The sequence below is a fragment of the Lipotes vexillifer genome, unplaced genomic scaffold (genome assembly GCF_000442215.2).
Source record: "Lipotes vexillifer unplaced genomic scaffold, Lipotes_vexillifer_v1.1 scaffold1524, whole genome shotgun sequence".
Classification (NCBI taxonomy): domain Eukaryota; kingdom Metazoa; phylum Chordata; class Mammalia; order Artiodactyla; family Lipotidae; genus Lipotes; species Lipotes vexillifer.
This window is the reverse complement of record NW_006773476.1, coordinates 1,181,191-1,253,279: the sequence shown is the minus strand read 5'-3', so window position 1 is coordinate 1,253,279 and position 72,089 is coordinate 1,181,191.

The following is a 72,089-nucleotide window of genomic DNA, read 5'->3' as shown; positions in this document are numbered from 1 at the left end:
AGGAAAAATTGATAAATTAGAATCAAAATTAAAAAGTGCTGCATTTCAAGACAACTTCATAAAAATTGAAAGGTAAGCCGCAGACAAGGAGAAAATATTTTCCAAATACATACCAGATAAAGGAGTTGTAGCCAGAATATAAAAAGGACAGCTACAACTCAATAATAATGAGGCAAATGACAGAATTTAAAATGAGCAAAATTTGAACAGATGATTCATGAAAGGAGAGATAAAGATGGTGTAAAAACATACGAAAAGATGGTCAATATCACAAACCATTAGAAGAAAGTAAAACTATTACACACTTAATAGATTATCCAATTTTTAAAAACTGTAAATAATCAAGTGCTGACAGGGATGAAGAACAAATTGAGCTCTCATACAATGCTGGTGAGGATGGAAATTATACAGACATTTTAGAAAATATTTTGGCACTTTCTTCTAAAATTAAACATATACTTATCATATGACCCTGCTGCTTCAATCCTAGTAATTTACCCTAAAGAAATGAAAACATATGTCTAACACAACCACCTTTACACAAATGTTCATAGCAGCTTCATAATACCCTCATAATAACCAAAACCTGGAAACAATCCAAATATTCATCAATGGGTAATCGGCTAAAGAAAAACTGTGATATAGTTACACAATGAGAACTATTTAGAAATAAAGAAGAATGAACTACTAATACACGCAATGGCACAGAAGAACCTCAAAAGCATTATTCTAATTATAAGAAGATAGACACAAAATTATATATATAACTAGGTATATATATTTCTATATAACTATAACTATATATAGTTTTATATACACACACATATAGTTTCATATATATATACCTGTATCTACACACACACACACACACACACACACACACACACACACACACACACAGTTCCATTCTGGAAAAGGTGAAATTTTCGAGTCAGAAATCAAATTAGTGTCTGCCAGGGACTGGGAGTGGAGCTCCAGATTTCACTTAAAATAAAAGCCAATGTCCTTACAGTGGCCTGAAAGGATTTACGCGGGCTTCCCTGGTGGCGCAGTGGTTGGGGTTCGTGCCCCAGTCTGGGAGGATCCCGCATGCCGCGGAGTGGCTGGGCCCGTGAGCCATGGCCACTGGGCCTGCGCGTCAGGAGCCTGTGCTCTGCAAACGGGAGAGGCCACAACAGTGAGGGGCCCACATACTGAAAGGATTTACGCAATCTGACATCTCCATTACCTCTCTGACTTCATCTCCTACTCCATCACTTACTTTATCTCAGCCACACTGGTCTCCTTGCTATATTCCTCAAACACACTAAGTACACTGCCATTTTAGGGCTTTTGCATTGGCTATATCCTCTGCCTAGAAGATTGTTTTCCAAGTTACCTGGCTTGTTTACTTCCTCAAATCTTCACTCAAATTCTACCTCCTCAAGGAGGGCTACCCTGACCACCCTGTTTAATGCTGACTCCTCCTTTCCACACACTCCAGGTACCTGTCATCTTCTAACATATTAAATAACTTACTAGCTTTGTTTATTCTTGTTTGTCTCCCTCTCTAGAATGAACATCATGAGGGTAGAGATCTTTGCCTGATTTGTCTACTGGTTTGTCCCAAGCACATAAAACAGTGGGAGTTTGGTATATAGTAGGCTGAGATATTTATTAAATAAATGAATATTATAAAAAATGAAAATGAGGAATTATATTAGTTATAAGAAAATGATTGCTTCCTCTTCCTTTTTATGGCCTGGAATTTTGATTGCAATTTGGTTTATCTTAAGTTAAGGAACTATGCAACCTATGGCAGTTGGTTATATATATATATTTATTCATATTTATAGTTACAGTTATATGGAAACTCAAATGCCTTCTGAAAAAGAGTCTAGGTATAATACACAGTGAAAATGGTAAATAAACCACTTTGGCAAATTTGCTTCCTGATTTATTTCTTACAATAAGCCTTCCTTAACTATTTCCATCCCACCCTGATTATACTTTTGCTCATATCTCTTCATCACGCGATTTCTAGTTTACTCAATTGCTTAAGTTGTCTAGTTCACTGATTGCCAAACCTGGCTGGTAATCAGGGTCGCTGAAGAAACTTTAAAAAAATACAGATGTCTGGACTCTACCTCAAGCACACTGAACAATGATCATTAGGCGGAGAAATCTGAAGTCTGTATTTTAAAGTATTTATCTGGGTGATTTGGATAATCACCCAGAGTTAGGACAAACTTTTCTAAATGATTCCTGAACACGAGTCATAACTCCACAGCCAGATTCTAAGTTCCTAAAATGCTGTAATGAGGTTTCCTGTGTCCACCACTAGATGGAACAGATAATAGGATCCTTAATATGTGGGTGCTTGATGATCGAGCTAGTTAATCTTGTCCATGATGTTTCATCTCATGGCAAGAGTAAATCTTCCTGTTTTTATTGACATAAACAAAAATTTCATAGTCCCTCATGGCTTGCCCACTGGGCTCTGAGGTTGAAACTACATCCTCTAAACTGTCTTGGTCAAACTTCTTTTTAAACAGTGATTACCATGAGGTTTTTGTTTATTATGCTGATCAAACTCACAGATGATCCAAAGATAGAATCTTATCATACACTGAATGACATATGAGATCCAAAATTCCCCAGACATGTTAAAATGTTCAGCCGCAACACAAATAGTGCTATTTGACAGAGACTGATGTAGTTATTACGTTATACTCCAATCTACTTTTAGGAGTCTCTCCTGAAAATAATCAGAATTAGGAAAAATTAAAAATTAAAAAATTAAAATTAATTTTAATTAATTAATTTGTGCTGACTGGGTGACAGCCTTTATTGTGGGGCAGTGAAGGGCTTGAGGGCCTTTATTGTGAATGAGAATGACAGCACTTCAGAAAGGCCTAAAGCAAATTCTTTGACAGGTTATATAATCACATACAAAAGCATTCTTGCTGCTGTCACACATCATCATTTTTTTAATTTTTAATTTTTTTCATCTTTATTGGAGTATAATTGCTTTACAATGTTGTGTGATTTTTCCTTTGTGCTTTCTTATATAAGTTTTTTCCCATCAGGTAAAAACTTCCTTATATTTTATTACAGATGTTACTATATATAGCTCTTTAATTCTTATGGAATTTATTTTGTTCTGTGAGATGAAGGTATAATAGCACTTTTTTCAAATAGATAATATTGATACATTGCCCCAGCATATTATCTAAGTGTCTCAGTGCCAGCATTATTTAACATTTAAAACAGAAAAATTGAAAATATAAAATCTATCAAGAGGGAAATTACTAAATGCTACTCGATGGCAAATACAAATTATTGCCAGTAAAGGACATATGATTACCACTTTTGAAGTATTTTAAGGGCACGGAAACATTCTTTAACATAATGTTAAGTACAAAAATCAGAACATAGAAATATTCATACATGTCTTAGTCCTTTCAGGCTTCTATGACAAAATACACAGACTGAGTAGCTTATAAACAACATACATTTATTGCTCATAGTTCTAGAGGTTGGAAGTTCAAAATCAGGGTGCCAGCATGGTCAGATGAGGGCCTGCTTCCAGGCTTCAGACTTCTCATTGTATCCTACATGGGGAAAAGGGTGAGGGGTCTCTCTGGAGTCTCTTACATAAGAACATGAATCCCATTTCTGAGGTCTCTACTCTTATGAACTAAGGACCTCCCAAAGGCCCAGTTATAGCACAGGGATCTCTACTCATTATTGTGTAATAACCTATATGGGAAAAGAATCTGAAAAAGAATGGATATATGTATATGTATAATTGAATCACTTTGCTATACACCTGAAATTAACGCAACACTGTAAATCAACTATACTCCAATATAAAATAAAAATTAAGTTAAATATATATATATTTGGATTACATGTTTTCCTTTGTATATGTTCTACATTTTACAAGCTACATTGAGTAGCATGCATTGCTTACACAGTTTTTAGATATCTAGGAAAAGCAACTTTCTAATAACAGCCCAAAGCAAATCAAACTGGATAGGGACTCATGAGAAAAAGATAAGTTTTAATTGACATAAGATTGATATAAAAGAATTACCAATGTGAACTATTATCCAGGCACCTACATTAACAGAAACTTAGTATCCTATTCATGCTAGCAAAAGTCTGACACTTTTCTGTAATGGCTGGTCGACAAAGATTACACTGCATTTGGTTCTGCATACTGTATTTTAAAGAGTACTGACAAACTAGAAAGCACTCAGGAAACGTTTACCAGTGTTAGGGTTTTTTTTTTTTTTTTTTTTTTTTTTTTTTGGTATGTAAAATGGTTAAAAGATCCAAGGATGCCAATCAGGACAAAACTAAGAGGGAAATTCATTTTCAAATATATGAAGACTGTCTTAGACAAGAGGCAGTTTCTGTCACCCGAAAACAAAAACAAAAACAAAAACAAGACAGAACTGAAACCAAAGTTAGAGAAACAAATTTCACTACAAAGTTCTCTAAGTCAAAGAAACAAATCTGTCTCAACTTGAGACAGAAACTATATAGTCACCTATCAGGATCACTATAGAAAGGTTTTTGCTCTAAGTGGCAAGGTAGATTGGCTAATCCAAGTTTTCTATTTCAACCTTGAGATTCTCCTACTCTAAGATTATCTGATTACCTTCACTCAGGAAAACATACTTTTCTATACCATTTACTATCATCCAAAATATGACAAATTCAAATTGGACTTATTTATATAGCATTTAAATCTGCTTTTAGGCTAAGAATTGTAATGTTCATACGATGAAAAATATGTACACTGATACTATGAAAGAGTTTCCAAAACAGCAAAAAATTAGATTAAAAATGTTTTTAAATTTTATAATGAAAAGCTCTGGAGAGTCATTCAGATAATGGTGTTTCAATTAGTATAAGAGATATTTATTATGATACTGTTCATATGATATTAATAGTGCTCTACATATGATGGAAAATATGAATTATAGACAAAATTCAAAGTACAACAGCATCACCATGGTATCAAAGGCCATCACTGCTCTCATAATTCATAGAGAGAAAATATTAAGATTTAAGAATTAAATGTCATTCAAGCTTTTTCATTATGATAAAATATGTGTAATTATACTTTTTGAAAGGCATTCAATCTAACGGCATTAGAGAATATAAAGCAAAACAAGGGTTCTAGCAATGAGAATTTGAGTTATTTGTCAATTTGGCATAAGACTTCTGTGCTCAGATCAGAACTATGTCTGTTTTGTCAATGTGTAGCCCAGATGACATGCTCATTTTGAGTCATTTCACTTGAACTACCTAAGAGCATTACTGAATACCAATGGATACCTGGGCAATCACAGGATGGCTGGATGTAGCCAAGTCCAGCATTGTGAAAACAGGAGCTCTGATATCCTGACTAGACTAAATTGGACACATTAATCCATTCATTAATCATTAACTAAGTTCCTAATATTTGCCATCTAGACCTTAAAGATGGTGCAAAGATGTTATCCCTGCACTTAAGTACTCTGCAGCTTCACCAACACTGTAAGGATGCAGAGAAACAGAAACGTTTGTGCACTGTTGCTGGGAATGCAACTTGTTATGGAAAACAGCATGGAGAGTCCTCAAGAAATTAAAAATAGAATTACCACACCATACAGCAGTACCACTCCTGGGTATTTATCCAAAGAAAATGAAGACACTAATCCAAAAATATATATGCACCCCAATGTTCACTGGAGCATTATTTAAAATAACCAAGATATGGAGACAACCTAAGTGTCCAATGACAGATAAATATATAAAGAAGTTGGAAAAAGAAGAAAGATGTGATATGTATGTATATATGTGTGAGTGTATATATATGCATGTGTGTGTGTGTGTGTGTGTGTGTGTATATATATATATATGTAAAATGGAATATTATTCAGCCATAAAATGAATGAAATCTTGCCATTTGCAACACATGGATGGACCTGGAAGGTATTATCCTAAGTGAAATAAGTCAGAGAAAGATAAATACTGTATGATATCATTTATATGTGGAATCTAAAAACTAATACCAATGAATGTATATAGCAAAACAGACACGGACTTACAGGCATAAAAAACAAACTAGTGGTCACCAGAGGGTAGAGGAAAGCAGGGAGGGACAAAATAGGGGTATGGGATTAAGATATACAAACTACTATACATAAAACAGATAAAGAACAAGGATATATTGTACAGCACAGGGAATTGTAGCCATTATTTTGTAATAACTTTTAATGGAACTGACTACATAGAATCTAAAAAACAAAATAAATGAACACATATAACAAAACAGAAAAGGACTCACAGATGTGGAGAACAGGCTAGTGGTTGCCAGAAGGGAGGAGGGTGGGGGAATACGCAAAATAAGTGAAGGAGATTAAGAGGTACAAACTACCAGTTGTAAATAAATAAGTCACAGAGATGTAATGTACAGCACAGGGAACACAGTCAATAATATTGTAACAACTTCGTATGGTGCACAATCTATAAAAATATCAAATCAGGGGCTTCCCTGGTGGTGCAGTGGTTGAGAGTCTGCCTGCCGATGCAGGGGACACGGGTTCGTGCCCCGGTCCGGGAAGATCCCACATGCCGCGGAGCGGCTGGGCCCGTGAGCCATGACTGCTGAGCCTGTGCGTCCGGAGCCTGTGCTCCGCAACGGGAGAGGCCACAACAGTGAGAGGCCCGCGTACCGCAAAAAAAAAAAATCAAATCACTCTACTAGACACCTGAAGCTAAGATAATACTATAAGACAGTGGGGAAGGGGAAGGTGGGATGAATTGGGAGATTAGGATTGACATATGTACGCTACCATGCGTAAAATAGCTAATGGGAACCTGCTTATAGAACAGGGAACTCAGCTCAGTGCTCTGTGATGACCTACATGGGTGGGATGAGTGGGGGTGGGAAGGAGGTCCAAGAGGGAGGGGATATATGTATACATATAACTGATTCACTTTGTTGTACAGCAGAAACTAACAACACTGTAAAGCAATTATACTCCAATAAAAAAAGATAATATTTCTAGTCAACTATACTTCAATTAAAAAAAAGATTCATGTACAAATAAATAATACAGGGTACAAGGTGATGAAAACCATAAAAGGGGAAATTAAGGTGTTTTGGGAGATCAGAGGAGGGAAATATTGCTTTTGGAAAGAAAGAATATAAAGGAAATGGTATCTGAGTTAAGCCTAAAAAAAGATATTTAGGATTCAGATAAGGAGAGATAGGAGAACAGGAGAGGAAGATATTCTAGGAGAGGGAGAATAGCACACACGTGCGCGCGCGCGCGCACACACACACACACACACACACACTGTCACACAGGACTGTTAAGAAGTCAAAAGCATATTTAGTAAACATGAGTAGTGTTGCATAGCTCAAGTGAATTGCTGAAAGGAGTGTACTAAGAGATGAGACTGGAAAGATAAGTTGAGAGCTGACTCTAAGGGAGGAGGGGCTTAGAGTGCATTGCTACACAAATTGAAAATTGTTTGGTACTGAGAAGCTTCTAAGGGATTGGACAACTAGTGACAATAGGATGCCTCACCTCTCAGAAACGGTTTCACTGTATGCCTGACAGGAGGGGTAGATGGGCAAATGTTCTTTCATAGTCTTCCAAGCACTTCTGATTGGCTGCAGGTCCTATCCAAGTACAGCCTTGAACATTGAGGGAGTTCAGGGACTAACTAGAGTGTACCTAAGCTCTGTGTTGAGAAGAAATCTAGTTTGCTTCCTTCTCTCAAGACCCCAGCACTTTTACTTGACGTTGCCATGTACAATGATTACTGAGTGGAACGGTATGTGTGAACTCAGGGAAAGGAAACTAACATCAGTATCAGATTAAATATGATGGGTAGAAAGGAAATCTTCAAACAAAATAATTTATAATACTGTATGGTTTTGAATAATGTGCTTTGTCGTATCCATGATTGTTTCCCTTAATGAATATAGGTAGCTGGCAGCTTCCTATATTTCAATTCAGGATTGAAAATAAGGCTGAGATCTAACTTTACCTCAGTTATCAAACACGTAGTCAGTTTCTGCTTGAACCACGTTCCACATTTGACATCTGTTGATAAGACTCCTCACCAGAGATGTTGGAATTGAAGTGGTAATATATATAAAGGCTATGACACATCAGCCTCAGAGATAACATAGGCAATAAATAATGGTAATAAAATTACAAGGCAAGAAGCAGGTTGATTACCTTTAACAAATACATATCGAGCACTTAGCTTCCTACCTAGCATAGACTGTAAGGTACAGCAATCGATGGGATGTAGATAAAGTGACCATATAATTTATTGTTGAAACCAGAACACTTTTGTGGGAAAAAGGGGTCACTGTTAAGTTATAATGGAATAACAAGTGGTAAACAAGAGCTGTCCTGAGAAAACTGAGATGTATGGTCATTCTAGATTTTTAAGATATGGTTTGTAGCTTGACGGAATTGGCACACCAGAAACTCTTAGTGTACAAAGTGGCATAAGACCAAACCCAAAATGATGTGAGTTGGGGAAAAATAAGAGTTTTGAGAAGGAACTATAATAATTAGAAAGTAAGATTTGAAATTTGAATAGATGAGAAACTTTTGAGTAGGCCTAGACATCAAAGTCTGTAATTAAAAGTGGAAAGGTAGAAGTGAAGTGGATGTAAGAGGGAGCCTGAGCTAAGTCTATGCTTATTTTAGTGGAATGGATATCTGAATAGAATTTTGTTAAAGGATGACTCCATTGCCTCCCTTACTGCTCCTGTAAGAAGTGATTTCCCTCTTTAGAAAACCAACTCCGATTATGGATTTCAGGCATGTCAAGCTCAACAGGCAGGGATATGATTATATCAGAAAGTAGTATGCAGCGTGTGCACTTTAAAATTACTAGGAGAATAATAGTTTGCAATCTTTTTTGTCAATCAGTAAGCTTTTCCACCTCTATCATTCCCTCCCAGCATGGCAGGAAAAGTGCAAACCTCATCCCTTTGGAAAGAAGATGACTGATGAAATATTAATAAAGATTACTAACAAAGTAAGCACTAGGACTAAGGTTGTGAGAGCCAAGGGATCTAAATGGTGAACAAATTTATTCAGCAAAAGGGCAAGTTATTCAGATGTTTTAAAGCAGATGACACCACCTCTATAAACTGCAGGGGGCCTTTGGGAATGAGGCAGAATGGGGGTGTAGGAGGAGGGGACATTTGAAAGAAGGGAGTTATTTATTTGCATTAAATAGTAGGAAAGAAGAAAGGGGAATTTCAGTGAAAAGCTCACAGCACATACATACAGTACCATGGAGGCTTTTATTTCCTCTCCAAATTGTTACATTTCCCTCGTCTTGCCTTTTTGACCATCACAGGAATTGATTTAAGCCATACATTTTCCTCAGCACAAGGCTGCAGTGCTGAGGCTTTTAGATCATATGCATACGTGACTGGCTAAAGTGGATTTTTTTATTTAAAAAAATCAAATAGTGAGACTTGGATATTTCCAGTGATAGGTGAAACAATGTAACTCAGAGACAACTTTACCCATTTTCATGGATTTTTGTTTTAGATTCTGTTAGCTTGGGCTACTGTAACAAAATACAATTGCTGGGTAGCTTAAATGCCAGACATTTATTTTCCCACAATTCTAGAGGCTTGGAAGTCTGAGATCAGGATACTAGCACAGTCTAGCTCTGGTGAGAGCCCTCTTCCTGACTTGCAGACAGCCATCTCCTCACTGTGTGCTCACATGGTCTTTCCTTGGTACATGCATGTGGATAGAGGGAGCTCTGATGTCTTTCTCTTCTTATAAGGACACCTATTCCATTATGGGGTACCACCCTCGTGACCTCATCTAAACGTAATCACCTCCCAAAGGCCCCACCCCAAATATCATCACATTGGTGGTTATGGCTTCACCATATGAATTTGGGGGGCACACAAACAGTCCATAACAGAGACTTAGCTGGTGACACTCTTGGTGAAAGGCCAGAAGGAATCATTGTCTCTTACATGTAGAATCAACACATGTCCCATCTTTCCCAACCTTCTCTGAACTCAAGGGTTATTTATCCTGCCTAGGCAGAGAGAGAGACTGAGATTGGAAGAGAAAGAGGGAGGGAAGAGTGCGAGAGAGCAAGAGAGCGAGCGAGCGAGTTAGCTCTAAGCAGGGTAGCAATCATGTTCAACAAGCTGAGGGACTTGTATTTGATAGGGATGTCCAAAGCAGCCACTGCATGTCTTGTCTGGTAACCCCTCAAGCTCTGCAACAAAGGCTTAGATGTGAGGGATGGCTACATATGCATCTGTGATGTCTCAGTTCACTTTGGGCTGCTACAACAAAGATACCAGAAGGGGGGCTTATAAACAACATAAACTTATTTCTCAGAGTTCTATAGGCTAGGAAGTCCAAGATCATGGCACTCGCAGATTTGCTGTGTGGTGAGAGCTTGCTTCCCGGTTCACAGACGGCAACTTCTTGCTGTGTTCTCACGTGGCAGAAGGGGTGGGGGAGCTCTCTGGGGTCTCTTTTATAAGGCACTAATCCCATTCTCATGGTTTAATCACCTTCCAAAGGTCCCATCTCCTAATACCATCACACTGGGGATTAGGTTTCAACATATGAATTTTGGTGGGGAATAATCATTCAGTCATGTGGTATTCAAGCTGTGCTGTTGGTACCTTCCTTGTTTACCTCTAGGAAGTCCTCTCATTTTCATTATTCCAACTCCACCATATAATAAATAGGCCATGAGCCAAAGGAGAGATTCTTCAAGTGAGTAAATTTCAACATTATTAGGGAGATAAAATTGGAGAGCAAACAGTAATCAGGAGCTATACCTATTTTTATAAGTGGGGAATTTGAAGCCTAGTGAGGCCTTCAGTGACTTATTCAAGGTCAAGAAATGAGCTACCAAGGAAACACAAAGAATAATCCAGGTCTCCTGAATCCTAACAGATTTCCTTTCTTCAAAAGCATACGGCTGACCTGAAAGCTTAAAAGACTCCCAGGGCCTCCTCTGATAGGTATTCTCCTATAGGCTAGAAAGGTTACTAAGGTCATTTTTATTAAGGAAAAGAAGTTAAAGAAAGATAAGACTGCTGCTATTTCTCAAAGATCTGTAGTTCAGTTATATCTGTCACAGTGAATAACTCATAGAACAAGGGACACAGGAGAGAGTCCAGAGGGTAGATTGAGGCCATCCTGAATTCAAATTTTTCAAAGGAAAAAGAGAAGTTTCATTACTATTTTAAAGGATGTTAGAGGACTGTTGTGGTACTGTTGCACAGTACCAGTAGATTAAGAAAGCCAAAATCATAGGCATTCTTCATGACTCTTGAGAGTTTAGTAGGGAGGGAGACCCAGGGAAGCAAGGTAAAAGTTTGCACTACAAAAAAACCAACTGAGCTTCACTGTAAAATAACTAATTGCTATTAGTAAACACATTAAATAGATATGTTGAAAATTCTATTGCTTTTACATAAAACCACGAGCCTTCCAGAGAACCTTTCATTCAACTAAACTACTGACTTGGGTTGGGACCCTGCTAGGTTAGGCAGTTCATATACATTGGCAAAATCCAAGTACTGTTTTTCTCTTATTGACAAACACTAAAAACTAATGAGCAAAGGGGAACACAGGTTCCTACAAACAGGAAGAATGTCAACATCAGAGGTGTGAACATGCCCCTAATTAATTAATTGAATAATTATTTCCCTCTGGTTAAGGATATTAAGTCAAATCTGGTGCTTAAAAAATAATAAGATAGAGGTATACAAAATATAAAACCTGGTCTCAACACACACAAGAATATTAGACTTCCAGCAACTTCAACCTGGAAACTAGAAATAGACAAACAAAAAATTAAACCTGAGGTAGTTTCACATAAATCCCAGGAATTAAATAAAAGCCCAAGTATTTTGTCCCATAGAAGAAATACTTCATCCTTTGCTCAGATTCATATATCTATGTATCTTTGTATACATGAAAATAAACGTATCTCATTCTCCAATCTATAGAAGATTAGAAGCATCAAGTCAGAAGCTACAAGCAAGTAAGGAAAGCTGTCATTTCAGGCTGACATACCACAATGAAAAATGACATACCTTCTTTTTTTTTTTACTTTTCAACTTTTTGACTATTAAACAAGGCTATATATTTTTAAATTAATTAATTAAATTATTTATTTATTGGCTGTCCTGGGTCTTCGTTGCTGCACCTTTGGTGGGGAATAATCATTCAGTCATGTGGTATTCAAGCTGTGCTGTTGGTACCTTCCTTGTTTACCTCTAGGAAGTCCTCTCATTTTCATTATTCCAACTCCACCATATAATAAATAGGCCATGAGCCAAAGGAGAGATTCTTCAAGTGAGTAAATTTCAACATTATTAGGGAGATAAAATTGGAGAGCAAACAGTAATCAGGAGCTATACCTATTTTTATAAGTGGGGAATTTGAAGCCTAGTGAGGCCTTCAGTGACTTATTCAAGGTCAAGAAATGAGCTACCAAGGAAACACAAAGAATAATCCAGGTCTCCTGAATCCTAACAGATTTCCTTTCTTCAAAAGCATACGGCTGACCTGAAAGCTTAAAAGACTCCCAGGGCCTCCTCTGATAGGTATTCTCCTATAGGCTAGAAAGGTTACTAAGGTCATTTTTATTAAGGAAAAGAAGTTAAAGAAAGATAAGACTGCTGCTATTTCTCAAAGATCTGTAGTTCAGTTATATCTGTCACAGTGAATAACTCATAGAACAAGGGACACAGGAGAGAGTCCAGAGGGTAGATTGAGGCCATCCTGAATTCAAATTTTTCAAAGGAAAAAGAGAAGTTTCATTACTATTTTAAAGGATGTTAGAGGACTGTTGTGGTACTGTTGCACAGTACCAGTAGATTAAGAAAGCCAAAATCATAGGCATTCTTCATGACTCTTGAGAGTTTAGTAGGGAGGGAGACCCAGGGAAGCAAGGTAAAAGTTTGCACTACAAAAAAACCAACTGAGCTTCACTGTAAAATAACTAATTGCTATTAGTAAACACATTAAATAGATATGTTGAAAATTCTATTGCTTTTACATAAAACCACGAGCCTTCCAGAGAACCTTTCATTCAACTAAACTACTGACTTGGGTTGGGACCCTGCTAGGTTAGGCAGTTCATATACATTGGCAAAATCCAAGTACTGTTTTTCTCTTATTGACAAACACTAAAAACTAATGAGCAAAGGGGAACACAGGTTCCTACAAACAGGAAGAATGTCAACATCAGAGGTGTGAACATGCCCCTAATTAATTAATTGAATAATTATTTCCCTCTGGTTAAGGATATTAAGTCAAATCTGGTGCTTAAAAAATAATAAGATAGAGGTATACAAAATATAAAACCTGGTCTCAACACACACAAGAATATTAGACTTCCAGCAACTTCAACCTGGAAACTAGAAATAGACAAACAAAAAATTAAACCTGAGGTAGTTTCACATAAATCCCAGGAATTAAATAAAAGCCCAAGTATTTTGTCCCATAGAAGAAATACTTCATCCTTTGCTCAGATTCATATATCTATGTATCTTTGTATACATGAAAATAAACGTATCTCATTCTCCAATCTATAGAAGATTAGAAGCATCAAGTCAGAAGCTACAAGCAAGTAAGGAAAGCTGTCATTTCAGGCTGACATACCACAATGAAAAATGACATACCTTCTTTTTTTTTTTACTTTTCAACTTTTTGACTATTAAACAAGGCTATATATTTTTAAATTAATTAATTAAATTATTTATTTATTGGCTGTCCTGGGTCTTCGTTGCTGCACCCGGGCTTTCTCTAGTTGCGGCGAGCGGGGGCTACTCTTCATTGCGGTGCGCGGGCTTCTCATTGCAGTGGCTTCTCTTGTTGCGGAGCGTGGGTTCTAGGTGTGCAGGCTTCAGTAGTTGTGGCTCACAGGCTCAGTAGTTGTGGCTCGCAGGTTCTAGAGTACAGGCTCAGCATTTGTGGTGCACAGGCTTAGCTGCTGTGCGGCATGTGGGATCTTCCTGGACCGGGGATCAAACCCATGTCCCCTGCACTGGCAGGTGGATTCTTAACCACTGGACCACCAAGGAAGTCCTGACATACATTCTTATAATAAGCGAGAGGATAAAACTCCTAAGACTATACCCAAGCAATTTAAAACACTGAAATCTGGGGCTCTTTGGAGTATGGATGACATACATAAATACCAAGGACATGATAATGTGTTACATGGCCTGAGGTTTGATAGTCATACTGATCTGTTTCTTCAGTCATCAAAAAGCAAAATTTTTTATATTATGTTGATCTTATCACCTTGGATATGAATTTACATAAAATATAATTTATTACTTGCTGCTTTGCTAAACATTTCAGTTCTTAAAGAGGCAACTTTAAGGTTCTTGGAAAATTAACATTTTTAGAATACCTCTGTTGATGATGCTAGATTAAAAGAAAATTACCACGCGTATATGTGTGTGAGAGAAGAAATGTGGATTCTTAGTATGAGGAAAGAAATATGACTTGGGTGCCTGGATAAACAGAACCAGGGCCATTCCTTGGTTGTGGGGTGGGCAGCCTGGGTAAATATTTTTTGTGGGGCCCCTGACTGTATATACAACTTAATTTTAAAACATATTATAAAATCAGTGGGCCCATATAAAGTACAGTGTTTTACCGATGAAGATTTAGAATACTGGATAAAAAATATTTAGAATCATGGATAGAGAAGGGATACTTTTGTATTAGTTTACTATACAAAAAATGCACATGAAGAATGTTAAGTCATGCCCAGGCACTATTTCTTTCTGCTCAAGTCCCGAAACAACCTTTTTGTGTATTTTATTGTTAAATGGGCCATTTCTAGCTAATTTTATATCTTTCACCATGAAAAAAACAATACTGGTATTATTCACAATAACATGGCTCTTCACAACCAGTTTATTATAAAATAATATAGATCTCTTGCCTCGGCAGTTTCCTAATGCCATTTATTTAATGCTGGTTACACCATTACTCGTAACACTACATCATCCATCCTGCCTCTTGTGAATACTGGTTTATACTGACTCTTTAAAGTTGTTACTGTGCTCTTTTGATGATGACCACAAATGCAAGTCTTGCCCAGAGTGTGCAGAGAAATGTGAGCAATCATTTCTTTTCTGGTCATACTAAATTTATCATTCAGAAATTTACAGTATAAACATAGAAATACATCTTTCAATCATGTCTTCTTTTGAACTCTTCAGGCCATAATCACCACCAAATAAAATCCATCAGAAAATCCTTAAAAGTCTCCCCCCCCAGAATACATATATCCAAAATTTAACCACTCTTCCCTGTCTCAACTTCTGCAATCCTAATCCAAGCCACCAACACTTCTCATTTAGGATACAGGCACTCAATACCCCATAGCAGGCTTCCTCAATTCTACTTCTGCTCCTTTATATTCTTTCTTACACAGCAGTCAGGGTCATATTCTTGAAACACATTAAGCCACATCCTTGCTTAAAACAGTATAATGAAATTCAAATTCTTAACAACGTACAAAAGAAAGGCCTTCATCAACTGCCCTTGCCTACCTCTCTAACTTCTCTCCCCCCTCCCCCCCACACTATGCTCTACACATATTTATTATACAAACCACTGCAGGGCCGTGGTACTCTCCACAAATCAATCTCTAGCATAATCCCTTTTCTTTTCTTCATAGCACTCATAACTTACTGAAATTATCTTGCTTATTAAACTGCTTACTGTGTGTTTCTTTTCATTTCCACTAGATGTAAGGTCCATGAAATCAGATATGTTATCTGTCATGCCCACTGTGGTATTATTCCCTGTGAATAGTGGTCAAGTTGAGATTAGAACCTAGATTGAAAGACTCAGGCCAATTCTTCCTTCCAAGGCTTAAAATCTATTTAGAGAGACATGAAACACATTAAGAGTAATGCAGTACAGTCCTCATTTAGGTACTGATTATTTGAAATAGACTGAAAGTGATAAAAGATGTCAGAAAAGACTAAGATTAGTATAGCCAAGAGTCGTAAAGGTAGATATTACAGAGGAGGTAGATTAAGTCCCTTCATCTCAAAGACCCCAGACAAATACAAAAGTTAAAAGTAAAATATACATGTGTGGAATCACTACTTTGTATCTGGACAAAATTTACTCTGTATCAATAACTCAAGTAAAAACCTCCCAGATTTTGATTCTTGCCATATATAACATTTCTACTCATTGCTGATCTATGTTTCCAGGGGGAAAAAAATCACAATTCAAGTACTTATATTCTAAGTTTTATCAATTTGCAAAAAAGAGCACCTCAAAAACAGATTTTCTTCTTCCCACCGGACTCCCAGAAGTGACTGTGAACTAGGGAGTGACCCTGGATAACTTCAGTCTCCAATATATGGCAATTAAAATATGGTCTTAATTATACAGAAATTCGTGAGAAAGGGCCATGAAATTTTAGGGAGAAAAAGATGCTGTCATTAACATGCAAACCAGTCCTGTGGTTTGCACCAGCCTGTGCAAAAGACATATGCTGCAGATGCATAGAGAATGAGTTATCAGTTGGATTGTGTGGGCTGCTTACAACAGGAGACGGAGTTGTACAGATCTAAGAGAACTTTTTATAAATCTGATCAGGCAAGAAAGACCATAGAAGTAATAGAATAAACTGTTCTGGGGTACATGCTGCCAGAAACAAAGACCCAAGACAAGGGCAGAAAAGATGAGAGAGAGGGGAAAAAAGAAGATTCCTGGGCCCAGACTCAGATTGACAGAGTCAAAGACAACGGGAGAGGCCATATACTTGCACTAAGAAAACTGAGAATTATAAGATCTTTCTTGGGTTTTGGCTCAGAATATATCAAAGTTTCTCATGGGGTACATATGCTGGATTGTACGTTCAACATGAATTATATGTGCTGAAAATTTCAAATCTTAGGTGGTAGGAACAATGATTAATTCATTGTCCTGAAAAAAGAAAGGGAACCTATTCTCGAAGTCTTCAGGGTGCTTGGGGTGATGACTGTGGGATGAAGTGTGCCATCTCACCAGACAAAGCCTTGTCTGACTTTCCCAAACTAGGACAGCACATGTACTGAGGTACTTTTAAACAAATACACTGGAGGGTTTTATATGATTTTAAATGTAACATAATAAGCATGCATCCCTTTTATAAAGAAGAAAATGCTAAATATCAATAATCTCATGCCTAGAGATAAGCATTAAAAATTCGTATATTTCTTTCCATTCTTTTTTTGTTCCTGGTTACAAATATACCCTGTATCATCCAATTTGGAGTACAAAATAAGTTGCATCTCTTCTGATATTCAAAGTAATGTAAGTCTGAATCTCATCCCACAGATTTCAATCAGTCCTTTTGTTCTCTTAGTCATTTCTTTCCCCAATATTCCTCAGAATTCCTATTCTGAGGGCACAATACTTCCACTGACTACTTGATCCATACTGCATACTATGAAAGGCACGTAATTTTCCAAATGGAAAACAAATTGCTATTATAAAAGGTAAATGAATACTGAGTGGCCAGTGGGTGGCCAAAACAAATGTGTACTGTATTTCCATGGGTTCTCAAGAAAAGGGGACTCTGAATTTCAAGTATTTTGGGGGTATCACACAGAGGTTGCAGCTTTCATCTGAAGAACTGAACTGTATAATACAAATAAAACAAATACTAAGCACATTTTAGCCTCTCCTTTGGGGTATATTCTTTTTTTTTTTTTTTTTTTTTTTTTTGCGGTACGCGGGCCTCTCACTGTTGTGGCCTCTCCCTCTGCGGAGCACAGGCTCCGGACGCGCAGGCTCAGCGGCCATGGCTCACGGGCCCAACCGCTCCGCGGCATGTGGGATCCTCCCAGACTGGGGCACAAACCCGCGTCCCCTGCATCGGCAGGCGGACTCTCAACCACTGTGCCACCAGGGAAGCCCTGGGGTACATTCTTTAAGAATATTTTTCCTCCTCCTGATTTTAATTATTTTCTTAAACTACGATATAAAAGTAAACTAGGGCTTGAGCTAGTCTCCTTTCAGATGGCTTTTTGAATCATTAACCACCTTAGTTTGCATCTGGTTTTGACCATTCACTCATTTCCATGGTGATTTAGAAGAGCAGCTGAAAGGAAGCAGAAAACAGATAAAAATCTGTCCTCTTAAGCAAGAATAGGGATGAGGACAAAAAGCAGGAAAGTAGACTTACGTAAGTGTCATTCAGGATATGTGACCCATTATGTTGATAATAATCAAGGCACTTTACTGGCTGCTGCTTCTACTTATGCTAATGATGCCACTATTGAATTACCATGCTCTGAAGGAAGTAAAGTGGCATATGTAGGACAAGTGCCAAATCTTCAAACGGTATGATGGACTGTGGATGCATTATAGACTTCTGGCAGGATTTAAAGCATCTTCACATTTAGAGTATATACCCAGCTGGTGACCATCTCATGTTAATACTTTTGAGTTTGGGGTGTACCAAATCCAGCCAGTCTAGAGCAAAATTGTGAAATCAGTAACATATAACTGCAGAGTCCCCCATCTTTGCTTCCATATATTCACCCTCCCTTGTGGTGTGCCAAAGACCTTAATAATGTCCTCATAATAACTGGGGTTCCTTGCTGTGGTACAGTGTTGGAACTAAGTATGTCCCATACTCTTGAATTTTCCTCATTTCTTCCTTCCCTTACAAACATTTCTATCCAGATTTCATTCTCTGCGATCCTCTAAGATAATGGAGGACATTTCCATGAAAATGGAGGAATGCTACATGGCAACATTTTGACAGGGGTGTTTAATATCTAGCCCAATCATCTTCAACTATTTCTTAATCTCAGAACACTTTGCTCAAATAACATTTTACAGATTTGCTAGTACTATGAATGTGGACTGCCCAGGTTTAATTGAAAAATTTGTAATAATTTTTATGGACTTGGAAATTTTTCTGATTAAAAAAGTAACACATGATCTTTGCAAAAGAAAAAGGGGGTGGGGACTTCCCTGGTGGTGCAGTGGTTAAGAATCCACCTGCCAATGCAGGGGACACGGGTTCGAGCCCTGGTCTGGGAAGATCCCACACGCCATGGAGCAACTAAGTCCATGTGCCACAACTACTGAGCCTGTGCTCTAGAGCCTGCGAGCCACAACTACTGAAGCCCACATCCCTAGAGCCCATGCTCCACAAGAGAAGCCACTGCAATGAGAAGCCCGCGCACCGCAACAAAGAGTAGCCCCCCACTCGACACAACTAGAGAAAGACCATGCACAGCAACGAAGACCCAACACAGCCACAAATAAATAAATAAATTTATTAAAAAAAAAAAAGAAAAAGGGGGTGGAATGCATAAAGTATAAGGAAGAAAATGAAGATTATCCATATCTCATCACCTGAAGGTAGCCAGTGTTAACATTTTGGTATATATTCTTCAAAACTACATAGCTTGGATGAAGAAGCTACAGCTGAAACTCACATGAATGCTGTAGAGAGTAACTGAGTAATACAATTAAAACACCCAGCATTATGCCTGGCACACAGAAGACTTTAAATAAACGTAACTATAGTTTGTCAATTTCATATTTTATATCTCATTTGATTCCCCATGCCATTGCCCTGTTGTAAATGAAATCAACAGTGTCACAAACTGAATGTTTGTGTCCTCACAAAATTCATATGTTGAAATTCTTATCCCTAGTGTGATGGTATTTTAGGAGGTGGGGCCTTTGGGAGGTGATTAGGTCATGAGGGTGGAGCCCTCATGAATGGGATTAGTGGCCTTATAAAAGAGACCCAGAGAGCTCTCTGGTCCTTTCCTCCATGTGAGGACACAGTGAGAAAACAGCATCTATGAACCAGGAAGCAGACTCTCACCAGACACTGAACCTGCCGGCACCTTGATCTTGGACTTCCCAGCGTCCAGAACTGTGAGAAGTAAATATTTGTTGTTTAAACTACCCAGTCTATGGTGGGTTTGTTATAGCACTCCAAACAGACTAAGACAAGCAGTATTAACATTATTTTTCTCTAGATAATTCTTGTTAAGAATAGAGATTTCAGGCCCCAAATACCTGGAAAATTTCAATTCAGTAGATCTGAGCAGGAAACTGGAATTTTGTATGTGCCAATAGTTCAACAAGTTAGTCTAGTGCACAGTCAGATTTGAGAAACTTTGCTTTATGGATATCACTCAGTGAGCATTCAAAGGGCATGCCCCAAACCTTCTCCTGAGAATACTGACAAAAGTTCAAAATGATTCACTGCAAGGTAGGTGTTGGTGATTCTGAGCCATCTTGATGCAGAACCTTGAGAATCTTTGTCCTACACCTACAGTGACTTTTTGTTATGTGCTTATGTCCTAGTATGTGCTCTACTGTCTTCAACCTGTGTGTTGTCCCCAATTCGTGCTCTTTACTAGCAGCCCCAGGAGAGCAAATGTGCATTCTTGATATCTTTATGTAGCCCCACATTACTTAGCATAATGTGTTGCACCCAGCCATAGATCAGTCAATATTATTGACTAACCAATGATGAATTTGAAGCAATCGGTCAATATTACATTGGTCCTAAGGGAAAAGAATGTGGAATGCACTTGTTTTGAACAACCTCCATTTGACCATTTTTGTTGGAACAACCATTTCCCTCTGGGCAGAGTGAGGAACAGCCCCCTCCATCCTCTATCCAATTCATCCTTCTCCAGCCCCTCCTGACTATAGTCCCTAAGTCGCTGGCCGACATTTTTAAAATGCTGGTATAATGTGAGCTATTGCAAAAATTCACAGAAATGCACCTAAAAATCTAATCTGGTCTATTCTTGGTAGGACTCTGGTTAACTCACCAGAGAAGTTCTTTTACTACTCTCTTCTAGAAGCTCTGAAATATATCCAGAACTTCCTTAAGCTGCCAGTTTCTTCACGGTAGTTGTTAGTGTGGTCTCTAGAACCAAACTGCCTAGAGCAGAATGTATACTCTTACACTCACTGTTTAACTTTGGGCAAGGTTGTTACCTTCTCTATGCATCAGTTTTCTCATCTGTTAAAAAAAAAAAAAAAAGTGGGGGCATACTATCAGTATCCATCCCACAGTGTTTCTGTGAGAATTAAACTTTATAATGCTCATAAAGAACTTAGCACTGTGACTGACACATGTTAATCACTCTGCAAATGTTAAAGAGAGGATGGTGTTATCACTGGCAGTGGCAGAACTGTGAGAAATATGCCAGTGTCAGGACCATGGGAAACAAGAAATCACATACAGCTGTTCTGACAACAGAGGTCAGAGTGGGGAACACGTACTAAATCTGGGGCACCAAAAGTCCAAACACTGAAAGGGGAGCCTGATAAAGAGGTGAGGGTCTGGCTATGTCATGAGGTCCTTACATACTTTCAGCAAGGACTCACTGGTGCAAGCAGTAAATTATTACTCCTGGCCAGGTGGAAGTGTTTCCTTCTGAAGATGTTTTGTAAGAAATTCTGGATTGCTGGTGCTTAACTGATAAAAAAAAAAACAAAACAAAACACTTATTGACTTGATTTGATTCTTTTTGCCCCCAAAAGAGCAAACTGGTACATTAAATAGCTAATTAGCTTTCCTTATTTGTATGTGAAAAGAGAGAAGGCTACAATAAACCCATGGTAGAATTGTAGGGATTGTGTCAACCCCACCACTGTCCTGGGTCATTGCCACTATGCAGCATCTCTGTTGACAACAGCTCTGTTACACAGTCTGAAAGGAAGAGAGGTGGCAGCAAATAGTATCAACCATGGATCTTCCAGGTTGCATCCTTACACTCTCCACAACACAAATAGATCCCCTCCTCCATCTTTGAAAGCATCACGAAGGATGTGTTAACTGACCTTATTGTGGTAACTATTTCACAAAATATACATGTATCAAATCGTCACATCGTACACCTTAAATTTACACAATGTTATATGTTAATTATATCTCAATAAAGCTGGAAATAAAGAGCTGTATCATAGATAGTCAGTGAGGCTCTCAGCTTCAAGGACCACTTTTCCCTTCAGGCTGGACCAGAACCTACTTTTCAGTGGGAATTTGCAAAGGGACATTTTCTCCCTTTTTTACTCTGGAAGCAAAAATATTGAATAACATTGTAAATGTTGGAAACTACAGTGTTGAAGTGTGTAACTTTTGTCCTGTACAGCAAACCTTCGGAACCCTGACCACTCACTGTTGTCTATGCTAGAATCAGAGCCCAGGAAGAGTTCTGGACAACTATATAATCTTTCCACTAGGCAGAGCATTTTATCTTTGCTTGTCTTCCTGCCCTAGTAATGTGGACTAGACTAGACTCTGTTCACCTCTCCCCAGGTAAAGGCACTGGGAACCTTGCAGCTCCATTAATAATTTATCTTCATCCTACTTCTCTCCCACTCCTTTCCTCACTGCTGCCAATGTACCCTATAAATTCTCTTCTCCATGATGTTACTTATGCTATTTCCTCCCCCAGAAATGCACTCCCTCCTCTTCCCTGCCTCTTCAAGTTCTACTCATCTTTCAACACCCAGCTCAACTTCTACCTCACTAATTAAGCCTCTTCTGCTGGTTCTAGCACACATTCGCACACTGGTCTTAATTTCTTCTGAGATGATAGATATGATAGTGTAAATCAGTCACTAAGTCAAGTGTTTTTCATTTTTTAAAAAGATGTATATATGTCACCAGTGGTAATGTTTTACACACACACCCACACACCCACACACCCACACACACACACACACACACACACACACACACAATTCTGGTCTTTCTGGCATGAGTTAAAGGTTCTAGAAGGCAATTTTATATTTGATACATCTTTTATATTTCCCACAGCATTTTTCACAGATGCTCTAAACATATAAAGACTTACAACCCCCCTGGTACCCTCAATTATTCATATTCAGATTATCGTTCTCCAGTACCTACTATAAGTCTGATTTCTTCTCCTAATAAATATCTAATACACATCTGCTTTCCAATTTTTAAAAAGAGGAAAACATAGAAGAAAAAAGGTAATATTACATTTAAGACAATTAAAAGAAAAAAATAAAAAAAGAATAGAAAAGAAAAACAAGTTGCAAACATTCCTTATTATCACTTCTTTGGCAGCAAAACTGATTCTAGACCAGACTTACTGGTCTTGTGACTGAACCCTAATCAGAGCAGAACCTGCTGTTCTGATTATGTTTGGCTCAGCAGATGAGATAAAAAGTAATGAATTAGCACCTACTGGGAGCTTTCCAGACTCCAAATGTTCTATGTGTATTTACTTCTTCAAGCAACAATCCTATGAAGAGAATTTTATTCCCATTTCATAGACAAGGAAAGAGAGACCGAGAAAGGTTAAGCAACTTGCTCTTCTTATATGTAGTAAGTAGGTTGCAGAGCCAGAATTTGAACTCTGATCTGGCTTTATTCCAGTGCCCATATTCATAATTATTATGCTATGTGGTCTCTGTTTCTCTGGGCTGGCTGAAAGCTCAACTGGATGTATTTATTTCCTGTATCTAATCAGGGCTAGGGAAGGCAAGATCTTAACAGGGTTATGTGATTTCAATGTATTTACTACTACTTTAATACGACGGTAAAAGTTACTGTAGATGAGGCATCACGTATGGCATAAAAATTATGGACTTTGAAGTCAGACATGCTGGTTTACAGACCCTAACTCTGCCACTAATTAATTGTGTGACACGAGGCAAGTCACTTAACCTCCTTCAGACTCAGTTTTTTTTTTTCGCATCTGAAAAATAAAGAAAATGAACTAGGTGATCTGTAAGGTCCCTTCTAACTCTAATACTCTATGATTTAAATATCAAAATTATTTTACTCTAAAATAAGAGAGACAGTTGCTTAAGGATCTTCAATTAAACAAACCAAAGGAAAAATCTGGGTCAATAGATTTAAATATATGTGTTAAGCTAAATTTAGTGTTCCAGCAGAAAATTTTGTCTTACAAGTTAATACAGAAATCAGTGTGAATGGTAAAGTTTTCCTAACTTAAAGAGGAAAGCATCTCGTTATAATGTCACCAAAACAAAGCCAGTAGTTAAAAAGGCCAGAAATGTTATAGGAATCCATATTTACATCTTCAGTAAATGAGGTTATGGTATAGAAAGTACAGTAGCTCTACATGTCTCAGAAGTTTGAGCTGAGAATGCTTCATGAATAAAACATTAGGTCATAATGTAGACTCTAGTGTTTCACCCTTCCTCACCCTCCCAACTCAAGAAGAGCATTTTGTCTAAACCTCTTTGTGTTGATTCTGGCGGTTTATTTACATTTATTTTGTCTGAGCATTTAGCCTCTCTGGGAACAAAGCTCTTCAGGAAGAAAAGATAATTTATAGCCTGATGCCTTAAAATATGATTTAATGTGACTTCTTTTGTAGTCTGATACCCGCAGTAAACCTAAATCACACTGCTTTCTCAGTGGTTAAAATATTAAGTCACAATGTTTTGGTAAGTGCTGCCCTAATATTTGATGGGGATAAAGTGAAGATTAGGGATCCATGGATAGGAAGAATAACTCCATCTGTCTGCATTTGATTCATGATTGATTAGAAGTTGTTACCACTCCTCAATATATTTCAGTTTAAAGGATCTCAGGTTGAAATTCGTGAATGACAGGAGATTCTAATTGGGCAATTTCATAAAATGTGAATACTATCTGACATACAAAGGCATGGGAGGGAGCCAAGCAAAAAATGAATTCGTGCTGCCCCACTCCCTTGGTGCCTTATTTAAGTACAAGTTTTCAATGTGTTTAAAGGTGACATGTTTATGATGTTTGTATGCATGGGTATAAAAGTAAAAGAGAAAAGGAAGAAGGAGGAGAGGAAAAAGGGGAGAGAGACAGAGAGAGGGGACAAAAATAGCATCTATTAGATTCTGGTGCAAAGCATGTCCAATATGAGATTCAGCTCCAGGGCTGTGGCAGATATTGTTTTTTTATTTACCCCATAGCCATTTACTCCACTTCCTTCTGAAATATTTTGTTTGCTAAAATGTTCCTAGGCCCAGGAAATAAATCATGATAGGTCTAAGCCAGTTATGGCAATCCAGTTCCCCTTTCCCAGTGAATGGACTAGTCGGGGACATATGATGCAATTCTGGCTAATACAGTACAAAAGAAATTTCTGCTGGGATCTTCTAGAAAAGATTTTCCTCCCCTAGAATCTCTCAGCAAGCTTAGATCTATCATGGTTCATCTCCTGGCACTGGGCATATTTTAGCTTTTACAAAATGCAGCCTTTTGTTTTCCTGTGTTCCTTTCTGCTTTGAACATTCTCATATAAGGACATGCTGCTTAGAGCTCTTTCAGTCACCTAATGACCACAAGGAAAGGACAAAAAAGAATTACAGAGATGCCTATCCAGTGCCCTGACATCATCATTCTGTTGAATTAATCCTAACATCAACTTCCTCCAGATTTCCCCTTTAGAGAACACTAAATGTTCTTATGGTTGAAGCCACTGTTAGCCTGTTTTTCTGTTACTTGTGCCATAAACATCCTCAATAATACAGAAACCTGCCCAGAAATATGAACCACTTTTAAATAGTTGGAGTAAAATCAGATAGCCAATGTCTATTATATTGGAGAACACATAAACTTCCAAATCTGGCTCTGTTTCACAAGTTATCTCAAACTTCAGCTCAGCTTTAAAGTGTTTCCATTCTTGAACACGTTGTCCTCTGTCTTTCCAGACCACCCCAAAGTAGTGACCACACACTGTGGCACTTGACTATATAGAGATTTGTGTTCTTTATTTCTATCTTTTAAATTCATGTCATATCTCCAAAAAGACCGTAAACACCTTGAGGGCAGTGTTTGGCTCTTATAACCAACACAGCACCTAGGTAGGGGAGTAAAGCTCCTACTTGTTGAATTGAATTATAGCCCTCTTCTCTGTCTTACTTATGCTAGAGATGCTGAAACTCAATTTTTCCCTTCAAGATGGATGCTAGTGGGAGCATGATCCTTTCCATCAGGTTCTGGAGGGACAGTCTTTTCTGCTCCATTTCCCACTCCCTTTCATGTAAGTAGGTGACAATGAATAACACTATCACAAATGGGAAGTATTTTTATTATCTCAGGCCTCTGATTTTCCAAAGTCGATCTGTCATTTTTGTAACTCATGTCATTTTTGTATACAACAGCCCAAGCAGCTTGAGAATGTAATCAAAGAAGAGGCATATCAGTGGATACTTTAATGATCCAAACAATGGCATAGCAACTCTGTCAAGTCAATTTAAAAGTCTTGACTAAACTCACCAATTATTCCTGAGTAGTTGCTTGTACTTTTCCTTGGCCTTAGGACATAGGTTAATTAAGCAATTATGCAGGTACTAAAATAAATAAAATAAGAAACATGTATACAGTTTCTACAGGTTACAACACTGTCCGAGTCTAACAAAATGTGAAGTCAGAATCAAGCATTTTTAGTGTCCTGGTTGACTCATAAAACTTTTATTTCCCTAAAAACATCCAGGTTTTGCAACTATATAGATAACCCCAAATCTATATCTTCAACTGAAACACTGGATTTTGGGCCTCCCACATAAGTAGATGCTCTTGCTTTCTATTTCTATTACTATAAACCAGGTACAAGTTTTTCTACCAAATCATCAGCAAACTAAAGTGGACTCGTGAGAAATGATGTATCCTCCTCACCAATAGATGGCTTGAGTATGTGACTTCTAAAGGGCCTTCATTTTACTTGTGATTCTTTCCTATCCATTCCATTCCTTTAACTGTGGTCATTATATTTTATGTGAAAGAGTCAAAGACACTATCTTTCTTTGAGCAATTCTAAGATGAATGTCAGGAAAAACAGGCAATTAGAATTTTAGCGTCTGCACAATTCAGTTCCAAAGCACTTTAAACAACAGTGCTAAATTCGCTATAGAAAAGCAAATGTTTATCTTAAATATGGTTTAATCCTCTTTTCCAGGAAGCTTACGTAACAAAATATACAGCTGGAGGCTATAGTGACCCATTTATAACCATAGTTGGACTCGTTACCAGGGAACCCGTCAAAATCAGCTTAGTTTGTTTGAATGGCTCGTTCTGGCTCTCTGTGCCTTTCTTCTCATTTGATTTTAGGAGCTCAAACTGGTTTAGTGATGCCAGACAGGGGAAATGGTTTTCTTTGACTTTGCCAACTTGGCAGGACTAGAATAAATGCAATAGATGGCTATCCACATATTGTGGTGTTTCAGGGGTTGTTCATTTGTTTCTTCCTCTCCACAGTGCTCTCTTTACTGGGAGGGATGGCTTTGGATTCCCTCCCCAACCCTGTCACTCTGGGATAAAAAATCCTACAATAAGCTATATATGACATGTAAATCTCTCTCTCTCTTAGGGAATAAATCAATGTGTTAGACTGATTATGTGTGACTAGCAGAAAGGAAAAGAAGGTAGGTTAGTGAGTGTGAGAGAATCAAATGCCAGCAACCAACCAAAATTTAGGTAGCCAAACTTTGCTTCCTGCTTAGAAGGAGGCAAGGCTGGAGTCAAATTAGCCATGGCTAATATTGCTTTCATCTTTGTTCTTCAGAATTTGGTACCATTACACTCCTTGCTCATGATTCATTCCCTTATTCATTAAACAGGGCCATTCAATGACAACTTGCTGTATTAGTTTTCTATTGTTGTGTTATAAATTACCACAAATTTACAGGCTTAAAACAACCTTCATTTTATAGCCCAGTTCTACAGGACGGAGGTTCAGGCAGACTTGACTAGGTTCTCTATTCTGGGTCACACAAGGCTGAAATCCAAGATGTATTGGACAGAATAGGCTCTTATCTAAGGAGTATGGGAAAAAAACTCACCTTCAAGCTCATTTTTCAGTCCCTTGTGCTTGTGGACTAAGTTCCCATTTCCTTGAAGACTCGGACGGAGTGACTCCCAGCTCTCTCTGATTCTCTCACATGCTCCCCTCCATTTCAAAGCCAGCAGCAATATGTACTTGGAAACTCTCTGGCTTCCTCTTTGGCTACCCGCCTGAGAAGACTCTGCTTTTAAAGGAAGAGATCATGTGATTAGATTAGGCACATCCAGATAATCTCCCTTTTGCTATATAATTTGCAAATTATATAAATTTGCACATCCTATGTAATCCAGGGAGTAACACCAGGAAACTCTCCTCTATTGCTGATGAGAATGCTGAGTAATACAGTGACTTTGGAAAACACTTGGCAGTGTCTGCCAAGGGACTGGAAAAAGCTTGGCAGATTTCTACAAAGCTAAACATAAACTTACCATCTGATCCGGTACTCATATTCCTAGGTATTTACCCAACTGACTTGAAAACTTATGTCTAGAGGAAACCTCTACATGAATGTTTATAGCAGGTTTATTAATAATTAAATTCTGACAGAAACCAAGATGTACTTCAATAGGTGAATGAATAAGCAAACTGTGGTATATCCATACAATGGAATACTATTTAGTGATAAGCAGAAATGTACTATCAATCCACAGAACAATATGAATGAAACTTGAATGCATATTGCCAAGCGAAAGAAGGCTGTCTGAAAAGGCCTCATACTGTATAACTTCATTTACATGACATTCTGGACAGTAAACAAACTGGTGGTCATCAGGGGTTTATGCAGGAGTGAGAATCAAACAGTTGAAGCACAGGGTACCATTTAAGACAGTGAAACTATTCTGAATGGTATTTTAATAGTAGATACATGACACTGTGCATTTGTCAAAACCCACAGAACTTTACAACACAAAGAGTAAACCTTAATGTGTACAAAATTAAAAAATAATTTAAGAGGGTAGGGATACAAGGAAGGAATGCACACTATGATAAGAGAATCTAACTGTATTACAAATTGTATTACAAATACGACAACCTCACTGAAGGCAGTAGGGGAAAAAGTGCTGACCTAAGTAACTCTGAAAATGAGTTAAGTCTGTAAGACTAAAAGCAAAGGGAACTGTACATAACCACTGTATTCTACTTAGTAAAGTTTTGTCCCATGTGAGCAAAGACTAGCAATTCTGACAGTGTTATACATATATACTTAGATTGAATGATTAAGTAAATGGATGGTGGATAGCAAGAACAAGGTTTCTCACTGTTGCAGAAGTTTACAAATAAGCAATAGAAGGAGGCTAGAATGATGTATGTGGTAATAGATTAGAGTTAGACACATCAATATGAAATCATTTAGTTTAATACAGATAAAGATGATTACACCTAGAAATATTTACAGTCATGTGTATATACACAGCACAGTATACACACATTTATTTGCTTGCAGTGTTAGCAAAGAGGACCTGTAAGCGATTAACCCCAGCAATGAGCATAGCGAGCATCAAGATTTTGGTTTCTGTGGAAATAAGTAAAGACCAACCAAATGACAATTGGAAGAGGTTATTTACTGAGAGCATGCTGGGGAGTCAGGCCCATCACTTGCATTTTGGCACAGACTCAAAGGCAGGCATAGGAGTAGCAAAGCTTTACACGAGAAAAAGGGAAAGCTTCAGCTATACCCTGACTGGAGGCTGCTGTCACGGGGAAGCTACATGTAGGCAGGCTAACTAGAAGTAAAGTACCCTATGTAATTAGTTAAGTGTGCAGAGCCATAGTTGGCTCTCTCTGGACGTTCTAAGTTGGAAGCAGGGACAAAAATTAGGGACGTTTTCATTAATAAAATCAGTTATTAATCAAGTCCTGGTCATTTTAGGCCAACTGTTACAGGGGTTACTGTTTGCCTTCCTGAGATGTTTTCTAGAGACAGTGGTCTGACTTCCCACAAGTCTAACTTTTGGATAGGCTGGCTTCTGGGCTGGTTACTGTAGATAATGGGTGGTTTTGGGGGGTTGGTTGCTAGAGGTCAGAGTTCCATTTTTATATATGGTCTGGTATCATTTCTTTGTATACTAAGTCTATAATTTTTAATACCATTCTATAATAAAAAGAGTTAAAGCTCCTTGGACAAATGACTGATTACAGGACTGGGGCAGGAAATACACAAAACGAGCCTGGAGCATATTTTAGTGCTAGAAAGGGAATGATGAGGAGGACGATGATGAGGAAGAGGAGGATGAAGATGATAATATTCCCATAATGATGGTATTTTGTCAAAGAGACACAGCCATCTCTAGCAGCTTCCAATGGCTAAAGTTGAAGCAACTTGAGCAACAAAATAAATATTTGATAAAAATTAGTATTGGGTTATAACTCAAAGTATAGAATAGATATCCATGAGTCTATACTGATATATATGATTGAATAAGCAAATAAGTGGGGAGAATAGACAAAACTTACAGGCAAAATATGAAAAGATTTATGTAGATACTCTTTTTCCAAGCATACAGAACATAATTCCCCACTCCTCAAGTGTGGGTTGTCCATAATGACTTCCTTCCAAAGAGTATAGCATGGAAAAGGGCAGACGAAGGCAAAGAACTTTACACTGTAGAAAGATGACAAATACTACTTCAGCCAGATGATCAAGCTTGGCATCAGCAGTCATAAATCATGTACCCTTGATATGATCTGATAAGAATGGCAATTTACCTCCCTGGTTTTTGTCCCCAAAACACATAACCTCAGTTTAACAAAAAGAAGAACACTGCACAAATCCCAATTAAGGCAATTCTACAAAATACCTGACCAATATTCCTCAAAACTGTCAAAGTCATCAAAAACAAGGAAAGTCTGAGAAACTGTCAAAACCAAGAAGAGCTTGAAGAGACATGATGATTAAATGTAATGTGTGATCCTGTATGTGAGCCTGCGATGACAAAAGGGACATCAGATAAAAATGAAGAAATCTTGAATGAAGTAAGGACTTTAGTTAATAATAATGCATCCATATTGGTTAAGTAGTTATGATAAATGTACTATACTAATATAAGATGTTAACAATAAGGGATATTGGGCATGGGATATATGAGAACTCTCTGTACTATATTTACAACTTTTCTGTAAGTTGAAAGCTATTCTAAAATAAAAAGTTTAACCCCACTTTCACCAGTGGACAGATCACCCAAAATGAAAACAAATAATGAAACACAAGCTTTAAATGACACATTAAACAAGATGGACTTAACAGATATTTATAGAACATTCCCTCCCAAAACAACAAAATACACTTTCTTCTCAAGTGCCCATGGAATATTCTCCAGGACAGACCATATCGTGGGTCACAAATCAAGCCTTGATAAACTTAAGAAAATTGAAATCATATGAAGTATATCTTCCAACCACAACAATACGGGACTAGATAACAATTACAGGAAAAGAAACTGTAAAAAACACAAACACACAGAGGCTAAATAATACACTATTAAATGACCAAGAGATTACTGAGGAAATCAAAAAATACCTAGAAACAAATGACAATGAAAACACAAAGACCCAAAACCTATGGGATGCAGCAAAAGCAGCTCTAAGAGGGAAGTTTATAGAAATACAATCCTACCTCAAGAAACAAGAAAAAAACTCAAATAAACAACCTAACCTTACACCTAAAAGCAATTAGAGAAAGAAGAACAAAAAACCCCCGAAGTTCACAGAAGGAAAGAAACCATAAAGATCAGATCAGAAATAAACGAAAAAGAAATGAAGGAAACAATAGCAAACATCAATAAAAATAAACGTGGTTCGTTGAGAAGACAAACAAAGATTATAAAGCATTAGCCAGACTCATCAAGAAAAAAAGGGAGAAGACTTGCATCAGTAGAATTAGAAATGAAAAAGGAGAAGTAAAAATTGACACTGCAGAAACAGAAAGGATCATGAGAGATTACTACAAGCACATATATGCCAATAAAATAGACAATCTGGAAGAAATGGAAAAATTCTTAGAAAAGCACAACCGTCTGAGACTGCACCAGGAAGAAACAGAAAATATGAACAGACCAATCACAAGCACTGAAATTGAGATTGTGATTAAAAATTTACCAACAAGCAAGAGCCGAGAACCAGATGGCTTCACAGGTGAATTCCATCAAACATTTAGAGAAGAGCTAACACCTATCCTTCTCAAACTCTTCCAAAATATAAGAGAGGGAGGAACACTCCCAAACTCATTCTACAAAGCCACCATCACCCTGATACCAAAACCAGACAAAGATGTCACAAAAAAAGCAAACTACAGGCCAATATCACTGATGAACATACATGCAAAAATCCTCAACAAAATACTAACAAACAGAATTCAACAGCACATTAAAAGGATCACGTGTCATGATCAAGTGGGGTTTATCCCAGGAATGCAAGGATTCTTCAATATACGCAAATAGGTCAATGTGATAAACCATATTAACAAACTGAGGGAGAAAAACCATATGATCATCTCAACAGATGCAGAGAAAGCTTTTGACAAAATTCAACACCCATTTATGATAAAAACACTCAGGAAAGTGGGCACAGAGGAAACTTGCCTCAACATAATAAGGCCATATATGACAAACTCAGAGCCCAAATCATTCTCAATGGTGAAAAACTGAAACCATTTCCTCTAGGATCAGGAACAAGACAAGGCTGTCCACTCTCACTGCTATTATTCAACATAGTTTTGGAAGTTTTAGCCACAGCAATCAGAGAAGAAAAAGAAATAAAAGGAATACAAATTGGAAAAGAAGAAGTAAAACTGTCACTGTTTGCAGATGACATGATAGCATACATAGAGAATCCTAAAGATGCTACCAGAAAACGACTATGACTAATCAATGAATTTGGTAAAGTAGCAGGATACAAAATTAATGCACAGAAATCTCTTGCATTCCTATACACTAACGATGAAAAATCTGAAAGAGAAATTAAGGAAACACTCCCATTTACCACTGCAACAAAAAGAATAAAATACCTAGGAATAAACCTACCTAAGGAGACAAAAGACCTGTATGCAGAAAACTATAAGACACTGATGAAAGAAATTAAAGATGATACAAACAGATGGAGCAATATACCATGTTCTTGGATTGGAAGAATCAACATTGTGAAAATGACTATACTACCCAAAGGAATCTACAGATTCAGTGCAATCCCTATCAAACTACAAATGGTATTTGTCACAGAATTACAACAAAAAATTTCACAATTTGTATGGAAACACAAAAGACCCCGAATAACCAAAGCAATCTTGAGAAAGAAAAATGGAGCTGGAGGAATCAGGCTCCCTGACTTCAGACTATATTACAAAGCTACAGTCATCAAGACAGTATGGTACTGGCACAGAAACAGAAATACAGATCAATGGAACAGGACCGAAAGCCCAGAGATAAACCCACGCACATATAGTCACCTTCTCTTTAATAAAGGAGACAAGAGTATACAATGGAGAAGAGACAGCCTCTTCAATAAGTGGTGCTTGACAAACTGGACAGCTACATGTAAAAAATGAAATTAGAGTACTCCCTAACACCATACACAAAAATAAACTCAAAATGGATTACAGACCTAAATGTAAGACCAGACACTGTAAAACTCTTAGAGGAAAACACAGGCAGAACACTGTATGACATAAATCACAGCAAGATCCTTTTTGACCCACCTCCTAGAGAAATGGAAATAAAAACAAAAATAAACAAATGGGACCTAATGAAACTTGAAAGCTTTTGCACAGCAAAGGAAACCATAAACAAGACAAAAGACAACCCTCAGAATGGGAGAAAATATTTGCCAATGAAGCAACTGACAAAGGATTAATCTCCAAAATATACAAGCAGCTCATGCAGCTCAATATCAAAAACAAACAAACAACCCAATCCAAAAATGGGCAGAAGACCTAAATAGACATTTCTCCAAAGAGATTATGCAGACTGCCAACAAACAGATGAAAGGATGCTCAACATCACTAATCATTAGAGAAATGCAAATCAAAACTACAACGAGGTATGACCTCACACTGGTCAGTAGGGCCATCATCAAAATATCTACAAACAATAAATGCTGGAGAGGGTGTGGAGAAAAGGGAACCCTCTTGCACTGTTGGTGGGAATGTAAATTGATACAGCCACTATGGAGAACAGTATGGAGGTTCCTTAAAAAACTACAAATAGAGCTACCGTATCACCCAGAAATCCCACTACTGGGTATATACCCTGAGAAAACCATAATTCAAAAAGAGCCATGTACCACAATGTTCACTGCAGCTCTATTTACAATAGCCAGGACATGGAAGCAACCTAAGTGTCCATCAACAGATGAATGGAGAAAGAAGATATGGCACATATATACAATGGAATGTTACTCAGCCATAAAAAGAAACAAAATTGAGTTATTTGTAGTGAGGTGGATGGACCTAGAGTCTGTCATACAGAGTGAAGTAAGTCAGAAAGAGAAAAACAGATACCGTATGCTAACACATATATATGGAATCTAGAAAAAAAAAAAAAGGTTCTGATGAACCTAGGGGCAGGACAGGAATACAGACGCAGATGTATTGAGAGGACTTGAGGACACGGGGAGGGGGAAGGGTAAGCTGGGACGAAGTGAGAGAGCTGGCATGGCCATATATACACTACCAAATATAAGACAGGTAGCTAGTGGGAAGCAGCTGCATAGCACAGGGAGATCCGCTTGGTGCTTTGTGTCCACCTAGAGGGCTGGGATAGGGAGGGTGGGAGGGAGACGTAAGAGGGAAGGGACCTGGGGATATATTTATATATATAGCTGAGTCACTTTGTTATACAGCAGAAACTAACATAACATTGTAAAGCAGTTATACTCCAATAAAGATGTTTAAATAAATAAATACAAATAAAATAAAAAGTTTATTTTAAAAACACACTGTGGACTATATTGTGAGGACAAACAAAACAGCTTGCTGGCCTCTAGGATGCTACTTCATTTATAACAGGATCCCTGAGAAAGCAGAAACTGTTGGATTCCTCCAGGGCCAGCAGGAGCTCAGATACTACAGAGTGGGTCTGCTGAATACCTGAGGCAAGGGAGATGAATAAAACCCTTTGGGAGTGGCCCCACCCACTGCTGAGGCGAGACTGAGCAGTATGCCGAGTGACCTTAAGGTGGGAGGGGGTCGGGGAAAGAGGTTTTTTTTATTACTATAGTGCATAGCAGTCTAGCAGACTAATTCTAAAGCAGTTCAGACGTGACAGGAAGCTGCCTTTGGAGCCTTGTGGAGAACCTTTTGTGGGTGCTGGTCAATGAGGAATTGTACCTTGCAGGGGACTACATCTGGCAGATTGAACTTTGAGCTTTGCAAACAGAAATTTAAAATATTAGCTCTATAGTTAAAATGCCACAGAATGAAAGAAGATGGATTTGAGGGGGGCCATTCCCATATTGCCATTAACTGAGAAAAAATATATATATATATAGCTCTGTCTTGATTGATAATTTGGGGATAAAAATGGTAAACCAGTATAAATTATTTTTGTGGATCAGAAAGAATGCATAATTCTTAAGAATTTTTTTTTTCTGGGATACACCCAGGATAAGTGCCTAGTGGGGAAACAGACACAGTGAGGGGAGGAAGGAGAGACCTGACAGAGGAAAATTAACCGACCTCACCTTTTTGGGATTAAGTCCTCCTTAGAAAAATCAGTCTCATAAAAACGGTGTAGGCAAAAGCCCAGCATAAACTTCTGGTCTGATATTTTCATTTCCACTCTGGGCTGACAGCCAGACTGTTTTAGATCAATTGACTGTGGATTAAAGTGGAACTGGGCTTGTGGATTGTTTGAGACCAACAGGAAGTGTTTTATTATTCCATAAGTCAGAGTACCTTTGTACAGTGCTTTATGATTATGTTTTTTGGGAAAACATTCCATTTCGTATATATTATTTCACTTTGATTTTGAACCTTACAGCTGCAAGACATAGAAAGCAACTTTTATGATGTTCATTACAAAAAGATGGGAAGACTGAGAAGAGAGAGATTTAGTAATTAGTTTAAGGTAACACAAATAGAAAGTTATGAACACAGACTTTAACTTAGCTTTCTTTTTTTTTTTTTTTTTTTTTTTTTGAGGTACGCGGGCCTCTCACTGTTGTGGCCTCTCCCGTTGCAGAGCACAGGCTCCGAACGCACAGGCTCAGCGGCCATGGCTCAAGGGCCCAGCTGCTCTGAGGCATGTGGGATCTTCCCAGAACGGGGCACAAACCCACGTCCCCTGCATCGGCAGGCGGATTCTCAACCACTGCGCCACCAGGGAAGCCCTAACTTAGCTTTCTTGACTCTCCAGCTCAGTTCTCTTTTCACTCTGCCATGCTGCCTTTTATACACTTCCTAGGGCCCGATTCTGCCTGGTTTCACCCACATTCCAAGCTACCTTAAAGTTTCAGAGAAGATTTTGGGTGAATACACAATGCAGCCAACAGTGATCCTCTATGTAATTGGAACTGAAATAGGAGGGAAATCATCTAGGCTATAGGCATGAAATGACACCTGATTGTTTCCTCCTGTCAGCACTTCCTGTTACTTGAAGCAGCTCATAGCATCTCTGTCTACTGAGACCACTTTTGGGGCACTGGCTGACAATTTGTCACAAGGACCTGGGTAAGATGCACTTTTAACCAAAAATGTCAGTGATATAAGGACATTTTTTTCGTATTGTCACCCCCGAAAGAGTTGCAGCATAAGCTAAGTCATTGCTGAGATTCCAAATCAGGAGATTTGGCATCAGGAAGACTTAGCCAAACCAGGATAATCAGTTCAGCATTTGAGTATTTGATCAATTAGACACCAATGATCTGGCTTTCAGGACATTCATGGATTTTTGCTTAATTTATACCTATCCTTTAAATGGACATTTTGTATCATGGAAGGTGAGGGTAAGGAGATGGTGAGGGGAGGCACAGCCCCTGTAACTGGGGGTAGCACAAATTATCCCAGTTACCAAATGGTTCCAGAACTCTTCTTTCCTTTGTCAAATGAGGGGAATGATGGCTGAATACAACAGGATAGCAGGGGCATCAGCCCCAGCACTTAGAGTAAAGCAACATTAAAAAGAAGCCCAAGTCTGGAATGACCAATTTTATCACTATTGTTGTTATTTATGTATTTAGTTCCAGATATTATAAATGTCTAATGTGGCCACCCAACAGCAAGGCTGTCTAACCACCCAAATGATTTGATCTACTTAAATCAAACTACATTCAAAAGGAACGTAAAAACACTGACTGAAAGACTGCCCTCACTATTCTAACACAGTGCCTGAAATCTCCATCCTGTCATGCATGTAGAGCCATATATGCAATATTCAATCAATCATCCATAAGAAGTTTATTGAGAACAAACCATATGATAGGAATTACTCATAGGATATGAAGATTCAGAGATGAACAAACCTTGGCTCTTCCCCTTGAGGAGCTGACATACTAACTCTGAAGTAAAGCAAGTAAAAAGACTATTATTAAAAATCATAATACAGAAATAAGTCCTATGAGAATGCAGAGTCAAGGCCCCTAGTTCAGTAGGAGACACTCAGGGAAGGCTTCTTGGGGGAAGTGACAGCTAAGCTATATTTTAAAGGACAAATAAGCAGGTAGAGTGGAGAAGATTGGGAGAGACATCCCTACCAGAGCAAAAGTGTAAAGACTCAGATGTATTAGAACACATGGTTCACTGAGGAGCTGAAAGTAGTTCAGCACAGCTAAGGAAAGGCATGATGTAACGTAATAATGACAGATGAGGATGGAAAGGTAAACAGGAGTCAAGTTAGAAAAGGCCTTGTGGACCATGCTAAGGAGTTTGCACTCTCTCTAAAACTGTCTACATTCACTGAATGATTTTAGATAGGACGATGCATTAAAACTGGGTTCACAGCATTATGTTATCTGAAAGGGCCTCCATATTAGCATCAGTGATTTCTAGGCAGGAGCTAGTCACTAAGGGAATGAGAACAGAATTAGGGACGGCAGGTCCAGGTCAGGTACAATGAATACTAACCAGGATTGAATAATGGGAAATCCTGTTTATCTTTGAACTTCGGAATACACAGGCTCCTGTCTTTAGAGTAGAACTCATTCCTCCCAATGGTATGTCCCCCCGTCTCTGTTTGTGCCACTGAAACCAAGCAGGACCTTGTGGGGCTCCTGAGCCCCTGAAAAGTCTTTCTGTGTCCCCCATTTCTTGTTTGCAGGAAATAGGCTTCATTCAGCCTCCATGACCTTCCCTGAGATCCAAAGGGCAGGTTCAAACAGTTGCTAATCAGGGAAGGGAAGAAAAATCAAGAAACAATAGTGTAGCCTTGGGGCAGGGTTCTTGTTCCTCTTCAAGGGATATACATAATATCTTTGTGTTCTTCTGCAGAACTAAAACCCCCACCAAATGGAAGATGTTAACTACTTGATGAAGCATTCTTCTTTCTAGAGAGAAGGCCCAGTTTGATAACCTCAGGAACAACAGGATGTTCCCTGGATTAGAGGAATGCAGACCCTGCAGGTATACTGATTCTTATCAACAGCCCTGACTATTAAACTCTCACAACCCCCCCCTCCCAGGTTGGGACACACCGTTTTGAGGGCATTAGCCTGCTGTGGCCCCCTGTGCCTAGCAAAGCAATAAAGCTATTCTTTTCTATTTCACCCAAAACTCTTGTCTCCAAGATTCAATTCTGTACTGGTGTATGGAGGCCGAATTTCAGCTACACCACCTTCTTTCTTTCTCTACTTTAAGTCCTGATAACAAGAAAGCAGGACCTCGTAAATGAGAACTTAACCAGACATATTTATTACCCCTATGCTAATAGAGACTGATATTAAAAAGTAGACTACTCATAATGCCAGCTTGGCTCTACCTTAGAGTTACACTGGTCCAATTAGCTGCTTTCTCAGTTACACATTGGATTAAGTACCAAGAAAGACAGCTGCTTTTAGTAAAAATGTAGTATCTCACATACAGAGCTTAAATATATCCCGTGAGACACAGTAGAGCCCCATTTGGGCATAGGTATTTCAAGTATGTGTTTACTCTCCAACCTTTACATTTAATTAGCAATCAGCAGGGCACAACCAGTGATAGAGCCTCTTCTAGCCCCCTGTCAGCCATTGACACAGCCTTTGGGCCACAGTCAGGCTGAAAATAATACCACTTGCATTAATATTTAATTCTGATTTCTATCTGGAAGAGCTATAAAAACTGCTGAGGGTTAGCAATTGTAGGAAGGAAGAAAAGAGATCAGGTTTCAAATGTACTAAAGGTGGCCCTGATTTGGGAGCAATGGTGTGCCAGTGTTCAGGAAAATTGCAGATGAATTATTTGAGGGCATTTTCTACCTAAATTAGCTAAGAAAGACTGTGGCATGAACACAATATTTTATATATTGCTTGCCATGGCTTGCTGCCACTCATTCACATTTTAAGAAAAAGATCTCCATCTTCTAATAAAGTGCATCAGAAAAGCAGTGAGTGGTAATCAAGGGCTTAAAACTAATTGGACTGGTGCCTCTTTGAGATGCCATGGCAAAACTTGTACCTGGGACCAACTCTTTCAGTACCTCAATAGGTGACCTTGGGAAAGTTTCTTAAAATCTCCATAGAACTTTTTTCTTCACCTATGAAATTTTGAAATGATTTAAAGATGAGATAATAAATATTAAAATGTTAAATACACACACACACACACACACACACACACACACACAACATGTTGTTGAGGATATGATTATAAGTGAATCATTGAATGAATCATAAAACTTGAAAGCTGGAAGAGATCTTAATGCTCATAAATTCAACCCACTTCTTTTACAGATAAGAAATGTGAATCCCTAGAGGGAGACTGACTTGCCCAATGTCAATTTTCCACTAAGAACCACCTCTCACTCAGTTTGACTCCCACTTACCACTTTGTTTCATGTTAGTTAGAAAAGGGATCGGTAAGACAAACCTGGTAAGAGAAAAATGAGGCAGAGAGGGCAATACTTTGGAGCCTGGACGACAGAGAAGAGTGCTAGCAGTTAGAAATTATGTTGGCACTCAGTGTTCTACTTAATGATGTTACAGTTAAGGAACCTAAGATGATCAGAGCTTTAACCCAGACCACTGCCAGCCCCTCCCTAAAATAGTCACATGCAACAAGGAACAGTGACAATGGAAGGTAAAGTCGTATTTGCTGGGACTTTGGCCACAAACCCCACTGCAGAAAATCCTAATGAGTTGGGCTAGACCACACATAGAATGCTGCCTCTTACATGATAGTTAAGCTTTTGACCAAATCAGACCATGTGTTCTGCTCTATAGAATTTGGTCACTTCCTAACACCTCCACTGCTACCACTCTGGCTGAAGCCACTATTGCCTCATACAAGAGTTACTGCAGCAGCCTCTTAACTAATCTCTTTGCGCCCACTCTTGCCTTTATAATCTATTCTCAAAAAATGGTCAGTGATTCTGTTAAAATGTAAGTCAGATTATCTTGTGTTCCTACTTAAAACCCTCTAACTCATCCCAGTGGCAGTTAAAGCCTATCACATAACCTCCTTCCCTGTTATCGCTGACTCATCTCCTGCTACTCTCCATCTCAATCACTGCTCCAGTCACAATGGCTTCTGTGCTGTTCCTTGAACTACACCAAACACATTGGCTTCTCAGGACCTTTCCATTTGTTGTTTCCCCTGTCTGGAGTGCTCTTCCTCCAGACATGTGCTTACTTCACAAGGATTTCTATTCAAATGCCACTTAGAGAGGTCGTTTTTGATCTCTATAAAAATAGTAATACTCACTCACCCCTTCAGTCTCTAGCTCTCCCTTATCCTGCTGTATTGTTCTCCATTTCACTTCTTACCATCTTTCTGCCTCCCCCACTAGAATGCAAGTGTCATAAGGCCAGAGAGTTCAGTGTTTTTGTTTTGTTTTGATTTTTCTTCACAATGTATCTTAATGCTTAAAACAAAGTCTGGCATACAGTAGACACACAATAAATACTTGTTGAACATATTAATGATTGAATAGGCACTTAAAATGCCACATATATTTATGTGACAGGCACTATGCTAAGTACATTGCATTCATTGTCTCGCTTAATTCTTCCACATACAGAAATATAACTAGGAAGATACTGTTAGTTACCTCCCTTCTGGATGAGAAACCTGAGAGGTTAAGTAATTTGTGCAAGGTCGCTAGTTGTAGCACAGCCAGAATTCATTAAAATCCAACTGATGAAACCGAGTCCACCTAAAACTGATACCAAGCAGGACCCTGTGGGGCTCCTGGGCACAAAAGCCTTTCTGTGTCCCCTGTTTCTTGATTACAGGAAATAGGCTTCATTCAGCCTCCATGACCTTCCCTGAGTTCCAATGAGCAGGTTCAAAACAGTTGCTTATTAGGGAAGGGAGGGGATGTGGAGACAAGAGAGGAGCAGTCAAGAGAAACAATAGTGCAGCCTTGGGGCAAGGTCCCGGTTCTCCCTCAAGGGGGACACATAACAATATCTTTGAGCTGTTTTGCAGATACCGACACCCTTACCAGGTGGGAGAAGTTAACTGTATGCTGCCCATAAGCACGGAGACCCCAGACCTGTTGGAACCAGAAGGTTGATGATGCTGACTCCCGATTACCTCACCACCAACCCATCAGAAGAATGTCCATGAGTTGATCATGCCCTCTTTGAAGAATTACTATAAAACTCCCCACTAACCCCCTCCAGGTCGGAACACACAGTTTTGAGGGCATTAGCCTACTGTCGCCCCCTTTGCCTGGCAAAGTGATAAAGCTATTCTTTCCTACTTCACCCAAAACTCTATTCGAGACTTAATTCACTGTTAGGATAGAGAGGCCGAATTTGGCTTCAAAAGCAAGTTCCTCTGCTGAGTTTATATTAACCTCTCTATCCAAAATGTTATTCCCTTTCTTGTTCAACGACTGCTCAAGGTTGAGAAGTATCAAAGCAAAGGGGGGGGGGACTGAAACTTAGTAGGACCCTGTGGGGCCCTCCCAGGCACAAGAGCCTTTCTGTGTCCCCGTTTCTTGTTTGTAGGTAAAAGGCTTTCAGCCTCCTAGACCTTCCCTGAGTTCTAAAGGGCAGATTCGAACAGTTACTAATCAGGGGAGTGAGAGAATGCATCAAGAAACAATAGTGCAGGGTCCTGGTTCCTCCTCAAGGGATACACATAATAATCTGATACGTATCTCTGAGTTCTTCTACAGGAACTAAGCCCCGCACCCGGGTGGAGGATGGCAACTTCAGGCTGAGCACAAGCACGTGGACCCCAGACTGGTTGGAACCAAAAGGCTGATGATCGAGATTCCTGGAACATCACCCTGTTACCTCCCCACCAAGCAATGAGACGAAGGTCACACACCCTGCAGCCCTCCCCCCAAATTTTGCCTATAAAAACTCTTCCCTGAAAACCATCAGGGAATTTGGGTCTTTTGAGTACAAGCTGCCAATTCACCTTGCACGGCCCTTGCAATAAACCTTTCTCTGCTTCAAACTCCAACATTTTGGTTTGTTCGGCCTCACTGTGCATCTAGCACATGAACTTGGGTTCAACAACACAAGTATGGCTGACTCCCAAAGCCCATTAACTTAGCTACCATGAAATACTGCCTTTTTAGTTCCAATCTGAACCTGAATTTACTTGCCCTTTCTCTCTTCTCTCTAAACCTGTTTTGTGGGAATGACTGACACTGTATGTATGCCACTATCCAGGAAAGCCTCTCCCTGCCTACTGAATTTCAGGCTAGTAAGTGATGGGATTCCAAGCAGGACACCATTCAGTTTCAACAAATGACTCTGAATGCTGATGAGCTGTCGTGGGAAAGGGCACAAGTGGTGGGAATGTTCTGTACACTGAGGCCTGCCCAGCAGACTGGCCCCATGTGATTTTAGTGCTTATCTGAAGCTCAGCATACCAGAGCTGTTGAATATCCTGGGAGTTGGAACACAAACAGCCACATAAAGCACTGGATCTTGGCCATCAATTTCAAATCCTCATATCAAGCTGTCACCTCATTGAACATAATACTTGTATCAGTCCGTGTGTGCCTGTTGACAATAATATTTTCTTAAGGAAGAAAACAGGCAAGAAGCTATCTAATCCAGACAAGTCACCCATAAACTCTAGGAAGAAGATGTGAATTTATTTGTGTCTGGAGCTTTATATAAAACATTGGGGGTCATAAAATGACTGTTGCACACAATAATAATTACATATTTATTGATCCTGCCCTCGACAGCGTCCAAAGTCATTTTATGTACATTATCTCAGTTGAAGCTTTTAACGGCTGCCTGAGGAATGCAGATGAAGAAACCAAGTTCCTAGATGTGATGGCTAGTAAGTGGCACAGCCTGAACGAGATCTGTACCCAGATCTTCTAACTCCCAGTCCAGTATTCTCTTCTCCATATCACACAACATTCCTAGTAATTTCTTTGTGGAAACTTTGCATTAATTATAGCCAGGCATATTCAAGTTTGGTAATCACCATGTTCTACCAAAGTTTTCTCCACAGACATGACATAGGTACACTCTTAACTGGAACCATAGATGCACAACTGCAAAGCTCCTTGCCCCCGTCCACCAGTCTGAGTTAAGACCTTATGTATCCCTATTTTGTTTAGTCATCAGAGGAGAGCCACATGGAAGAGAGTAACTCCATATTATTAATCGATATAACCAGTTAGTTTCAGTATCCTAGCACTAGCTTAAAGAATGGGCCATTGGACAGATTCACTTTAATGGGAAAAAGCACATCAAAAGGGGGAGAGACAGGTCAGCTTTGAATAAAGAGCACCAGTCAAAGAGCCTAGGTATCCCGAGGACAATATGGAAACATACAATACCTAGACTAGGAAAGAATGTGTGATGGGATGAGGGCTAAGGGGAGTGAAGAACATGAGGGGTAGAAAGAAAAAGAGTTTAGGAGTTTAAACCATGACTGACCAATTCTGCTCTGGGCTACCTTTGATGGAAAAAAAAGTTCTATCTGAGGCAAAACTAATTAAAATGAGTTTGCAAAGCTATTGTTTTTAAACAGTACAAAAACAGAAAAGAAGCAAAAAAAAGTCTTAGCTGTCCAATGTACTCCATTACATTATCCAGAGAAGATGGAACTGGTTTTCTAGAAAGTTAGTGAGCTACTAAATGGAGGGTGTGAACTGCAAATGATGCCAATCAGGACAAACTTATGGTTACCAAGGGGGAAAGGGGGGGAGGGATAAATTGGGAGATTGGGATTGGCATATACACACTACTACATATAAAACAGATAGCTAATAAGAACCTACTGTATAGTACAGGGAACTCTACTCAATACTCTGTAATGACATATATGGGAAAAGAATCTAAAAAAGAGTGGATAGGGACTTCTCTGGCGGTCCAGTGGTTAAGACTCTGCACTTCCAATGCAGGGGGCATGGGCTCGATTCCTGGTCGGGGAAGTAAGATCCTGCATGCCGCACAGTGAGGCCAAAAAAATGAAAATTAAAATAAATAAATAAATAAAAAGAGTGGATATACGCTTTTAAAAAACTGGGAAACTATGCTGCATGCTATGCCAGCTTTTTTGTTGAATCCCTGAGTTAAATTATGTAAATAGTAAGGAGTTTGTAAGAAAGCACTAAAACCTCAAGGGTTACAAATGATAACAAAAAAAATATTACAGGCAGTGGTTATCTTCTTTAATTCTCTAAGTGTTCCATGGTAGTAACCAGAATTTGATCAATAATTGTAAGTAAAGTAAAAAAGAAACAAGAACTGTTTATTGATATTCATTTAAAGAAACGTTTTTAGAACATTTTGAATAACATGTTTCTACTGTGTAATATTTTAGCTGTTCTTGCAATACATATGGAATTCTATTCTGAAATGAAATATATTTACCAGTGAATTAGGAGAGGATGTTAAGATAAGTGGTACCACTAAACACACTAATCACAAACCTTCTTCTAGTTATCCATCATGTCCAAATGTCTTTGAAATCGGAACCTTTAGGAGACATGCATTGTTCCCTTTAGTTTCAAACAGAAATAACTTCTGTGAAGTTTGTCATAGGCTGGTTTTCACAAAGAACACCTTCAAGAGCTGGTATAGCATATAGGTTTCTTTCCATCTGCCAATTTCAATTGTTTTGTGGTGGCCATGTGGCATTACTGCTAAGAATTCTAAGGCTACTTCCAGGCTCAGCCAGAAAGAATCCCATGATTAATTTATCCTGTCCATGGTTGAAGGAAAAGGGAAGTGGAACTACAAGTATCAAATGTTCGCTACCTCTTCTCTAGAGACTATTTTATCCTCTTAATTTTGATGACTAAAATTTGGGTAGCTTCTGCTAGTGGGTAGTGATAATTTCTGACAGAGTAATGCAGTCTACCCTTTCACTTTCCTTAGGGGTGCGTAAGCGAGAGGTGTGAAAGATAAAGCATTGCCCTATTATATAAAAAAATAACACAATTTGATACCTAGGTTTCATAATCCTTAAGGAAATACATGACTGGAGCAAGATTAAAAGAAACAGAAAATATATGTACAAGGCAATTTGTCAGTCTTATTAAAATAAGCTACATTGGTATGTTTCTTAACTAAACCTTGATTCTTGTTTGGATTTACAGAAATATTCTAAATTCTTTCTCAATGTGATTTTCAGGCTCTGTAAAGTGGCTTCTGGGCCTAGTCATTTATGGGAGCAAAAGCAAGCAGTTTGTAACTTTGATGCTAAAGCTCCACATCCACTTCCACTGCAGTTATTGAGTACACTGTGGTTTGCTTGACTCTTCACACTGTCCTTAGATGATTACCTCTCACTATTGTGATTTTCAGTAAAATCTTAAACTGCTTTTCTCTATCTCCTCCATTCCTTAGTTTGCCCTGTATGGGTCCTTGAAGCTGAAGTGAGTCTCTTATAGGCAGCATATAGTAGGGTCCTGTTTTGTTAATCCATTAAGGCACTTCATGGTTTTCGAATGGAAAATATAATCCATTTGCATTTAAAGTAATTATTGCTAGGCAAGAACTTACTGCTGCAATGTTGTTCATTGTTTTCTATCTATTTTGCAATTCTTTTGTTCATTTCTTCCTCTCTTGCTGTCTCCCTTTGTGATTTGATGATTTCCTATAGTGGTACACTTTGATTCGACTCTATCTTGTGTGTATCTACTATAGACTTTTGTTTTGTGGTTACCTTGATGCTGACTTTGAAACATCTCATAAATATAACAGTCTCTTTTTACCAAATAACAGCTTAACTTTTATCGCATACAAAAGTCTACTCTTTTATTCTCCCCCCCACACTTTTATATTTTTGATATCACAACTTGCATCTTTTTATAGTATATCCATTAACAAATTATTATAGCTATAGCTATTTCTGATACTTTTGTCTTTCAACCTTTACAATAGAGTTAATTGGATAACAGACCACCATATTAGATTATTCTGAATCTGACTATATATTTGCCTTTACTAGTGTGTCATTTATTTTCATATGTTTTTATGTTACTAGCTAGTGTCCTTTAGTTTCAGCCTGAAGAACTACTTTCAGCATTTCTTTTAAGGCAGGCCTAGTAGTGATAAACTCCCTCAGTTTCTGTTTGGGAAAATCTTTATGTCACCTTCATTTCTGAAGGACAACTTTGCTGGGTAAAGCATTCTTGGTTGGCAGCTTCTTTCTTTCAGCACTTTGAATAGATCATCCCATTCTCTCCTGGTCTGCAAGGTCTCTGCTGAGAAATCTACTGATAACCTTATGGGGGTTCCCTTGTAGAAGAGAATTTCTTTTCTCTTGCTGCTTTTATAATTCTCTTTGTCTTTGATTTTACATAGTTTTATTATGATGTGTCTTGGAGAAGATCATTTTGGATTGAAATTTTGTGGTGACTTATTAGCTTCACAAACTTAGATGTTCAAATCTCTCCCTAGTTTTGGGAGGGTCTCAGCCATTATTTCTTTAAATAATTTCTTTGTTCCTCTCTTTTTCTAGAACTCCAATGATAGAGGCTGGGGTCTTCTATTCTGCCATCTTGGTGACATCACTCTCCTGGCACTAGTTTTAATTCATACTTGAAGATCTAACTGGACACCATCTTGTCCAGATGGAGCCAAGAAAATTGTTTACAATCTTCATCTCTACTTTTTTTCTTCAGTATAGATACTTATGTACAATTCGAAGATGCAAATGGGCATTGCTGGTTGAAAGTACTAAGAGACTTTGCAAAATAATTGTGCATACACACTGTTTCTAATCACTCTCCTTTCATTCTCTCCAGAATCTAGTCCACTTGGACTTTCTCCATCCTTACTCTGCCAAAAATGCTACTGATAACGTTCCCATTGACCTATGCCTTACTAAATACAATGGTTAATTGTTATGTATCATCTTACCCAATCCATCATTCACCTCTTCCAGGAAAAAAAACCCTGTTTGTTTTATTGAAGTATCGTTGATTTACAATGTTGTGTTTGTTTCTGGTGTACAGCAGAGTGATTGAGTTTTATATATATATTTTTTCATTATGGGTTATTACAAGATATTGAATATAGTTCCCTGTGCTATACAGTAGGTCCTTGCTATTTATCTATTTTATATATAGTATCTGCTAATCCCAAACTCCTAATTTATCCCTCCCCTCCCCTTTCCCCTTTGGTAACCGTCTTTGTTTTCTATGTCAGAGTCTGTTTCTGTTTTGTATATCATATTTTAGATTCTACATATAAGTGATATCACATGATATTTGTTTTCCTCTGTCTGACTGACTTCACATAGTGTGATAATCTCTAGGTCCATCCATGTTGCTGCAAATGGCATTACTTAATTCTTTTTTATGGCTGAGTAATACTCCAGTGCGCGCGTGTGTGTGTGTGTGTGTGTGTGTGTGTGTGTGTGTGTGTGTGTGTACCACATACCACATCTTCTTTATCCATTCCTCTGTTGATGGACATTTAGGTTGCTCCCATGTTTTGGCTATTGTAAATAGTGCTGCTATGATCACTGGGATGCATGTATCTTTGGGAATTAGAGTTTGCTCCAGATATATGCCCAGGAGTGGGATTTCAGGATCCTATGGTAACTCTATTTTAGTTTTTTAAGGAACTTCCATACTGTTCTCCATAGTGGCTGCACCAATTTACATTCCCAGCACCAGTGTAGGAGAGTTCCCTTCTCTCCACACCCCCTCTAGTATTTGTTTCTGGACTTTTTAATGATGGCCATTCTGACTGGTGTGAGGTGGTACCTCACTGTAGTTTTGATTTTCATTTCTCTGATAATTAGCGATGTTGAGCAGCTTTTAATGTGCTTATTAAAATTGTTCTTGTAAACAATTTTCTGTAAAATTGTTCTGTAAAATATTGTTTTTTACTTCGTTTCTGACACCACATTCTCCTATTTCACTGACCACTCATCTTCAGTTCCCTTTGCTAGTTTTTCCTTGTGGCAGAGACTGGCTAGATGTTTATTAAACATATTTCCTTTACTTCCTTGGCACACACTTCCAGTACATTTCCCAGCCCCCCCCCCCAACACCCAGTTCATTGTAGCTACGAGACTGCTAATGGAAAGGGAGTACAACTTATGTGTTCATATTTCAAACCTGGCCCATAAAGTTCTCCCACTCACAGTCCTCCAAATTTATTCTTCTTCTACCAGCCTGATGAAACATGATGACATTTAATGCTATAATTGTGACCACCTGGGAAGCCAGGTAATTAAGGACAGTGGAAACATGGGTTAGGGCACTGCAGAAAAGTGCCCTCCCTTCATCAGTAGCACTCCTTCTGGAATTTACTTAAGAAAGATATAAACATCTGTTTTCTTAAGGCATTTAACAATTGCTTGTTAGAACAACTAATGTTTACTAACTAATATGTGCTTTGTTTTTCTGACCTCTTAATGTTACACTGCCCCAAGCACTAGTCCACACATCTCTTATCTTTTCTATATGTATTTTTCTCCTTTGATGATCTCATCCAGAATATATGCTAATGATTCAGAAGTTTACATCTCCAACCTAGACCTCTTCCCTAAAATTATACCTATATAAACAATTGTTTACCTGACATCTCTATTTGAATACTTAATATGTCCAAAACTGAACCCATGGTCATCCCCCCAAAACTTGTTCCTTACACACTTCCCCATCTCAGTTGTTGGCCACTGCATCCTTCTACTCACAAGGCCAAAACCTATGGATTTCTCCTTGACCCATCTCTTTCTTAACAGCCTCACATTAAATTTGTTGGAAAATTCTCATGTTTCTGCCTTCAAAATATATCCACAATTCAAGCACTTCTCACCACCTCCATCACTACTACCTTAGTTTCAAAACCATCATCTCTCTCCTGGCTTATAGCAGTATGTTCCTAATTGGTCTCACAGCTTCCTCTTTTACTCCCCTTTAGTTTATTCATCACACAACAGGGTGATCCTCTTAAAATATAAATTATATAGTATCACTCCCTTGCTTAGAAACCTCCAGTACCCTATCATCTCACCCATGTTAAAGGCCTGTAAGTCTACTTAATCTGACCTTTGATCTTTTTCCCTATATTGCCTGCCTTGCCTGCTCTTCTACAACCACATTGACCTCCTCACTGTTCCCTGAACATACACCAGCCACACTCCTACTTCCAGCCCCTTGGAGCTTCCTATTCTCACTGCCTAAATTTCATTCCCAAGGTATCAGAACAGTTAATCTCCTCAGCTCCTTTAGGTCTTTACTCAAATGCATCCTTCTCAGTTAGGTCAATCCTCACCACCCTAGGTAAAAATGTAAACACCCCAACTCACTCTACACACACTCTCTGATTTATTTTGCTCCATTACCACTTATCACCAACTAATGTACTATATATTTTACTTACTACTTATTTTGTTATGTTCCACAAGCTAGAAAGTAAACTCCATGAGAAGAGGACACTTTTTCAGTGCTATACTCCCGGCACCAAGCACAAGCACATAGGAGGTTCACAATAAATGTGAGTTAGCTGGGTGCATTTTACCTCACTGCTCTCTTCAGTTCTTTTGATTGGAATTGAGCAGATCTTCCTCCACTATCCACAGATCCTTGTAGCAAATGGCAAGGGAAGAAACCATCCCCCAACAGTGCCAGTTGACTGTTTCCATGGCAGATATGAATCCTCCAGCCACTCACCAAGGTGCCTTAAAACAGCTAACTCCCATGCCACTGGAGTTGTTATCCATCACATAGCTGCATTATTGTGCTACTCAGGTTGTGGCTGAAAGCTCTGTCCCCAGGGTCCCTTGGCCTGGCAGAATCCATCTCCACTGACTTCTATTCAACATCCTGCCAGCTATTTGAGCTTCCATTACTATAGTAGAGGCTGATAAATAACTATTATCTCCTTGGCATTGCAGGGATTTTTTTTCCTTCCTTCCTTCCTGAGATGCACCTGATTTGTTTTTATAGCAAATTCTTGGGAGGGAGGAGATTCTCTGCTTTCTTTAATTGTTCTCACTTTCATTACCTCTATCTCTATTGTGCTGAAATCTGTAAGTCACTTGTCTGCATCTACTTCCAGAGATTTGATCACTCTCTCTGCTTGTGGTCTGCTTTGCCCTAGAGCTATGGGCCATCAGCACATATTATCACTTCCTTGAGTGTTAAATAATTTGAGTAAATACTTTTATAAAACAGAATAACTTTATGATATTTAGGATGATCACATGTTAGAGTTGTAAGTACATTTAGAGAAGTCACCTTTTCCAACACATTCAGTTTCCAGATGGGGAAACTGAGTCCCAAAGAATCTGAGTGACAGTAGTTACTTAGCATTTGCAAAGTGCTTTCACAAATATCTCCGTATCTCCATGGAGCAATAATTATTATTCCCATTTTACATGTAAGAAAACTGGAGACTGGGGCTCTGAAAGGTTGAGTTCCAAATGACACATACACACAGCACAGGCAGGACTATGTGCTATCCTATGCTCTTCCCATTATACCCTGCTGCTTCCTACACATACCTCAGAAAAAAAAAGTGCTAAGCTCTTAACTTTGTGGGATGTAAAGGGGGATAAAGAAGAGTTGTACAGGGAACACGTTGACCCACAGTTAAACTGATTATTCTTGGCAAGAACAGTCTACTTCTATATCTTTGTCACTGCTCTTCTGACAGCTGGTGTAGTGCTGTTAAGTTGCTGAGGGCACAGATGACACAAAGCTTCATTTAGACTCAAACTAGCATGGGTGAGTCCACTGGTCCTTAAAGGAGACCTTATCCCCATGCAGCTTCAGCACTGCCACTTGGCAGACACAAGTAATTGCCAAGGCCATGCTTAGTAAGCCTTTGTGGGTAAGTAACAAACATTAGACTAGTTGTCTCTACTCTCTGAATTCTTAGGTCAAAAGAAATACACCATATTCCCTCACTTAAATTTTCCTTCTTTTTCTCAGATGTTTTACTGTTAATACTAAGAGGCAGCAAGTTTAAGTTGTAAAGTATGTCTGTATGTGCCTATGTGTTCCACTAATGACGGTAAACTGGCATAGCTTGAGTTCAGGTATAAAGTCTTCCCAGCCAGTATGTTATTCTACTCATGGCAAAACCCTCCTTCAGCATAGAGGCTTCAACAACTTGGTAAGAATACCTGAAGTGCTGTCAACAGTGGTTAAGGTCTCTGTAGACCTCTATTCAGCCAAGTAGATTTAATGCAACACAATTTCCTTTTTTCACTTATTCTTATCTAGATTCTAGAAGTTCCAGATACCTTTTGGGGACATATGAAAGGTGCTATTGTTCAACTGTATATTTATTCAAGGTACAATATTTGGCCTGGGATATGGAAATCAAGCAATTATCTTACACAGTTATACGAATTCTATATTTTGCCTTTCCAAGCAATGCCTTTGGCTTATTCATCATTTTCATCTGCGAACAAATGTAATCAACACACAACATCTTATCTAGAGGCAGTGGGATAGAAGGAGATAAGAAGACTTGAGTACTAGCTCTGTCTTATACTAAGCTGTTTCATACTCAGACGTACCTCAGGAACTTTATCTGTATAATGAGACTAATACCCCCCCCCAAAAGTGTGTAGCTGTATCATATTTAACCAAACATAAGGTATTTTTTATTTAATTAGCATTTTTCTAAATTAAAAACATAAATAGAAATAACCACAAAGATGAACTGACTTATTATTCTTCCCTTCTGAAGCAATGACTAATATTAGATCTTCAGCCAAAAATGTATCTATCATGCTGGTTGCAGCACTTTGGGGGACAGGAAAAGTCAGGGCCACAGGAACCAGAAAGTTTGGGTAACTATCATCACAGAAAATTTCCAAGAAGGAAATGAGAACTGTTCAGGTATGCATCATATATTCAGCTATTGCTTTGTGAAAACAACTTTCTAACAGGCCTTCCTGCCCCACCATTCCATTCTCCACACTATTACTGGAGCAATCATTTAAAAAATGCAACCACAAAAACATACAGATTACTGTCACTCCCTTGCTTAAATCTTAAATTGTTCAATGGACTCATATTGCATTTTGGATTTGGATAAAGTCCAAATTTCTTAATATCACCTAAATAAACCTGCATGATCTAAAACCTGACTGATTTTCCAGCCTCAACTAATACCTTTCCCCAACAACACTAAATATATTAAAACTTCCGCTTGCACACATTGTTCTCTCTGCTTGTAATAGTCTTCCCAGTGAACATCCACCCCTCCATGCCCTTCCCACCTACACACTCATCCTATTTCTCCCTTTACCTTGATAGTTAATACTCATCCTTCAAGTCTCAGCTTAGATGTTCAAAACTCTCTAGACTATGTTAGGTAGCCCTACAATATATTCTCATGACGTCCTGTAAATTCCGTATCACAATGTATTACAACTGCTTGATTTAAATTTTTAGTCTACTTTGCTGGACTATGAGCTCCTTAAAGGCAGGGAATGTTTTTCATTCACTATTATAAGGAGTTTAACATAGTAGCTATCAGTGAAAACTCTGAAATAACTGCCGGGCTCCACCACTTTGACCTTGGGCAGATTAATTGACCTGTCAGTGTCTCAGTTTTCTCATTTATAAAGTGAGGTAATAATGAAATAGCTATCTCAAATGGTTGCTGAGATGATTACGAGTTAATACATTTAATGTACTTAAAACGGTGCTAGGTACCTAGTAAGTGCTCAATACACATTAATTGCTGTTTGTTTTTATCCACAGGGCCTAACACGATGCCTGGTACATAGCACATGCTCAATAAATGGCTAATGAATGAGTGAATAAGGAGTAGAATCAGGTAGGTCTTATTGCCAACCAGCAAGCTCTGTGTCAGACACAACCTATCCTTCTCATAATTGAATTCTTAATGCCTAACACAGTTTCAAGCATCATGCTCGGCTTCAGTCCCTATGAAGGACATGAACTCATGAGATGAAGAACTCTGAATTTGTGTGTATGTTTATTATAGTTACTTAAAATTGCATTCAAAACTTCAACAAACAAATTTCCAAACTCAAACAGAAATGTAGAACCCAAATCTTTCCCTGTAAATCACTGTACTAGATATTTTATTATCATTAGGGATGGGCTCACATTATAGTTGGTTCTCAGTGAAATTAACCAGCAGTTATACTCATACAAAAATAAAAGGGAAGGAAAAAAAAAAGAGAAGCCCTCACAAAATTCCTTTCTACCTTCAGAAACATTAAAGCCATTACTGTCAAAGTGCTGCTTTTAAGAGAATACCCCCACTAATGAGTACAAGTTGACCATTATGGAAAATGGCCTTGAAAATTGGATTTGACCTTCCTAGCTGAGCCAGTAGTGCTCAGAGGAGGAGTGAGCAGCACTGTTCTTGCCTGCACAGGCATGCATGGGAAAGATGCACAATCCTTGACACAGCCTAGTAGGGTTTGCATCCTAGTGTTACAACTTTTTAACCCCGAAATCCTGAGCAAGTTATTTGACTTCTCTATGCCTCTGTGATTTCATCTGCAAAATGGTAATGAGATTAACATCACACTACACAATTTCTGTAAGTATTAAATATGATCATGTATATAGAGTGCACAGCATAGTGTGTGGCACATATAAATGGTAAACATTTTTATTATTATGGGCTTTAACCCTTGACATCTCAATTTGTTGGCTGGATCATCTGAGCAGGAGCACAGTAGTCATTTCCCAATGTAAACAGTACCTTGGGGACCTTTTGCAGGAGAGTCTGTATAAGTAGCATAGAGTCTCTTACAATCACCAGATCCGAGTAGAATATTAGAGCCTTGGCTCTTCAACTTTATAGCTCTGTGAGCTTGGCCAAATTACTTATAACTTCTTTGTGCCTTAGTTTCCTCTTGCATAAAATGGAAACAGTAGCAGTATCTAGCTCACAGGGTTGTTGTGAGGATTAAGTGTAATTGTTTATTATAGCCCTTAATAAGAAACCCAACACATTGTGCAAACTTAACAAATGTTAGGAATGATAATGACATAATGAATTAAAGATTCATATGAAATTATAACTATAATCTTTAGAATAAGAATGTACCGAGTGCAAAAATGCTGCTCCATTTATTAAGCACCTATTATATCCACAGTACTCTTCTAGGTGCTTTATAGACATTACTTTCACCTTCAGAGCAATGCAACGTGGTGAACATGATTATTCCCATTTTAAAAAATACATCAATTGAGATCAAGATGGCAGAATAGGAGGACGTGGAGCTCACCTCCTCCCACAAATACATCAAAAATACATCTAGGGCTTCCCTGGTGGCGCAGTGGTTGGGAGTCCGCCTGCCGATGCAGGGGACACGGGTTCGTGCCCCGGTCTGGGAGGATCCCGCGTGCCGCGGAGCGGCTGGGCCCGTGAGCCGTGGCCGCTGAGCCTGCGCGTCCGGAGCCTGTGCTCCGCAGCGGGAGAGGCCGCAGCAGTGAGAGGCTCCCCGGCCCCAAAAAAAAAAAAAAGAAAAAAAATACATCTACACATGGAACACTTCTCACAGAATACCTAATGAACACTAGCAGAAGGGCTCATCTGACAAAAATTCAAGAAAGATCATCACGTAACCAGGTAGGATGGAAAAAAAAAAAAAAAAACAGGAAGAGGGATGGGACCTGTGCCCCTGGGAGGGAGCTGTGAAAAAGGAAAGGTTCCCTCACCCAGGGAACCCCCTTCTCTGGCTGGGAGATGAGCCAGGACAGAAAGGGAGATTCAGAGGCTTCGAGGAGAGTGCAGCAGCTGGACTGCAGCAGGCAAAACAGAGAGAGACCAGTACAGATTGTCCTGGCCAAACCCCTGTGCTCCCCAGCCCAAGATGAGCATCTGCTGGTGCACGCAGGGGCTGGGTGCTGAAACTCTGGCTTCAGAGGACAGAGCCTGGGAGAGGACTGGGGTTGGAAGTGCGGAGACAGCCTGAAGGGGCTGGAGTGTGGTCCAAGCCACAACCAAGGGTGTGCAGGAAGGAGCCTGGGTCTGCCATTGAAGCCTCATGGTTAAGGTGTGCATTTGAAGGGAGGGGCGGGGCCTGCCATAGCAGCCTCATTCTCAGCCTGCTCACAGCAAGTGCAGTTCAACCTCTAAGAGCTCTGGGAGCCTGCAAGCACTAGAGTGTTGCCCACACACAGAGGTAGGGCTGAAATCCCTGCTGATCCCCAGGGGCTGCATGACTTCAGAAGCAGGATTAAAAGCTGAGCCATGTCCCAGCCGCTGTGTGATCTGAGAATTTATACACTGCAGGAGGCTCTGTAAACTCGGTGTCTGCAGGATATCCAAGTGCATTACTGGTGTTTCCATGGCTGGGGCAGGAAGATGACACAAATAAATGGAAAGATATACTGTGCTCCTGGATGTGAAGAATCAATATCGTTAAAATGGCCATACTACCCAAAGCAATCTACAGATTCAATGTGATCCCTATCAAATTACCCATGACATTTTTCACAGTACTAGAACAAATTATCCTAAAATTTATATGGAACCATGAAAGACCCAGAATTGCAAAAGCAATCCTGAGGAGAAAGTGTAATACAAAGCTGGAGGCACAACCCTCCCAGACTTCAGACAATACTACAAAGCTACAGTAATCAATACAGCATGGTATTGGCACAAAAACAGACATATGGATCGATGAAACAGAATAGAGACCCCAGAAATAAACCCACACACCTACAGTCAATTAATCTTCCACAAAGGAGACAACATTATACAATGGAGAAAAGACAGTCTCTTCAGCAAGTGGTGTTGGGAAAGCTGGACAGCCACATGTAAATCAAGGAACTTAGAACACACCCTCTCCCCATACACAATGATAAAACTCAAAATTGCTTAAAGACTTATAAAATATAAGACATGACACCATAAAACTCCTAGAAGAGTACAAAGGCAAAACATTCCCTGACATAAATCAGAGCAATGTTTCCTTAGGTCAGTCTCCCAAGGCAATAGAAATAAAAGCAAAACTAAACAAATGGGACCTAATCAAACATATAAGCTTTTGCACAGCAAAGGAAACAATCAAAAACAAAAGACAACCTACAGACCAGGAGAAAATATTTGCAAACAATATGATGGACAAGGGCTTAATTTCCAAAATATACCAACAGCTCATATAACTCAATAACAAAACAAGAAAACCAAACAACTCAATCAAAAAATGGGCAGAAGACCTAAATAGACATTTCTCCAAAGAAGACATACAGATGGCCAACAGGCACATGAAAAGATGTTCAACATCGCTAATTACTAGCAAAATGCAAATCAAAATTACAGTGACGTACCACCTCACACTGGTCAGAATGGCCATCACTAAAAAGTGAGGTGGATGGACCTAGAGTCTGTCATACAGAGTGAAGTAAGTCAGAAAGAGAAAGACAAATACTGTATGCTGACACATATATATGGAATCTAAGCAAAAAAAAAAAGGTCATGAAGAACCTAGGGGTAAGATGGGAATAAAGACACAGACCTACTAGAGAATGGACTTGAGGATATGGGGAGGGGGAAGGGTAAGCTGTGACAAAGTGAGAGAGTGGCATGGACACATGTACACTACCAAACATAACATAGATAGCTAGTGGGAAGCAGCCGCATAGCACAGGGAGGTCAGCTCGGTGCTTTGTGACCACCTAGAGGGGTGGGATAGGGAGGGTGGGAGGGAGGGAGACGCAAGAGGGAAGAGATATGGGAACATATGTGTATGTATAACTGATTCACTTTGTTATAAAGCAGAAAGTAATACGCCACTGTAAAGCAATTATACTCCATTAAAGATGTTAAAAAAAAAAAGCACAATTTACAATAGCCAAGACATGGAAAAAACCTAAATGTCCATCAACAGAGGAATGGATAAAGAAGATGTGGTGTATACATACACAATGGAATATTACTCAGCCATAAAAAAGAATGAAATAATGCCATTTGCAGCAACATGGATGGGCCTAGAGATTATCACACTAAGTGAAGTCAGTCAGACAGAGGAAAACAAGTATCATGTGGTATCACTTATATGTGGAATCTAAAATATGATGTAAATGGACTTATTTACAAAACAGAAACAGACTCAGACATAGAAAACAAACTTATGGTTACCAAAGGGGAAAGGGGGTGGGGGAGGGATAAATTAGGAGTTTGGGATTAGCAGATACAAACTACTATATATAAAATAGAAAAATTGCAAGGACCTACAGTGTAGCACAGGGAAATATATTCAATAATGTGTAATAAACCATAATGAAAAAGAATATGAAAAAGTATATATATATAAATAGATCTATATATATCAATCTCTCTGTTGTACACTAGAAACAAACACAACATTGTAAACCAAGTATACTTCAATTTCTTAAAAAGCTGAGAAAAAAAAAAAAACCCACACTGACTAAGATATTTAAAGAAAGTTATCCAAGACCACACATCTAAGAAATAGACTAAGAGAAAGGCAGAACTGTGATCTGAGCCCAGGTCTGTCTGACACCAAAGCCTAAATTCTTTTCACTACATCTTTAATCCGTCATTATGAATTTGTTTACTAGATTAGCTAGCTGTCATCAGTAAGAGAGAGGGCCTCCGAGGATTAGACAGAGGACAAGAAAGTTCAAGAAGGAAGGAGAACAAAAGTAAACAGCTCAAACATGGCTTGGCCTCAGGCCAGTCCTCTCAAAGGCTCTAGTCTCTGGTACTTTGTCTAGTTGTTTCAAGGTACATTGGTTTTACCTGTGCTTTTTACCCTAGGTATATATTGATTTCCCAACCTATAAAAACTTACTCTAATCTCAATATTTTAATTTCCATAGCACTATGTGAAATGTTGATTTCTTCTTTGCTCTGCCCTGCTTTTTAAAAAAAAATTCATATAGACCTTCCTTTCACCTTTTTATTACACAGCATTTTCCGTTTCTCCCCCTATTGACCTGACTCTCTCCCAATGTTTGCACTGCTGGTGATAACTGCACATCTGTACCTAGTAGATATTAGGGGGGGAAAAAACCCAGCATCACACAGGGGCAGAGAGCACTATTTAAACACAGCTTATGGACAATCTGTTTCTGTTTTTGTTTTGGTTTGTTCCTATTTCATCTGTTTTTCCATCAGCACTATTACCACTGAGGAAGTTATTTCATTTACATTTCTTTTTTGTCCACTGGAGTTCAAGGTCCAGTTCTCCCTCCTTGCATTCTAGACATGTAGGCTGATTTGTGTCATCATGGTTGTAGCCAGACAGAAAATTGCAAAGTTATCTATACTAAATAGACCTACAGTAGAGAAGGTGTCAGAGCAAGGAAGTGACTCAGGAATGCAGCATCAAGGAAACCTAAGTACTTCTGAAAATTCTAGAGCCCTAGAAATTGGATAGCCGACTTGCTGAGGTACTTAGGATTACCTCTAGCACGTTTGAGAATCTCTGAAAATTCACACCAAATAATGATGTGCTATTCTAAAGCACCTCCAGGAGAGTAGAAAACAAGACAGTCGCATTTTAAGTCTGCTCAATTGTAGCTCTTGTCATACAGCCAAATCTTTCTTACACCACTCTAGCAGCCCTCCCTAATAGCCCCCGATGCACTTCTATTTAAAGTACAGTTCAGACAAAGAAGAGGGTCCTGTTTATTTTTTGATCTTCAAATTTCTCCTTCCTCACCCATAGATCCCAATTGGTTAAGGTGAGTTAACAAGTAGGGAGATTAAAGAGACTAGGTGAGAGAACTGCTTTCAAATCTTGAGGAAAATAGTCAGTCAGCCTGAGCATTTGCAATCCGGTATATCTAGATGCATAGCTATTCTAGATCAAGGTAGGACTTGAGAAAGAATCAATAAGTAAGACAAAGTTATTAAGAGATGCACTCATTGGGGTCCTGTTTACATTTCTATTACCAAGTGTAATGATATGTTCGTTTGAATTTATGCACCCTTTCCTTTATTACAGCTAGTCATGACTATCATTTTTAAAAGTATGGATTTTACTAACACAAGTGAATTGCATACTTCCATTTCCTGAGGAACATCTAACCTTAATCAATATTTTCACAGAATAGTAGACCTGAAGAAGGTAGATAGTATATAAGTCAAGTCTATAGAAATAGTTATTCTACACAAAAGAACTGTAAACAGGACCCTAATTGACCCTAAATTTGCTAGTAGTTGTCCCCTATTTCTGGACATTAGTCAAGTTCACTTTTAGCCAAGACAGCTTTTTAATGAAAACCACCAGATTAAAAGTCAAACACATCTTTCCGGCTGACTCAGCAGCCAACTCTTTTCAAGGACACAGCTAAGCTCTTCTCTAGTATATATTGAAAACTTGCCACCACACTTCCTCCACTGCCTTTCCACATCCATGCCCCAGCCTTTTGCTTTCCTTTCCCCATGCCAGAGCCAAATCCATTTTTTTGGCCAACTTTACAGCCCTACTCTGAATCATGAAGATGAGGAGAAATGTTCCTATTGAGAGACCATGGCCAATGCTTTTTTTGCCTCTGCCTGCAAGGAAGTTTCCAGAGGAAGCAGAGTTGTTCCTGGAATTAAAAAAAAAAAAAAAAAAAAAAAGAGTCCAATGTGTATTGTTAGTCTAGAAATACCTAAGTGTGACCTCTGTTTTCCTTTATTCCACATTACCATCTCCATATCCAACCAAATGAAATTTAGTTCAATTTGTCAGTCTGCTAAGATGATGGAAACTCATATATTATGAAATGGCGGCTGCAAAAATATTAAAGAAACATGAGCAAACAGTTTATATCCCTTCTATAAAGAGATTTTCCAAAAACATAGAGAATTAATCTGTATACTTATATTCTTTATATGTTTTACCTTTTAATTTAAACTTTAAGCAATTTAAGTATTTTATTTCCCCTCCATGATCCATTCCTTAATGCTCTTTCTCACTAGATGACAGAGTGCAAGTGAGATTGCCACTGCTATTGCAACATATCCTGATTTAGAGATGTGAAACAGCTTTTCCATCCAGCTATGCCTAGGCCAGCTTGAAACTTATTGATACCACTATTCAATAGTTATGTGATATGAGTGTAAGGGATCCCAGTCCTCAAACTCCTAATCAGCCTTCAAAATCCATTTTAAAAGATTCTTTAATGATACTATCGTTTCAACTTTTCTATAAACCTAAAACATTTCAAATTAAAAGATTAAAAACAAAAGAAAAAAATGGACTAGAATAGTTTTATTACATTCTAGATGTTAGTCTAAATTGTATGGGAAAGCAGCTTTATTTATTATGGTCCAGACTGATGAGCAGAAACAGAGGGTGGGAGCAGACTCTGGTAAGTAACTGCAGTATGCGGTGCAGAGGTAGTGGATAAGTGGGGTGGCAAGGTAACAGGTGTCCATATAAATGATCATCAAGTATCAAGGGGAGCAAGAATTCTCTGTTTGGGACTCATGGAGCGGGTTTGCCAGATATCAGACAAAAGAAAAGAGTAAGACACAGGTAGATTCTATGACTATTAATAAGCAGTCTGTATGTTACTAGCATCAGCTTAGGGCCTTGTGCTAGTTTTTTATCACTGCTATAACAAAGTACCACAGACGTGGCTTAAAACAACCACCATTTATTACCTGACTGTTCTCTAGGACAAGAGGCCAGGTAGGCTTCGTTGGGCATTTTGCATAGGGTCTTCAAGGCCAAAATCAAGGTGCTGGCCAATGACTTTTCTAGAGGCTCTAGAGGGGAATCTACTTCCAGAATCTTCCAGATTGTTGGCAGAACTCAGTTCTATGCAGCTATAGGACTGAGTTCTGATTTCCTTACTGGTTCTCAACTGGGGGTTGTTCTCAGTTTGTCCATCCATACTCCCTGGCCCATGGCTCCTTTCATCTTCAAAGCCAGCAGTGGTGCAGTGTGTAGAAAACTTCTTATGCTTCATATATTTTTCTGACTTCCCTTTCTGCCTTCTTCCTCTGCTTTTAAGGGCTCATGTGATTACACTGTCCCATTCCACCTACTCCCAGATAATCCAGGATAATCTCCCTATTTTAAAATCAACTGATTGATAAATTAACTATGGCAAAGTCCATTTGGCCATATAAGGTAACACGTAAGATATATACACATTCTTGGGGATTATTGAGTGGAATCTTCTTGGAGGCAACAACAGGCTTCCAGCTTAGTTGCACCCTAAAGTCAGGTACTGTGCAGTCTCTGTCAGCATCAACACTTCACCCTCACCAACACCTCACACACATGATCTTAATGCATCAGAAGTAAATGCAACCAACAGAACTCTGCCACACTCCGTTTCCCATAATGCCACTGTATTCAGGAGGCAAACACTGAACATCAATTAAGCAAATTATCTTAAAGCATCCAAATTATGAAAGACTCCAAGAATGTATTTAACTGTAAATGACCCTATCAATAGTTTCTTTTTCATACTACTCTTGAAACAATGCTTATGGTGGGTGTGGAAAAGGACGCTTTCAGATAAAGCTTCTGTAGTGTTCCCAAAACTAGGAACGGTCTTTGAGCTAAAGCCCTGTGCCATCAAAGGTGTGAGAGGGAGATATACATTGTTTAGCATTTCCCATAAACCTAAGCACAAGTAACTACCTTCTTTACAGGAAAATTCAAAGATCAGGAGCTCACCCTGGAAGAGGACTAGGCTCTAAAATCCATTTGTCAAAAGAAACAAGCGAAAAAGCTCAGTCTAGCACTCTGAAATACCTCTGTAATTGATTTTTTCCTCTAGTTTTTATGAACTGACTATAGAATCTGACTACAAGGCCAGCCTACCGACAGAATAAAAAAAGTATTATAAACCATACACAAAACGTAAGAAATCATAGCACTGTCCCCTCCAGGGATGTTCCAAAATCTAATCCCAACGAACGATATCTCATCCACGAAGCTCAGCCATACAATTTCTGCATTTTGAAATGTAAATTGATTCAGTGAACCATTTAAATTTACTTTAACTGATTATTAATATTGCAATAACGGGCTTAAGAATATGAAATTAAAAAATTTTTAATTCTCCTGTAGAGCAGCAATGTGTTCATTTGCAAGGATTTTCCTATCAACAACTCCAACTGGCCTGTCCATGTGTATTTGATTATTAAGTAATGTGGTTTGTCAGGGGAAAGGGGCTTCATTACCATTGCAAATCATTCACTTGCAGGAAAACATTGTCTGCTCCATTTCCACAGCTGTTTTGTCTTAAATACCTACCCATTAATGCTCTGTATCTTAGCAGACATGTTTACTTAACTCAAGGAAACAATAGTTGTCTTAGAGGATTAAGGAGTATTTTTTTTTAAATATTTATTTATTTATTTTTGCTGTGTTGGGTCTTCTTTTAAATGCGTGGGCTTTCTCTAACTGCGGCAAGTGGGGGCCACTCCTCATCGCGGTGCGCGGGCCTCTCACTATCGCGGCCTCTTGTTGCAGAGCACAGGATCCAGATGCGCAGGCTCAGTAATTGTGGCTCACGGGGCTAGTCGCTCCGCAGCATGCGGGATCCTCCCAGACCGGGGCACGAACCCGCGTCCCCTGCATCGGCAGGCAGACTCTCAACCACTGCGCCACCAGGGAAGCCCAAGGAGTATTTTCTTGGCTGTCATGGGAGTATTATTTTTTCCCTCTGTGTGTGTGATTTTCATTCACTCTTCAGTTTCCTGTATATGTTGCTTTCTTTAACCCTAAATTCAGAAATGACTGTTTGATGTGCTGTATGCCATTTTACTCATAGTTAATATTTTTTCTCCCCCTAACACTTTCTGAACCTTCACATTTAAAGACAATGAATTTGCTATGCTTGTACTCTATAAATAGAGATGGTAAATCTTAATTATACTTTCAAATTGCAGTGTCTGTTTCCAGCTGTGCATATGAATGTTTCTGATCAGGATGTATGTTCCAGTATGTTTATTTTTAATCCCCAATTATATCCCTCACAAGCCAAAACCAAATGTGAAATGATCAACTTTTATTTGCAGACACGTGTCAACTGCTGGTTAATAGTTCCATTCTTGAACCTTTCTTGATACAGCTCTCGGAGAGTTTCCCCTTGCCTGTAGTCTGAGGGAACACATAGCCTGAAAGTTTTCTCACTGAAAGGTGGGTGTGCCTACTGCACTTCCCAAAGCTTACCAAGTGAGGTGCCTCAGCCTTGGCAGATGTGGGGTGTCTCCATATACTTCTCTGGAGCTTCTCTCGAGAGTCATGATAGATTTTGAGAAAGCTGCACTGTTTAAGGAGATTTAGATTTGAAAAGTGAGCCAGATGCACTCCCTTAGGCTACTGGTAAGATTATCAGTAGATGGGTTACAACATGGATTTAAAACATCTTCTAATGTGGCTTCAAACTAATTAAAGGAAAAAAATAACAAAAAATAAAACCCTACAATATAGCATCCAATGGAATAGTATGCTTAAAATCCACCCACGGTATCAGCTTATTTATTTCCTATTCTTCTCTAACTAGTCACCCACAGAGGCTAGGACCTACTTTTTTTTTCTCCACCCTGTATGCTACTTTGACTAAAGAAAGTGCATTTTGGATAATCAGATAATCCAAGGCTTTCAGCATTCTTGGGAAGACTTACAGAAGATAATAACTGGAACATGTAAGGCTTTATGAATGGTCCCACAGAGAGCATAGGGAGCCAAAAGAAACGTAGTGGGTTTCACACTGAAAGACCAGTAAGCAAAGATGGTGCAAGTATTTATGATTATAAAGGGTATGGCCTTAGAGATTACCTATTGCCAGTATTATCTACACATGATATAAGACTACTAGGCCTTATTTGTGGACACACTGGGTAATTTATAAGAACTATTAGATAGCCTTTTTTGCTAAATCAATACCAACTCAAGAGTTTTTTGTTGCAAATGTATATTGATGTTTTTTGATAAGAAGGGGGAAGTGTTAGTTGGTTAGTGGATGGCTGTGAGCAGAGGCTTCTCAACAGTGAAGAGTTAAAAGCAATCCCAGCACCAAAGTTAAGTTTACACAGATACAATAGTTATTACTCGCTTACATTAATAAATCTCTTTTCTATTTGACAAATCCATGTCCCTTGTAAGATCTGAATTTGTCCTTATAAAATCATAGTCATATTATAAAAAAGCATGTCAAATTTCCAGATACTGAACTCTATTTCTTTTGAAAATCCAAGATTTTGAGTATGCAAGAATGATACTTACTGAAAGTAATGCTTACATGGCAGTTCAAAAATGCTTCAAAGAAAGAGTCTAGGGGATGAGGGAGATATGGTCAGTGATTTGTGTTCAAATCTAACTATAGCTTTCTAATAGACACTTAAAATTTAACATTTCCAAAACTGAACATTTGATTCCCCTTCCTTCCAAATAAAAGCCCCCCAATATTCAGTATTCCCCATATAAGTGAAGTGGCATCATTACCTCAAGCAAAGCCTAGACTTTATTATTGATTTCACTCACCATTTAACTCATCACCAAGTCCTGCCTACTCTACTCCAGAAGATAAATTGAATCTGACCATTTGTCTTGATGTCTACCATCCAGTCCAAGCCACCATCATTTCTCACTTGGACTACTGCAACTGAATCCTAAATGTTCTCTCTGTTTCCATGTTTTGCTCCCTAAATTCTAATCTCTATAGAATAAAAAGTAATATTTTAAACATTCAATTCACGTAGCACTCTTCTACTCAAAACGCACCGATGGCTTCCAGTTGCCATTGTACATAGAATGAAAAGAAACTTCCTATTACTTAAGGCCTACAGACCTAATTTCTGCCTACTTCTTTAACCTCATTTTGTAACACTCCCCTTCATTCACTACACTGCAACTACAATGGCCTTCTTTACATTTTCAAATGCCCATGCATATTACAACTGTATAGCCTTTGCACATTTCCTTCCCACTGTCTGTAATCTTCTGCCTCATATTTTCACAGAGCTGGTTCCTTGTTGCCATTCCAGTCCAAGATTAAATATCACCTTCTCGTATAAACCTACTCTGACCATTCAATCTAAAGTAGCTCCTTCCTTTTTCCTATTAAATCCATTAACATATTTTTTTCTGCCTGCTAAAGAACAAAGGACATTCTCTCTCTGGTTAGCTGCTATATCCCCAGAGTCTAAACTATTGCTGGGCACACAGTAGGTACTCAGATATTTGTTGAACAAACACATACACTTTTGATTTAGTTCAATGCCACTATCATTTATTTTATTTACTTTTTTTTTGTTATTGCTTTGCTTTCTTTTTTCAAATCACACTAAGACAGTCAAACTCATTTTTTTTTTTAAGTTCTTGTTTTCCCTTCAGGCCTATATACCTGGAACAGCTATATAATCTGGTGTGTGGAAGAGGTAAGTAGTTGAGAAAGATGTCCATATATACACAGATAATATGTATTCTCCAAATGTAGCCACTTTTTTGTAATCTTTCTCAAAGATTTCCTCCTTTCATTGAGAACATGATTTTGCCTTGATCACTTTCAGCTGGTGATTTCATTTATGTGTGGAAATTCATTCCATTACAAACTCAGATTGTCCCTTCTAAGCCTGATTTAGAGTTTGGTGTTTCTGTAGAGATTAGAACCTTTAAGTAAAATGAATCACCTTAATATATGTGAGGACAAATTACCAACACCAGTATTAGGTTAAGTAACAACTGTTTAACCTAAAGAAAGTTCTCTTTATTGTAACTCAGTTTCCCCATCTGGAAATGGAGTTAGACTAGATGAACTCTAAGATCCCATCTTTCTTCATCATTCTTTGCTATTACAAAGGTCTTCCCAGCCCCTGTGCAGTCTTTTATGTAAAATAGGTGTTCTGCTAATAATGAAAAAAAGACAATGGTAGCAGTGGCTCAGCTAAGTAACTGCTTGTTAACATATATGCAGAAAGACTGTTGGATAGAATAAAGAGAAATTTTTCCAAACAAGTAGAGAAAAGATTCAACAAATGGTGTTGAAACAACTGGGTAGCCACCTGGAAATAAGTTAAAGTTGGATCCCTACTTCATATCCCAACAAAAAATAAATTCCAAGGACTTCCCTGGTGGAAGAGTGGTTAAGAATCCGCCTGCCAATGCAGGAGACACAGGTTCGAGCCCTGGTCCGGGAAAGATCCCACATGCCACGGAACAACTAAGCCCGTGCACCACAACTACTGAGCCTGCACTCTAGTGCCCATGCGCTGCAACTACTGAGCCCACGCGCTGCAAGTCCACGTGCCTAGAGCCCATTCTCCACGAGAGAAGCCACCACAATGAGAAGCCCACGCACCGCAACGAAGAGTAGCCCCCACTCGCCGCAACTAGAGAAAGCCCGTGAGCAGCAACGAAGACTCAATGCAGCAAAAAATAAATTTATAAAAAAAATAAATTCCAAGCGGATTAAAGATTTAAATTTATGAAATTAAGTAATAAAATCATTAGGTAAAAAACCATGGGGGGGCTGTTAAACCATAGAGTAGTAAAGGCTTGAGGTTGACAAAAAACCCAGAAGACATAGCTTAAAAGTCCAAATTTGAAAAGATCGATGGATACAACTAAATAAAATTCAAAAATATGAGTTAAAAATAAAGTCAAATGACAACAAACTGGGAAAACATTTATAATTCATATCAAAATTAAAGTACTAATTTCCTTATTATATAAAGAATCCCTAAACATCAGTAAGGAAATTAATAATAACCTAAAAGAAAGTGATAAAAATATATGAATAAACATTTCACAGAAATGAAAATACAAAGAGCTTTTAAATACATGAAATAAATGAAGTCTTATGATATACTATGCTGGTAAGGGTTTGGGAAAACACTTATACATATCTGGTGGCAATGTAAATTGGTGTAACCGCCTATGAAGGGCAAGTCAGCTATAACCACAAAAATCACAAATACACACTGCATTAGTCAGGATTCTCTAGAGAAATAGAACCAATAGGAGACTACACACACACACACACACACACACACACACACACACACACACACACACACACGATTTATTCTAACAAATTGGCTCATGCTATTGTGGAGGTTGAGAAATCCCATGATCTGCCATCTGTAAGCTGGAGATCCCGGAAACCAGGAAAGCTGGTGGTATCAATCCAGTCCAGGTCCAAAGACTTGAGAACCGGAGCACTGATGGTGAAGTTCCCAGTAAAAGAGCAGGAGAAGATCTAGGTCTCAGTTCAATTAGCCAGGCAGAGATAGAGAATTCAACCCTCCAACTATTTTTTTCTATTCAGGCCCTCAATGGATTGGATGATGCCCACCCACATTGGGGAGGGTAATATGCTTTATTCAGTCTGCCAATTCAAATGCTAATCTCTCCTGTAAACACCCTCACAGACATACCTAGAAATAGTGTTTAACCAGATATCTAGGCATCCCTTGGCCCAGTCAGAATGACACATAAAATTAATCTTCACACACATATATTTTGACCCACCAAATCAATTTATAAATATGTATCCTATAGAGATGCTCACCCATTTACACAATTAACTATGGAAAAGGATATTTATAGCAGCACGCTTTGTAATACCTATTCAAAAAATAAATTCTATTTTTAAAAGAGAGAAATGCTTGTTAGGAAACTCTCAGGCAAAACTGAAAATTATCATTCTTTCTCTGCTTCTCTTCTTCCTTATCCCTTCACTACTATCCCCTTCCCCAAGGCCTCCCTTCCTACACTCCGGACTCTGTCCTTTTCCCACACTTTTCCCTCAACAAATAGGCCTTTTGGCCCATTTGTTCAGGACATTTACAGAGGCCCAAGAGTCCTCTTTTTTTTCTTATTCTCACTGAAGTGTTAATGGCTGACAATTTGATCTATTACTCTTTCCAACTAAATTTTATTTTTAAACATAATCTTTGAACCAAAGGTAACAATTTAAAATTTTTTACATTATGGAGGAGAGGGTGGTGCTCTATCCTCCCTTCCCTGCCACCATCTCAAGCCAAATTATGGTGAGGCACAATCATGAGCTTAACGTGTATCACCTTGAATTTGAGTGTTGTCAGACGTGGGCCTAGAAAATATCTAAAAGTCAAAACATTGTGGCTAGAGGGACTTCCCTGGTGGTGCAGTGGATAAGACTCCATGCTCCCAATGCAGGGGGCCGGGGTTAGGTCCCTGGTCAGGGAACTAGATCCCATATGCCACAACTAAAGATCCCACATGTGGCAACAAAGACCCCTCATGCCACAACTAAGAGGTCGCATGCCACAAATAAAGAGCCTGTGTGCCACAACTAAGGAGCCTGCCTGCCGCAACTAAGACCCAGTGCAACCAAATAAATTAAATTAAATTAAAATATAGTGGCTAGAGAGTCTTAGTAGAGTACAAAGAGAAAGTACCACATTGAGAGTGATCTGCATTTTCACCAATGGCAGGGAAAAGTTGCATTTTCTTGTGGGCCATATGTGAACCCCACACAAAGTAACTCAGCTGTGAGCAATACAGCAAAAGGAAAATACTAAAGCAGGCTCCCTACCAGGTGGAAGGTGACCTCAGTTGGGATGTCGGATGCATCCTGCAAAAACTGTAACTGGACCTCCCCAGCTGGAGAATATCAGAGAAACCCACAAATGTACCCAAGGAGAAGAATAATTAGCATTTTGGATATTGGTCATACACAGAAGGCATTCATATTAGATAACATCAGCACTAGTCAAGTAGGTCCTTTTTGGTTCCTTGTGTGTGCTTTCCTCTACAATTTCAATCTTAGAGGAATGAGAGTCAGCATAGTAATTTGAGGTGGAGGGAGGAAGAAAAGAAGGAGGGACTACCACGCTCATCTCTTTCCCCTTTACTTCTCTATTCATTCTTACTCCCCATCTGTTGACTGGCCCTACTGTATTAAATCTTGGCTGTTATGCTGGTTTCCTGTGCTTCTCCAATAATGCCTTTACTTTCTTTGTTCCTCAGCTGCTTCTTCTAGAAAATGGGAATAAAAGCACTGGTCTCTGCTCTTCCCTCTGCATTATGTAATACACAGACATGGTACTGTGCTCATTGGGAGCACAGTATAAAATATTTCAGAGACTCTGAAATTTATTTTGACACTTCAGGGACAGAAACTTGGAATGTGTTACTACTACAGGTTCTATAAAACATTAACCCTTCTTCAAGATTATCCTTCTTTCCCAAAACAGGCAATCACTTGAATGAATTATACCCCTCAAATGAATTGAGCCAGATATATTGCAGTCTCTTGATACATTTATTCGCATTCACTTCTGTACTTTAACTGAAAAAAACGGGTCATTTCCCAGTAGACAATCATAATAAAAATAGTCCGTCCTCAAATAACAAGTACATTCAGATACCAGACAATATTGGTTTTTAAAGGAAACCCAATTATGGCCTTTATGGGTGTAAAGTTTCTGATTTCCTTATATTTTAATGTAGGTATAGTTATTTAAAATGCCATAGTAAGCACTGTTAACAACACACACATAATATAGCTGTCTTGGCATGGGGTTAGTATGAAAATATGTATTATTCTCCAGGCTTAGAGGAAGACGTTTAATAAGAAGATATGAGCTAAAAACCACAGTAGCTTTACCCTGGTGTACAGGCAGGCTGTTTGTTTATTGGCAAGATTCAGGTGCAACTGGAGGCCTTTTTTTTCATTAGAAACTTAATTTCGGTCACATTCTCCCTATGAATACACAGGATATTATTCATTAATTAGGATGTAATTGTAAAGTCATGCAGTTATCTAACAAATGTGTTAATTAGACCCTCTTTAAATTACAGTGATTACATTTACTTCCTTTGGTGACATGTTCTTGAGACGTAAATGGACCCTGACACCCATGTCTGGCTCTCTTTGTGAAAAGTGTACAAGCACAGCTACTTTCCCATTCTTTCTGCCCCAATTCATGTGGACGCAAACCTCCTTGGGGTGGGGGATAGGATTTACTGAAGCTGTGAAATGAAAGGGCTCATGGCTTAGGGCTAATAAAATACCCTGTCAGCCACTGTAACCCTAGTAAATAGTATTCTAAGCGTCCTTATTTTCTATCCAACAAGGGAGCGTAGCCACTAAAGAACCCCTTCCCATTCACTAAGAAGTACAAGGAGAAAGGACGGCCAGGTGTATAAAGAAGCTTGTCTTTGATTGAGAACACTTTGCTGTGCATGCCTGCTTCCTTTGCCCCAACCCGCCATCTCTAAAATGTTGCATAATCTCATACTGTCCTTGGCCACTCATTGTGAGCCTTTCTCTTGGCCTTCCTTTCCCAATTACCTCATGTTCCAAACCATTCCTTCTCTTTTCGGTTCTTTGCCTCAGAGGGCTAATCTGATGGGCAATACCAACTATCACTCCATCTCTACCATCTCCAAAACATATTTCTCTTTTCCTGGGGTCTTCTGTGTCTCAACTCAAAGGAGTGATGCTAATGACAGTAGTCATGTGTATTTATGGTAAACACAACCCACAACTCAGGAAGCTGCCTGTTTTATGCAAAAAGTACTACTGGGGTCTCTCAGTCATTTTCTCTGCATCCCTAAAGAGGTTCTCTTCTTTGTTCATGTCTTTGCCTTCTTTGGTTGTGAAATGATGCTCATGAGTTCCAACCCCCAAATGAAAAGCAATTATTAGGGAACAGCAGAAGAGCTCTCAGAGACCATCTGAACTAGAAATGGCATAGGTTTCATCCCAGGGGCCAACTCTGTTCTATTGATACTGGCTGTCTGTTGTATAGTATTAGAATTCTGAGGCCCTGCCTGGGTTCAGTGGTAAAGAATGTCATGACCGATAAGCATTCTCTACTGCTGGTGTGAAAATGGGATATGGCAGCCTGTGTGTCAGGCATTTTGTGTATTTTTTCTCTCCATTTTATACCAGGAATCTCTCAATAAGTCTGCCATCTTCCTACATGATGAGGCACAAGCATGAGGAGATTTGAACACTTTGTAACTTAGAGATGGTACCAACAGATGAGTCATACGTTTTATTTCTCTCTTCTCCTCAAAATTGTGTTTCCAGGCACTTCAGAATTTATAAGAATATCTCTAGTTGGGCAAATGTTACACCTAGGCAGTTTTGGAGACGGCTTGTAACAGCAGCCAAAACCCATATTCATGGAATTGCCATCACTGAAGTCACTTTTTTCCCATGAAAGCAGTGGAGATCTTATAACAAAATGTAACTATGGTTCATGCACAACAGAACACAGAAAGTTCTCATTAGCCACCGTCATTGACATTGGTGATAGTATCAGGTTAGCTTCTATCATCTACCGGCAGGCAAGACTAGGCCATAGAGAGGGCAGGGTATTTTGTTGTAGAATAAAAATAAAATAAAGTTTGGGCACAGCCCAGGAAATAAAGAACCTGGTACGGAAGAGCTGGCTTGAGAGGTCCAGGCACCAGAGATACTGGGACACAAAGAGGGAAAGTCAGACATCCAAATGTCAAATATTTTCTCCTCTACAGGTTGATAGTTTTGAAACAGATAACACTCTATGTACTCTGTGTGTGTGTGTGTGTGTGTGTGTGAGGGAGAGAGAGAGAGAGAGAGAGAGAGAGAGAGAGAGAGACAGGGAAACTCTGTCCAGATACGTAAAGTAGTCCTGGAGGCAAGCACGAGTGGCCAAATCACAATGACTAATACAATTTAAAGAGTGACTATAACAACAGCCAGGACATGGAAGCAACCTAAATGTCTATCGACAGAGGAATGGATAAAGAAGATGTGGTACATATATACAGTGGAATATTACTCAGCCATAA